This window comes from Triticum aestivum, chromosome 6B (genome assembly GCF_018294505.1).
Source record: "Triticum aestivum cultivar Chinese Spring chromosome 6B, IWGSC CS RefSeq v2.1, whole genome shotgun sequence".
In the NCBI taxonomy this organism is placed as follows: domain Eukaryota; kingdom Viridiplantae; phylum Streptophyta; class Magnoliopsida; order Poales; family Poaceae; genus Triticum; species Triticum aestivum.
The window spans coordinates 363,445,414-363,517,502 of NC_057810.1; the positions used below are offsets into that span (position 1 = coordinate 363,445,414).

Sequence of the window (72,089 nt, forward strand, 5' to 3'; positions counted from 1 at the left end):
TAGTAGTGAGATCCAGGGTAGCGGTCATCTTGCCTGAAATCCCTCTAGGAAGAAGAACGAGTCCATGAAGAAGATGAAGCCACGAAGACGAACCAAGCGTAGAAGAACGAATCCTCACGATCGCAACGAAACGGGAATTATCGAGAAGAAGCACACAACATGGTAAACACACCACACATGAACATGACATGATGCACAAACAAGTATGATGCAAGACAAGACTACATGAAGCTACTCATGGCAAGAGATGATGCAAACAAGAACAACACATCAAAGCAAGTTTAAATGAGGCCGGAAACAACATATAACAATTCCGGTAAGTCCTCATATGCAAATTTAGAAATTAGTCCAGAACTGAATAAACCTTATGTTCAAGTTGTTAAACAGCAAGTTAAGATGCACCAAGATGATCTACACGAGATTCTAGTCAAGTTACATATAAAGTTCATTAGATTCGGAGCTATGACCTAGAAGATATGAGCAAAACAAGTTAAGCATGGCATTGATGCGAAATGCATACAAACATCAAGCAAAACCTCAAAACAAGGATGCAACATGGTAATATGAAACTACATGCAAAATCAAGCTAGTTTCATATAGAGCACACTCAAAACGGAGCAACGGTTCAACACATACACTCTATACAAGTTTAAAGGACAAGCTGTCCAAAACAGCAACTAGGCATATTGCAAGCATCAAAACAACATGCTACAGCACCACAACATAAGAACAAAAGGCATGAGCATGAAGTACAAGTAAAGCATGACAAAACATGAACATTGAGCTATCTCCAGAAACAACTAGAATATGCTCAAAAAGACATGGAAAGATTGCAAATATTAACAGTTTCAGACTTATCAGGAAATAACATCAGGTTGCAAGGTTTAGAGCTATCAAACAACATGTTACAGGAACTTATCATGGCAAACAAGGTCATGGCATGACTCTACTAAATGCATAGAACAAAAGTCCTTTACTGACCATGAGCCAAAAAGGCACAGAAAATATGATGGCACCCATGTAAACATGGCAAGTTATATGACAAATTCATAAATGGCAGGAACAACAATAAGTAAGCATGTTGGTGAGCTTGAACCACTCACCACAGAGCAATACATGGCATGGCAAGGCAACCAACAGTAAGAAGACATGTTTATGAAGCTAAGCATGGCAAGAGGAAGTTCATAGGGTGCATGGATCACTAACAAAGCTCATGGCAAAACTGAACTTAAAGTTAACAGGCCGACAGCAACATTATTTAGCAAGTTTGGAGCAAGATTATAACATGTTACAGCAGGCTATAAATGCAACCAGGGGCATGACTGGATAGAGCATAACATGTATAGCAAAACATCCTTAGTGAACATCTCCAGATTATGCATAGAATGACTTGTAGCAGCAGGTTTACATAGCATCATTTTATAACAGAATCAGTCAGGAAAACAGCAACAGCAAGTACACTACTTAACAAGCTTGATGCACTCAGCACACAACTCACAAAACTACATGGATGGCACCACTGTGAAGATGGCATGACATAGATCAAAACACATGTAGAGCTCATGTTCATAGGATGCACACATCAAACATGGCAAAAATGACAAATGAGCATGTTATAACAGTTTCAGCAGATTAACATCACATAGCACTCTTGCGATGATGATTAGGGCATCAAGATGAGCTCAAATGAAAATGATACAAAGAGATGCAATGAAGTACTCGTTGAGGCGAACAATTTGACATATTACACGCACGAAACGGAGCAGTATGCAGCAAGTTATGATGCGATGAACATGGCATGATAACGTCAAAATACTTAGGGACTTGGTGGAAATAAACGGGGTCAACCTAGTTTTGGATCTGGATCTGGGGCTGCACGGATTCCGAGGTTCGCCGGCATCTCGTCGGAGAAGGAGGGGATGGCGGCCGGAGGGGTCGGAGAGGGCGGAGGAGGCCGGGAGCGGCGCCGGAGAGGCAGATCCGGCCGGATCTCGCCGGATCCGTGCGCGGTCTCCGAGAGGCGGCGCCGGAGACGGGCGGCACGGCACCGGAGAGGAGGCACGGAGGCGGCGCACCGGCCGGGAGGCGTGGGCGGCACTCCGGCGAGGAGCCGAGGCGGCTCGGGGCAGGGAGGCGAGGCGGGCCACGGCGGAGGAGCGGAGAGGCCCGCTGGCGGCGGCGAACAGCGGCGAAGGCGGAGGGCCGAGGCGGCGGCCATGGGCAGGCGGCGCGCGCTGGCGGAGCGCGCGACCTCCGGCGGGAGGCGGACGGCGGCGCGGGCAGGGCGCGGGCCGGGCGGGCCCGCTACGGGTTCGCCGGGCCGCGGCGGCGGGAGGCCACGTGGCAATGCGCGGTTGGCCGGGGGCGAAGAAGCGGACATGTCCGGCGGGGAAGCGGACATGTCCGGCGGCGCGAGGGGAGCGGGGCTAGGGTTATGGGTGGAATCATCCGCGAATTTTGGGGAAGGTGGCCTATTTATAGATAGAGGGAGCTAGGAGAGTCCAAATGAGGAGCGGTTTTCGGCCACGCGATCGTGATCGAACGATCGAGAGCATGGAGGGGAGTTAGTTGGTTTTGGGCCACTTTGGAGGGGTGTTGGGCTGCAAGACAAAAGAGGCTTTTGCGGTTACCCGGTTAACCGTTGGAGTATCAAACGGACTCCAAATGGCACGAAACTTGACAGGCGGTCTACCGGTGGTGTACCAAGGCCGCTTGACAAACTTCGGTCCATTCCGAAAATTTCTAACACCCGCTCACAACGAGAGACAAAAGGGGGACGCCGGGGAAACATAGGAGTGCCGGATTGCAAAACGGACAACGGGGAAAATGCTCGGATGCATGAGACGAACACGTATACAAAATGAAATGCACATGATGACATGATAAAATGCAACACGCAAGCAAATGACATGGCAATGAAAGTGAATAACTGGCGGACACCTGGCGCATCGGATCTGGGGCGTTACATCCGCCTCCGGCTGTGGAAGCTCGATGCCGTCAACGATGTCAGGTTGCAGCGATAACTCGCCGGTGGTGATGGCAACTTCTATCTCCATCTCCATGTCGTGCTCCGGTGCTTTAGGAGCCCCGGCGTCGCCACTCCCTCCGATGGGGCGCTTCGGCGGCATCCTCGTACACTAACGACTTTGATGACTAAGAGCGGCGTCGAGGATGCAAGTGGAGAGAGGGGATTGTGTGTGTGGCGAGGATGGGGGGTGTGGCCACTCGGGCACACCATTAATATGGAGTAGTGGGAGAGAGGCGGGCAGCGGTCAAACTGATGGCTCACCTCCCGGTGAGCCTGTGCACCGGACTGCTGGCATGCTTACCGTCGTTTCACCCAGCTACTCGCACGCCTCTCGATGACACTGCACAGCGAGCACGCCTCCATCAATTCACACACATGCACGCATGCCTCCCGGTCTGCCTGCACGGCGAACCGCTCGCATGCGTGGACCATCAACTCACGCCTTCTCTCATGGTACACGGGTCGCGTGGCGACACATATATTGTTTTCTATTCGAATGATTAATGATGCCACTTTATTTTTTGCATAACCGAAGCATGGAACGTATCCATTGTTGGTCTAATGCTCACGGTTCGAATAAATAGTCCGTTTGGGATATTGGTTCCCAATTATTAATAATCTCCCATTTGTAATTAGATAAAGATTACATCAAAATTGGTCTCAAATTTGACCAAAAAAATACAATGCAACTTTGTATTGGTGTCCATATGACAACACGATAAGTTTCAAGAACTTCAAATAAGTTTTGGATGTACTAGAATTTAAAAATCAAGATTCTCATTGTTTGAAATTTGTTGCATGGAGAGTAAACATGCACCCAGTGAGACATATGTGTTTTTGCAATCCATTTAGGTGCACTATCACGTGTGCATGTAGCTCGAATTTGATTTTTGCACATTATACCCATAGAAAATCAATCAATTAATGTACTAAAATGTCTTAATGATCTCTGATTTTTTTTGAAATTAAAATGTCCCTCCTTTGGTAACATATATATGTTCACCGCGGGATAATTAATTTAACATGCATCGTAGTTGCGGTGGATTCACGGTGTGTGTGGGGGCGTGTGCGTCTGGGGGTGGCAAGTGGCTCGCAGTACACTACGAGTTGTGAGCCATCGTGTGGATTGGCCGTTTTGTTAGGCAGGCCGGTGCCACATCAGTCATGAATTCGTAATTTAAAACATTACACAACCCTTTTCATACATACATGTTTCATACATACATGTTTTGGCCACATGCAGTCGATGATTGTCCTACACGACACTCGATACTCGCGTATGACGCTTTCTGTGGGCCCACGAGATCGTCGTCCATCACTTTGATGAACAGCCGGTAGTGAGGTTAATTTGACCAGCAAGATAGAATCTTTTTTGTTTGTGTTACTAGTTGACCCATTGCGCCAAATGGCACAGAGATCCCCTAAAGACATGTTGTCGATGAAAATAGCTTCATTTTGCAAGAACATATTATAGTAAGCCCAAGTATCAAAACATGCTATATTGAAAATATGTTTATCATGATGAGAAATTTGAGCTTAAAAAAACATATTTGTATAACATGTATAGACCAGTTAAGAAAGCATTTTTAGTTGAAAATATGGTTATTACCCTGAGAGATCTAAGATTGAGAAAACATATTTGTATAATAACATCACATGGCAAAATGACCCAATGACAACATGTAGCGCTAAATGTTAATTACAAATGTGTAGGTTTGGGCATTTTTCTAAGTTTTAGAATTGCAATATACTGGTATGCTTTCCTATTCTTGATTACATACATCACTCACATGAAGCAACAAAGCAGCACATTAGTTGATCCAACAAAATAGGGAAACTGTAAACCACATTCTTTGGTCTATACTTCCCATGCATGAGCCGTAAAACATTTTTGCCTTTTTTCCGAAGCATGGGCAGCATGACCATAAATGTTGACCTTTCATTCTCTTTGCTAAGTAGTGAGAGTACCACCCAATAGATGTTTCCATTTATCTGTTAGGGCTGCAAAAAAGTAGTCATGTACAGTTAACTTCAAATTATATTAAGTTGCACTCTCACATCTTTAAAAGCATTCTGGAAAATTGAGAGTACGTAACATTATAAGATTGCATTAAAAATTTAATAGCCGCAGCTATAAGCAAATTTCAGAAAGACTCCAAGTTCAGTAAGTGACAACTAAAGACCGTAATAATCAACAATTGTAAACACCTAGCATAATTTGATAATTTAGGAGTGGATACCGACTGGACGCATAGCATAACTTGATTACAATACGAACATCTGCTATGCATGAGCATCACAAGCTTGTCAAGCTTGAAACCAAGTTCGCGTCTCATCCTTGAATTGTGCCGCTATAATTGACCAGCGACCATAATATTAGGTCACACCATGATTTATTCAAGAAGGCTTACTGTGAATTGTAAGGAAATGAAATAAAAACCAGATACCAAATTGTTGCAGATGCACTCATAGGATAAACTCCGAAGCATCAAAGTAGTCAACAGATGATATTAGAAAAAACAATACAATTAGACTCACTTGATATGTTGCAGGTTAGACTCAAATGTGAGACACGCAAAATTAAGGTGTGATTTGACTGTATACAGATTGTGCCCAAACATAGTTGCTTGTTTTTGGAAGAACAAAAGAGGGAAACTATTGCTACAGAAGATAGAATGAAGAAACCTCATCATGGGCATACCTTCAAATAATACTCTCTCCGTCCAAAAATACTTGTCTACTCTCTCCGTCCAAAAATACTTGTCGGAGAAATGAGTGTACCTAGATGTATTTTAGTTCTAGATAGACCCATTTTTATCTATTTCTCCGGCAAGTATTTCCGGACGGAGGGAGTATATAGAATGTTTGGAAACATGTTTAGACATTAAGAATAATGTTGGCCTACTTTAAAAATGTTTCTATGGTGGGTAGATGGCCTGACCCACTTGCATCCCTGAATCATATGCAAAACTACCTTTTACTGGCACGTCCATAGCTATAAAATATAAAAGACTGGCAATAAGATTGTCTACCACTCCTATGAATGATTCCCTTTCTACCATGATTTGGTCAAGTCTAAATGCTTAAACTGTTCTGCTATCCTAAAATCAAAAGGTAACATCTCAAATAGTGTTGTTTCTTTAAAATGAATCTGGGTTAGAGTATAGTACCCTTTCTTGAAGGGTATCATTGGCAGCCTTCAGTCTGCATTCCTGCAAAACATTGGCACAAAAAGACACTGGTGAAGGGAATTGTCGTGCTCATCTTTCTACAAGTAAGTTCAAGAAATCTCATTAGAGAAATAAAATTTCATGTGGAGCGGACCTTGATCTTGAGCATCTTAATCTCCCTAAATATTATCCACATCTGCTCAACATAAAGGGGCAGTGTATCAAAAGTAATAAGTTTTGAAAACACATCTGTTCTGAACACACACACACACTCCCCGCCACCGCTGCCTCAAGTCTCCCCGAGCTGCTATTCTTTCCTCAATAACGGACAACTCCAGCCGCCTCCCTGCTCAACGGTGACTGCTCTAGCCCTCCCCTCCTTGCGATAGATGGAGGCGCAGATCCGCGCGAAGCAGCCGTTATGGGGTAAACAAGGAGAACAACAACTAAGGTAGGGGGAGGGTACTCACAGGCACATCATGACAAGCACCGTCCGGCGCATCCGTTTCTCCTGCCCCCCCCCCCCCCCCCCCCCCCCCCCCCTCTCTGCCAATTAAAATTACATATGCAGAAATGATACAACAAAACAAAGAAGCATTAGCAGCTATACTGCATATTCGAGAAACTGAGAAACCTAATAAATAAGTTGTATTTCTCTGGAAGCACAGAACAGTCTCTCAAATTGGCAGAGAGGGGTTACGAACAAGGACCAGGAGGTGGATGATGGCGAGAAAACATGGCAAAGTTTGTGTTTTTAGAAATTGATTCTGAACCTACTATGCACACAGAAACCAGAAACTGGGAATAAAAACAGTTTGTACACTAAAGGAAGAAAATAGCGGAGACAAAAAAAGCATTGCAGGCATCACGTCAGCTCAAGAATTTTTATATACTGATCAAGAATTGGCAAATCGATACACTGACTCACATTACTAGGTAGACCTACAGACACAATAAAATGCTACTTGGATGGGCTTCAACTAAAATGAAATAACTTCTAATTTCCTAACACAAAAATATATTAGAACACCACTCTTTTGTACTATTTTCGTACTCAAACACAAAACTAACTAAATTTAATTTCAGAAAACAACTGAATATTAGAGCACCACTTGTCAAGATCACTAATAGTTCTGGGTTGGCTTCAAATCACTACCATCATTATGCCACACAGGATAAAATGGCATCCAGTTGTGCATCAGTTAATATGTATACTCAAAAATAAAAGCGACTGACTTGTAATTTCAGAAAAAAATGAATATCAAAATATCACTTCAAGCAGCACCAAAGAAAGAAAACAAATTACAAAAGGAAGAAAATAACATACAAACGAACATCTCACAATAGGAATCAGAAAGAGTACATCCTAGAAAATATATATATATACATGATTCCGTCAGTTTTTTAGAGATTTGGATTTCTATTTATTTTTTGTTATTGTTATCCACATAGAACTTGAGCACTCACCTAAGCTCTCTCCAACCCTAGAACATTTAGTAATGCAGTCCAATATCTGCAAAAATATTAAGAAGAATATTAACTTACAATTTCATGGTTCTCGATGGACAAAAAGAATCAAGTATAGAAAGAGAGAGAAGGTAAAGACAAACCATGAACCACCACCAGATCCTTGCTCCTGCTGCTACGGTCCGCTCTTGATCCACTCCTGATGATGCACCGACGCCCTCATCCCCGAGAAAAAGGGGCAAATAAGAGAGAAGCCAGAGAGAGGAGGTACTAGCATCTTGGCCACCATGTGGCACAGACGAGCCATGCCGAGGTGTGCAGGAGGGTTCCCGGGGTGGCGTCGCCATGGACGCTGATGCCACCTCCGACTTCCTCCTCCATCACCTCCAGGGCATCTCCCTCCTGCTCGTCACCTTTGCGCCCCACGCATGCTGGCCGGCCCACTTTGCCCCTCTGGAATGCCAAGGCGCTGCCCAAGCCATCCACGACGCTGACGAGGCGCCGCCCAGGACCGGCCTTGAAACCGCCGATGTGTTGGATGCCTATGCAATCATGGAGGCATCCATACTAAACAGCAACTAAAAACACTTTTACATAATAATCACTGTCAAACAACCAGTCCAGAATCTCAGGAAATACCAGGAAATATGGTACATCATACATATGTCAATAGAAGATAAGAGCAGAGGAGAATATAATGATCATTCGGTGCTTCTTCATCTGCGACCTCAGACATGCACGAATGTGCCGACAAAGCACAACATGCTGCCATGGATTCCAAAATAGGTATAATGACGGAGACAAGAGTGCACGTACATCCTGTTCAAATGGAACCACAAAAATAAGCAACATAATAGAAGTAGTAAACAACATTCAGAAATATCCCTATTTTAGAAAGAATAAGATTACTCAACTTGCTAATATTCCTAAACAAAATCGAGACACAGAATCGACCTTTCTAGTTCAAGTATAGATGATTCTCTCATAATTTGATTGTTAGATTTAAGGGCTATATATATATATATATATATATATATATATATATATATATATATATATATATAGAGGGTGGGTCTATTATGATAACACCCTCTAGAGTCTTATTTTGCACACCAAATCCTTATTCTGCTAACACTAATGAGCTGCCCGCAGCACTAGAAAAAATGGGACGCGTCTAGCGGGCAATCGTTTGCCCGCTAGTGCCCCTGGCAGCCTCCCCTATTAGGCATGTTTCGGTCCCCCCTCAATACAGATTTGGAAAGTAAAGAGACGACCGTCTCCCATGTCCCCCCTTCCACCCAGCTTCTCTCCTCTCAACTGCCCCTGTGCCCATTGGCCCCTCCCTCCTTTCTTCTTCTCTCCCCACCTGTCCCCACACTCTTCTTCTTTTCTTCTCCCACATGCAAAAGGAGGACGGGGGCAGTGAATCCACCCCATCGAAAGGACCTGCAATGGTTATGCCATTAGAGCTTAAAAATTGAACATATTGATCTACAAATCTAGAGCCAAAAGAGAGAACAAGAGAGAAAAGTGTGATCTCTTCTCACCTTTGTTCATCGTGGGTGCAAACTTTTCTCCCATTGCGTTTTCCCTCATTTCTCTAATATCCTGCAATGTTTTCTACTGCGTCCTGTTGCAACAAAAACACAGGGAGAGGGGGAAAGTGAGCAGCTATAGTGGTTTTTGTAGGGAGGAATAAAAAATCCTGACAACTACTGGTTTTGTTGTACATCCAGAGAAACCCCTCTTCTTTTCCTTAGATTTGCTTTGGAATCAGAAGTATGTTAGAATAGAAAAGCAGCAACTTGTAGGGTTTGTTTAAGCAAAAACAGTATTGCCAGCGAGCAACTCCTATGTTCTCCAGGGTGCAAAAAAAAGTGTGAGCAACTACTTGAGCACTTTTGAGCAAAAGAAAAGTGGGTTGAAGTGAGAAAATCATGTATCCCCTGATAAACTGTAGGAAGGTCGTGAGGTTGTTTACGCAAATTCAGTGTTACCATTAAGCAAAATTTTGTAGATTTGTTGTCATGTACTTACCGGATGACACTTGTTTTTCCTTAGATTTGTTTTGGAACAAGAAGTGTGTTAAGAATAAATAAAAAAAGGAAGCAACTTATAGGTGTTATTTAGGGAAAACAAGTGTTACAAGTAAGCTCATGGGTGCTAGAAAACTTTATGTCCAGAAATAAAAAGTTTGTGAGCAACTACTTGTGCACTTTTAAGCAAGAAATTGGGCTGAAGTGAGCTACTCATGTGTCCCCCTAAAAAACTGTAGGCAAGTAGTGAGGTTGTTAGCAAATCCAGTGCTACCATTAAGCAAAAATTATGTAGATTTTGTTGACATGTAGTGACCTGCTGGGCTCTAAACAAGAAAACTGTAGGTAAAAGTAGTTGGTTTGTTCAAGAAAAAATCAGTGTTATGATTTAAAATCAAAAATTTGGTTAGATTCTTTGTCATGTACTGACATGCTGGACTCAATAAAAAGAAAACTGTAGGCAAAAGTAGTTAGTTTGTTTAAACAAAAATCTAGTGTTACCCATTAAGCAAACTTTTGTTGTTTGCTGGCACACTGGAACTAACTATAGTCAAGTACCGGGGAACCCTTAGGCAAGTTTTAGTGAATTTGTTTTGAAAAACACTTGATTATCTGGAGCAGGGGGTGAGAAATTACCTGGAGAGTAGGTGATTGCTGGTAGAGGTTTCCTTACTTGGGCATTACTTTGATAGCTTGGAAAGGTTTTGTTTGGGGGTCCTGCGAAAAATACAAAACAAAAATCAAAATTCAAAACTTAGTAGATATATGGATGACGTGTTTGTTGGGTGTTTTTGCGTACTATCATGCAAGAGAAATAAAAAGTACAAAAAAGATAAACCGCTACTAGATATATGTATGTTGTGGGATATGGTTAACAAGAACTTATATATGTGTAAGGCGTCGAATAAGCAAAAAAGATATGGTTTAACTAAAAGGAACTTATATATGGGATACATAAGCAATTTGTCGGTGTCTTTTAGGCAACTTACTGCACCGCTGTAAGCAAATTTGGTCATTTTTAAATGGATGTGTTATAGGGCTGACTACTCGTGTTGATGGGTATCCTTTAGGAAACACATTGCAACTGCATAAACAAAACGTTGTGTCAATTATTGTGGTGCAGACTAAGAAATGAAAAAGATAAAGTTGTGGAAAAGCAACTTGTATGTGGATGACAAAGAGCAACTTGATGGGTATGTTTTAGGCAACTTACTGCCATTGTGTAAGCAAGTTGCGTCATTTTTGTGACATGGAGAGAAATAAAAACTAAGGAACCTTGTATATGAACCTAAAACAACTTGTTTGGAATCTTTTAGGCAACTTATTGCCAGTGTGTAAGCAAGTTACGTCATTTTTGTGACGTGGGGAGAAATAAAAACTAAGGAACCTTGTATACGGACGTAAAACAACTTGTTTGGAATCTTTTAGGCAACTTACTGCCAGTGTGTAAGCAAGTTGCGTCATTTTTGTGACGTGGGGAGAAATAAAAACTAAGGAACCTTGTATATAGACCTAAAACAACTTGTTTGGAATCTTTTAGGCAACTTACTGCCACTGTGTAAGCAAGCATCCCCACTTGCCTAAGTGCTGGTTGCAACTTGCCCCGCTTGCACTAGAAAAAAGTCTGTTTTGGGTGGCAATTCATTGTTGCTCTTCCTGGGACTGCCAACCATGGAACCACACACAAGGCAGATGTGGTGCGTACTCGCTACGGCCGTGCTCGATCTGGGACCTAGGTAGTCCTCTATGCCGAAGCTCGGAGGGGTGAGCTCGGTCGGCACACTGGACTGCCAGCACGCTGAAGCACGATCGAGGAGGAAACCGACACCGAAGGGAGGTAGAACGGGCTGGCGTAGGGGACCAGGGCAGCAGGCCCTGCCGGTCACGGCGTGCGTCGCCAGGAGGAGATTCGACACCACTACCACTGGTCGGTTCAACAGCAACACCACAGATCCCCCCTCTCAGCCCTCCCGGAATCTCCAACAAAATCCACAATGCCCACATGTCCCCACATATTAAAAAGTCTAGGCAAATCACATACAATAGTAGGCAAGTCACACATAAAACTCCAGCAACCCCATGCAGTTTTTGGCAAGCAGATCTTAATTTTTTGTAGTTGTAAGCCACACATATATAAAGTGTTTTGCAAGCCCCATGTAGTTGTCAAGCAAGTCCTGCTATTTTTTGGGGGTTGTGTTAAGTATCTAGCATTTTTTAGAGAAGTGAAAGGCAGGTAAATGACATCTTTAGGCACACATTTTTAGGCTGTGGGGAAATTTTTTGGGATCAATCAGATTTGTGGAAACAGACTTTTTCGCAAATCTATTTTAGTCCACAAATATTTGAAGGGGCAAGTCTCACATAAAACTACAGCAAGTGCCACACAATGATCAAGCAAGCGCCACACAAAAAAATATGAATTGTCTGTTTCCACATGCGTAAAATGTCTGACACCCAAAACCCTTCCTCCCCCCCTAAATGTGTGCCTACCATGTTACTTACCTGACTTTCTCTCTGATGTCTGCCACTTGCCTAGAATAGTTTTGATGTTGCTTGAACTGTGTGTGTCAATTCCTTCATCTAGCAGTGTGAAGTTGCCTAGCCCCTGATATGTGTGTTTTTTCTGAATTATCAGGGGACTACATTTTGAGGACAAAGTTTTGCATCATTTTGAGGCAAATAATACACTCACAAAAATTGTTAGGCAAGTTTAAAACACATGATCAAGGTTCATGTAAAATCTAGCGACACATTTGTGTAAGAAAAAACAAGCAAGGATTGCCTATCATTTTCTAGAAAAAAAATACTTTGGGCAACTCGCACCAGCATGTGTAGAAACTGTTTCCTCAAAGTTGGGCAATTTTTGGCATTTTCCCGAGGCACTCCAACTTGTGCACTCTACTTATCAGTTTCTCAGATAACATACACACGAGAAGGCAACTCATGCCCCACCGTCAAACAACTTCCACCTCGAGCCCTCCCAAAAATTGCTTGTTGTCAAAATTCAGAGATACAATGCCGCCTTTGCTCGACGAGTTTGACGAAAGGGCAACTACAGACTACCAGACATTACATATCCATCTTGTCCATGAGAAAATGGAACAAAGCAACAATGGCTAGGTAGGCTATCGGGACAGGTACTCCTTGGACCTGTAGATTCATCTGTAGGTTCATATAATTGGTGTTTGTATCATCATTCTGGCAAGAACAGAGTAGACACGATTCTTCTCGCCATTTGCAGAGGATAGCAAAGTAAACGTACATTAATTTGGATATTACACACATTGCCTTCATTCTGCAGTACAAGTAGACAAGAGGGATGCATACCTGCTTAACAAGATTCTCAGCCGGTGGACGAGGACAAAAAATCTTCACATCCTTCCTTGTCTTCCTCTTGAGCCACTGGCATAGCTCCGCCCGCTTCATCTTCCCCGCCACGGCCACGACTCCAGTGCCGACATCTCCCACCGCCATTTCCACCTCTGTCAAATCAAAAATCAAGAGAAGTGGATGTCCCTGAGTGCATGGAGAAAACAAGTAAACCAAGCAAGAGGGGTCAGACCAAGAAGGCCACGCTATGCATGTGTGTACCTGTGAAGGTTCTCACGAAGGCCATGGCCTGATGGCCTTGTCGACCTTGCCGATGCAGCCCATGCTCCGGCACTACATGTTGACTTGTGGATTCATAGGTCCACGAGTCCACAACGAGCAGGGGCGTCGTCGATGGTTGGAATTTGCAGGGGCCAGCCGAAGCAGCCGCAACCTTCGGCCCAGATCCGACGGGGATCGAAGGTCCCAGCCGTGGGATGCATCGACCCGGCGAGGGATCGACGCGGCGGGACGTAGGACGATGACGGGAGGGAGAAGTTGGGCGCGGGGCCGCGTCGGCGCCGGTCTGTGGGCAAGGAGCGCGTCCGCTCGGGTGGGATGCTTTGCTGCCGGTCGGGGTGTGGGTGCGTCAACGGGGAAGAAGGCCGGGGAAGGAAGAGCTCCGGCGCAGGGTTGGCTCGGTGGAGGCGGGCCAGCACGAGGGCCAGGTCGACGGAGGCGGGGCGCATCGGATCTCGCCGGGGCATGGAGGAAGGTGTCAGGTGTGCACAGTGGGGGGTGGGGGTGAGCTTGTGAGACAAGAGAGAGGAATTGGTCTTTGGGCGGCATGGACCCGACCGCCCAGCACCTGATGCGGCGATTTCGATCGGACGACGCAGAAGGGTGTGTGCTCGGGAGCTCTAAACAGCACAGCTGCACTTTTTAGAATTTAGGGAAAAAATGTACCACCGCAAAAACAAAAACTGCACCCCACCCCCCGGCGCACCACCCACTCCCACCTTCTTCCTTCCCCGCTTCACCCCCAAATCTCCGCCAGCGCCCTGCGCCACCACCAACCCGCCTCCCGGCGCCACCGCGCTGCCCTACACCGCCCCTACGTCCCCGCACACCTTCCTGCCACCTCCCAGCCCGTGCTGATGCCGGCCCCCTAATCCTAGCACCCGATCACCGCGCCGGCCCTACCACCGGATCAAGACTGCCACGGTCCGCCGTGATGCCTCCGGTGCCTCCCTGCGACGGATCCGGCTAGATCCAGCCCCGCTGCTCCTAGCCACCTTCCTCTCGGCCCTGGCTGGGCCGCAACTGGCACCGCAGTGGTACCCCGCCCTGCCCTCCCGCTGCCTCCCGCCAGGATCCGTCCGCCGCAGCCAACCTCCTCCATCGCGCGCCTACAACGATCCACGACGGGGAGGTGCCCCTACTGCCTCGATCTGATTCCGACGAGGAGCTCCTCCCTCCCGCTCCTCTCCGGTGGGGCGTCGGGATGGGTCCCCTCCACGCCCCGCGCCCCCTCCCGGCTAGCCGCGCCGCTAACCACGAGCCTCCCCACGACACGCCGACGCTCCACGGCCCTAGGCCTGCCCGAATCGCCCATGGCGATGGATCAGCGAGATCCACTCTTGGGTGACCTCCACCTCATGTCGGTGCTCCTGTGCAACGGAAACAAGCAACATCAGCTCTCCCCCAAAGCGCAGTTCACCTCCCGTTCATGGATTCGTGGATGGTGAGATCCCATTGACTCCTTTGCTCCGCGTCCTGGATCCAACGAGCATTTGGGCTTCAGGTAGAAAATCACATCTCTACCACGATGTGCAGGAACCAGGAGGCCACCTACTTTTTCTCTCCCGAGCTTCTCTGCAGCTAAGCAATGGGAGAGCCTCCTAGTGAGCACTTGCTCCAGCCGTGGGATCTCAACTCCTCCCTCCGTCATGGATCCACGATGGGACAGCACGGTGATGCAGTTCGGCATGCGCACGCGTGCAGCACGGTTGGGGCAGCGAGGCAGCTCGTGTAGTTCCCTTCAGGTAGTGGAGATAGGCATTGGTTTTCAGATTTGATTTCCTGACGAATTTAAGCATGTTTTTTGGAAGCTCCTTTGTGACTAGCTTTTTTTGCAGTTCCGTTCGAGTGCCAGATCCTCCCGAAGCAACCGAGGCGCACTTCCTCCTCTCCGCAGCGGAGGCGCACCCCTACCTTCGCGCGACCATCAACGGCGACCCTTCCCGCGCGGGTTCCGGCATCGATCCGTGGCTTACGGCCGCGGACGCCGTCCCAACCCCTTCTTCTTCGAGTAGCACACAATGCACCGGGACCCCGCCTCCGTCGCCGCGTTCTTGCTGACGGAGGATTGGTTCACCAGGACCAGCCCGGCTAGGTGGAGTTCCAGCTCAGCCTTGTCTCATTCCCGAGCTCGTGCGCCAGATCCAACCTTGACAGAGCTCCAACCAGCACCGTCGCTGTCCAAGCCGGCGACTGCGACTCTGCACACAGGCGTGTAGTTCTGCCCATGGGGAAGTGCAGCTCGGCCAACGGGGGCGTGCAGTTCGGCCCACATCGTCGACGGCTTCCACGACTACGATTCTGCACACGACGCATGCAGCTCAACCAACGGGAGCGTGCAGTTCGGCCCATGGCATCGGTGGCTTTTCGGCGAACTAGCGTCTGCACGGCTAGTTCCCTTGTACTCTGCACACGTCGATGATTTTTTATGAGGGGTTCATTGTGTATGTTGCAGAGGTCAGGCGTCCACATATGCGCGTACAGTTGAGCACGGCGCCAGGTGCAGTTGAGCTCGTCCTGAGGCAAGCGTTAATACAAGCGGCAGGCAGAGGCAGTACAGGGGTGGCCTGCTTGCTGATGGATGCGCATCCTCAACTGCAAGCAGTTTCCAGTTTCGCTACGACACGTTGTGGATTTTCGTTTTGTTTTCAGGCAGCCCATGATTACCACAGGCGCATAGCTTCGGAATTTTGTTTGCTCCATTTGTAGTTCTCTCAATGTGCAGAAGAGAAAATGTTTCACATTTTTGAAGTTCGCTTTGTTCTTGGTTGTGGCACAAAAATAAATAGACGATGCAGTTTGCCCATAACACATGAGAAAAAAAGTGAAAAGAAACAAAACTTAAAAAATAGCTAAGAAAATTTTGTGCGATTTTGTTCATATCATGTGGTGTTGTGGTTCATTCTTTTCGACCATGCAGTGCACTTTGGTCTAAAAAAGATCCACTGTGAAGGACTCTTCAGTACACTTCATTTTGAACAAAATGCATTAAAAAAACATGCAAATGCAGTGCACTTTGGTCTTACAAAAAGTCCAATACTTTGATGCTAGTGCTTATTTTGTGTGTATGTATGTGTGTGTGGCTGTGTAAAACAATTGATGTATGTATTGTGCCCATGAACATCATCAGCGACCATAGACAGTGGCGCAAAACAGAAAGTGCATGCAGTTTGGTTGGCTCGATTGTGCAATACTTTGTGTTTTTGTGCGGTTCACTTGTTCTTAAAAAAAATCAAAATAATGTTGGTGGGAGGTAACATTCTTTTGATGCAATGTAATTTTTAATGCAGCCCATTTGCTCCTTTCATGCAGCTCACTAAACATTGACCATGTAGTCCAGATGAGACAAAAAAATTCAACAGAAACCAAAACATCTCGAAGAAGATCGCTTCTTATCAGATGTAGTTCACTCGCTCAGTCTCTGCGGTCCACTAGTTAGAATTTTTTTTTCAAAAGAAAACTGTTTTTTTATATAAAATGATGAAAGAAACCATGAAGTTTGCTTGACTGTCTAATGCAGTGCGGTTTCTGGTCTGAAGAAGTGCGTTCATGTGTCTCATGCAGAAAACACGGCAATTTTGGTCTCGCGAAAAACAGTGTCCGTGTTTCGATATTTTTAAAATTACTCTTAAACCGTAAGAAATTAGAGAGAGTGTTCTATATGAAAAATTTGCGTCTCTACGATATCTTTCCAACATCGTATAATTTGAATCATTTCGACAAGCGGTTTGGAAAAATTTACGAAAAAACGGTCGCTGCCACTCATCGTTTGCCGCACGATTTTCAAAATTAACTAAAAACCGTAAGGAATATCAAGAATATTTCAACATATGAAAGTTGCGCCTCGTCCGTAGCTTTCCAACGGTGTATCACACGCCTTGTTTCGACAAACGGATCAAAAACTGGAGCGAAAACAGTACCGAAAATTTCATTTTTTTGAAAATAGAGTTCCGCGATTTAGTAAATTTGAAACTGCTCTTAAACCGTAACGAATTAGAGAAAGATTTATATATAGAAAAGATGCACCTCGACGATATCTATCCAACGGCGCATCATTTGCTTCATTCCGACAAGCGGTTTAGAAAAAAAGCGAAAAAACGCTCGCTGCCACTCGTCATCCGCCGCACCATTTTCAAAACTTCTTTTAAACCGTGCGAAATCTCGAAAAGTGTTCAACATGTCGAAGTTGTGCCTAATCCATAGCTTTTCAACGGTATATTACCCGCCTCGTTTCGATAAACGGTTAAAAAATTAGAGCGAAAACATTACCAAAAAAATAACGCGTGCAGTTTTTTCCGACGAGAAGTTCACTAGTCTCTATTGCAGTGCTCGTCGTCAAAATAATGCAGTGCGCTTCTGTTGAGCGTGCAGTGCCGAAGTGATGTACAATATATATATATATATATATATATATATATATATATATATATATATATAGGGTTGCGCTATTCATCATCCTGGGTGAGGAATAGTTATTCTTCACCCCCCTCTATTTTAACATGAATGCACCATAATTTAATGTTTCGTAAATTTTTTCTTATTTCAGACATAAAAGGAGAACGTAAGAAAATATATAATCGCTGTAAAAAATATTTTATGTTAAGCAAATTTCACACGTAAAAACATAATGTAAAATGTACATAAAATGTAATTTTTCTGGTCTTCTGACATTTTTTATGCCAAATTTTACGCAATGAATGAGTATGACTGTAACTATTTGTATTTGAAACATAATTTATTTATGAAATGATCATAAGATTACCTCGGGTGAAAAATAACGTATTCTGGACCATGGATGATGAATAGTAACACTATATATATATATATGGTCTATTATGATAACACCCCCTTAAGAGCTCATTCTGCACACCGGTCGCTTATTCTGATAACACCACCCTAACCGACCCGACGTGCACCACACTACCACATAGGCACAGAGCCGGCCGAAGCAATCCCCACCCCACCCACTCTTCCTGTCACATCCCTAGCTTCTGGCATTGCTCTAGCCTAGCTTCATGTGTGCATCATGTCTATATTTTTGAAACTTGAATTGAGGAATATTGGAAGCCTCAAAACCCTAAATAAAAGAGGGGCAAAAACCCTAGAAATCTCATTCATTGCTCCAAAAGGCTCTTCTTAAATGTTTGATAATTTTTGGTAAGGGTTCTGGTCCCAACCAAAATATTGAACATTTTTAAGGATTTATTTTTGGGACTTTGAATTTAAATCATTAGCTATTTGAATTTGAATTATATTCATATAATTAGAATATAATTTCAAATACCCCTGAAATATTTTATGAGCTTTTGGAAAAGTCCATCTAGCCAAATAAAATTATTCAGAGGAGTTTTTGGCATTGTTTGAATTTGTTTAAAATTCAAAACAGTGGCAAAACGAAATTAAATAAAACAAAACAGAAGAAAAAAATAAGAGAGAGAGAGAGAGAAGGACTTACCTGGCCTCACCCGTGCAGCCCACCAGAACCGGCCCAGCCGGCCCAGCCCGCCACCGCTACTCCTCCCCCTGTCGTCTTCCTCTTGCCAGTGGGAGCAGCTGCGTGCTCGCACGCGCGCGGCCGAGGAGGCCACCTCCTCCCTGCCTGGCTGCCTCCTCCTTCCCTGGTCCCTCCCGCGACGCCACGCAGCCCCGACCCCCTCTCACTTCTCCCTCGCTCTCTGGACCTCCCTCCCCCTCGGTCCTCTGTTTCCCCTCCCGCGACCGAACGGAGCCGCCGCCACCGACGAGAGCCACCGTGGCTACCGGCCACCCCACGGCTCACCGACGCCCCAGGAAGCTCCGCCGGTCCTCCCTCTACCTCCTCAACGAGCCACGAGGCCCCGGACGTGCCACAACACCGCCCTCGATGCCTTCTTCAACCTCGGGACCGCCGGCCATCTTCGTCAAATTCGCCGGCTCCGGACCGTCCCCGACCTCGCCGAGCGTCCCCTCGTCATCGCCGTGAGTCACTGACCCTCTCCCCTAACTCAGCATGCTCCCCTCCGTGCCGTAGCGCTGTTCCCCACGAGCACCGAAGCCACCGTCCGCCATTGCTGCTGCACGCATAGCCTCCGTGCTCCCCTGGCCTCACTGAGCTGCTCTTAGTGCTCCCCATGTCTAGCAGGTGCTGCCCAGCCTCTCCATTTGCTCACTGATGCACCGTAGCGACGCGCCCGAGCACCACCGAACACCATCGCCGCCAAAGCTCGTCGCCGGCATGAGTTCCGGCGACCCCACGACCTCCCACTCGGTCCTCTGGATGCGCGGGAGCAAGGGCCATCCCCTGGTGCCCTCAGCGCGCCAAACTGACGCCTCTAGCGCAAGTCCGGCGTGCCCCGCCGTGTTCTGTGGTCGCCGTCGGCTGGTCTCCGGCGTGTTGACGTGGCGTCGTCGTTAGGGGCTAATGACCCTGCTAACTAACCCTGTGACACTGACAGCGGGCCCCGTAGCGGGTCAAAGCCCGAGTCAACGCGGGATTAGCCCCTGTGTCACTGACGTGTGGACCCCACACATCAGGTTTGACCCGAGCCGGCCCCTGTTGACTTGCTGACGTCATGCCAACGTCATGCTGACGCAGTAATGTTTTCTGGATTTAATTTAATTCTGAAATTCCAGAAAATGAATATAAACTTCTAAAATTCATAGAAAATTAACCGTAACTCCAAATTAAATAATTTATATATGAAAAATTATCAGAAAAATTCAAGGAATCCATCTGTACCATTTTCATGCATGTTAGAACAACTTATAGCTGCTGTTTAGCACAAATCAAATAAAGGGCATTTAAATAATCACATATGGAGTTTGAATTTGAATCTTGTATTCAAACCAACTTCATTTAATCTGTTGCTAGTTGCATTGGCTCAAAACACATTCATTTTGCCATGTCATGATCATGCATCATATTGTGCATTGCATTGATTGTGTTCCCTTCTGTGTTGCCGGTATTTGTCCCCTCTCGATAGACGTGATACCGATGATGTGATCGTTGACACTGATAAAGACTCAATGTTATCTTCAAAAGTGCCAGGCAAGCAAAACCCCCTTGTTCATTCCGACACAATCCTACTCTCTCGCTCCTGCTCTCTTTTACTGCATTAGGACAACAACGATTCAACTGTTACTTGCTGCGGTAGCTGAACCCCTTTATCCTCTGCATGACCTGTCATTCCACAGTAATTAGATGAAACCCACTAGCATGAGTAGGAGTTGTTTGAGCCCTGATGTGCCTACTCATTCATGCTTGTTTGTCATGCCTGCTACTGCTTAGAGTTGAGTCAGGTCTGATTCATCGGGGATGAATCAGAGGTGTGTGAACATGTCCTACTGTGTGTGAGCTAAGTGTGTGAACACGATTTGGTAAAGGTAGCGGTGAGAGGCCATGTAGGAGTACATGGTGGGTTGTCTCATTGCAGCCGTCCTCAGGAACTGAGTTCTGTGTTTGTGATCCATGATTCAGCTACTACCACGCATTGGGCCTGAAACCAATGGACCCTCTCGGCTTCTTAATCACCCTTGTCCTCTGTCCAGGAGTTGCAAGTAGTTTCTGGTGTTTGTAGTATGCTGGAGGCCGTGGACAGCGCTGACCGTAGGGGTGGGCTATGATGCGGTAGGCACGTGGCCGGGTAAACCAGGCACCCGTTTGGTGTCACGGAACCCTGTACACATCGTTTGGGGCTGTGAGCGAAACTCCGGCCGGATCTCCTCATGGATGGAACCCGAATAGGCGATAAACCTGGACTAGAGACTTGAGTGTTTAGGCAGGCCGTGGCCGACACCCACGTTGGGCTTCCGCTTGAAGGTTGCCGAGTACATGTCGTGTAAACGGCGGTAAGTGGTGAGAGCGTGTGTGAAGAAGTACACCCCTGCAGGGTTAACCTAATCTATTCGAATAGCCGTGTCCACGGAAAAGGACTTCTGGGTTGCTTATATCAGTTCATAGACAAGTGAAAGTGGATACTCTAAAATACGCAAGATAAGCGTGAGTGCTATGGATGGCGTTCTCGTAGGGAGACGGGAGCGGTTCCATAGTGGTGTATTGATATGGTGAATATGTGGACTCGTGTGCGCCACCTCAAAAGAGTCGCTTGCAGTCGTAGTTTAGGATAGCCACCGAGTCAAAGCTGGCTTGCTGCAGTTAAACCCCACCATCCCCTTTGTTGATAATGATGCATATGTAGTTAGTTCTGATGTAAGTCTTGCTGGGTACATTTGTACTCACGTTTGCTCATTTTATATTTTTGCAGAGAGATTTCGGTCTCGCTAGTAGTACCGCGTGGACTTCGACGTTTAGCTTGTTACCTCAGCTACGATCTTGTGCCCCGGCAGGATCTGGTAGATAGTCAGGCTTCTCAGCCTTTTTCATCTATAGATGTCTGTACTCAGACATGATAGCTTCCGCTTGTGCTTTGATTTGTATGCTCTGATTGTTGGGTCATGAGACCCATGTTTGTAATATCTCGCTCCTCGGAGCCTATTGATAAATACTTGAGTCATAGAGTCATGTTGTGATGCCATGTTGTATTTGCACATATCGAGCATATTGTGTGTATGTTATTGAAATGCTTGGTATGTGTGGGATCTGACCATCTAGTTGTTTATCTTTAGTAGCCTCTCTTACCGGGAAATGTCTCCTAGTGTTTCCACCGAGCCATGGTAGCTCGCTACTGCTCCGGAACACTTAGGCTGGCCGGCATGTGTCCTTCTTCGTTCCTGTGTCTGTCCCTTCGGGGAAATGTCACGCGATGAATACCGGAGTCCTGTTAGCCCGCTACAGCCCGGTTCACCGGAGTCCTGCTAGCCCAGTGCTACAGCCTGGTTTCACTCGCTGATGACCGACACGTTCGATGCTGGGTCATGGATGCCTGTCCCTGTAAGTCTGTGCCGCTTTGGGTTTACGACTAGCCATGTCAGCCCGGGCTCCTTATCATATGGATGCTAGCGACACTGTCATATACGTGTGCCAAAAGGCGCAAACGGTCCCGGGCAAAGGTAAGGCGACACCCGTGGGAATACCGTGCGTGAGGCCGCAAAGTGATATGAGGTGTTACATGCTAGATCGATGTGGCATTGAGTCGGGGTCCTGACACTTCCCTCTCCTCCCACGACCTCACTTCTCTCCATCTTCTTCCTCCCCCAATCCCCTCCACTTTCTTCCTCCTAGCTAACACCACCGATCCAACCCACCTGCCACCTCTCCTCCTCCACTCCTCCCCACAACGGACCTCAACCAGGCCTCCCACCGCCAGGCCGGCTCCGATGCCCCACCTCCTTCACCACCGTCCCCGTCCCAGATCTCCAACGCCAGCCCCTTCGCCGGTCGGCGCGCCTCCGCCCTCCCCTCCCACCGCGCCTCACCGGCCTCCTAGGGGTCCCTGGCGACCCTTGCTGGTCCCTACCCCACAACCTCCCACCGCCACGCCACCTCCCTCCCCTGCGCCGCCGCCCCCGCCAAGACACCTACATCCACCGGCCATGCCCCGTCAAGCAACGTCTGGATCCGACAAGATCCGGCTCTACCTCCCTGTCTCCCCCTCCTCAAAACCTGCGCCTTCTTCCTCCCACTCCCCACGACCCCCGCCTTCCTCCCGCTCCACCGCACGACCTCCCCTGCCTTCTGTCGTCAGGGCCGCCAAGGGCTGCGCCGCCATCCGGTCCAGCCATCTCCAACACCTGGCGTAACCAACACCGCTGCTAAACCACTACCAGCCGCGCACACTACCGTCCACACGGACCTGCGCGCCGCCGCCATCCACACGGACCCGCGCGCCGCCGCTGCTCTATTCACCACCACCCGAGGCGACCCGGCTACCTCCAACCGCTGCCGCCCTGCAGGATTCGGCGAGATCCGGCCGCCCTGCCATGGATCGCCCCCCACCCGACGACCTCCTACTACATCAGCGCGCCATGGCTCGGCCCCGACCTCCTGCTGCGCCGCTGTGGTCGGAACCACTCTCCCCACACCCGGATCCGCCGCGGCCATCGGTCGGCATCACACCTGCTGGCTTCGTCCTTCAGCACCACCCCCATGGATCGGCTGCCCCCACGCCTTTCTACTGCTGACAGGCGGCGAATGCCCCTTCCTTCCCTCCCCAACCGGCAACCTACAGGATGCCCTTGCTGCTGGATCTGGTGCATGTCATGGTGTGCTCCTCCATCTCGTGCAGTTCGCTTCCCCCTGTACTTGCCTTTTCTTGTCTCCATTGTTAACCAGTGAAGCCCTGCTGCACAGGGCACATGGACCATCGCCGACGACCCCAACGGTCCGCCACTGCAGCTCGTGGGATGGAGGCCTGTGGAAAGATGCGGTGCGGTTGACGCACTAACGAAGTTCGGGATTTTTTTTGCATTTTCAGATTTCGCTTGGGCACAAAAATTGGTGTTCGCCTGGGTCTTCGCTGCGGTGCTGGCGTGCAGTGCTCACGCTGCTGGCGTGCAGTGCTCGTGAATCCAGCGTGCAGTGCAGTGCGTTCTGGACCCTTGGTCAGGCCTTGTGCTCTCGGTAGTCGCTGGCGTGCAGCTCGTCCCCCGTGTGATGTGTAGTTCTATTCTGCCTCCTAGGAACTGCACCTCAACCCATGTCTACTCGTTGCAAATATTTTTAAAGTTCAGTTTTGATGGTTTGTAGAAGATGGAAAAACATCACAAAAAGAAAAACAGTGAACTTAGACCAAGAATGCAATTCTATTGCTTGCTGCAGTTCACTTGGGTATCCATTGGAGTGCGCCGCGATGCAATATGGCTGCTGCCAGCTTGCAGTTCCCAGGCGCGGTGGTGCTGAGAGTTTCCTTGTGCATTTCGTATGCTTATTTCTGTGTTTTGAGAGGTTCAATACGCTACTGTTGTCATTTCCTTTTATGCATCGTATATGCATTTCTAAATTCTATTGTGAAGTGGACTATAGGTTTGTACAAAACGATGGAGTTCACTATTTTTGTGCAAGTCAGTGCGCTTGTTGTATTTTGGAGTTTGCCAAAACAGGGAAAGATATTCATGTGTTTATCGGCTCATAGAACAAAATGGAACAAAGTGAAGTTTTGTTGTAAAGGATCTTGTTACAGAAGTGTTAAGGTTCACTGTGTAAAACAAAAAATGTTGGAAAAATTATTTGACGAAATTCGATGTTATGACGTGTGTGCAGTTTGGTGTTGGTAGTGTGGCTGTTCATTTTTGTTAGTGTTGAGGTTCACTTACACCCAATAAAAATTAGGGTTCACTTATGCTGTAAAAAATAACAAAAAAGTAATGCGGTACACTTCTTGATGGTGTTGCGGTTCGCTTACGCCCGATGTGAAGCACACTCCTTCCCATGTGAAAAAATTAGCGTCCAACAAAAGAAATCAAGTAGTCTGCTAGCCCGTCTGATGCAGTGCGGTTTTCATTCTAAAAGCAGTGCGGTTTTCTTCCTCGTCTTCAGAAATTCACATCCCACAAAAAAGAAATCATGCAGTCTGCTAGCCCGTCTGACGGAGTGCGGTTTTCAGTCTAAAAGCAGTGTGGTTTTCTTCCCTGCCTTTAAAAATTTACGTCCCACAAAAAGAAAACCATGCAGTTCTCTTACCCGTGTAACGCAGTGCGGCTTTTCGTCCGATGCAGTGCGGTTTTCAGTCGGATGAAGTACCCACGTCGATTTAGGTGTCGCGAAAAACAGAGTGCTCGCATTTCGGTAAATTTGAAATTCCTCTTAAACCGTAAAGAATTAGAGAGAGTGTTCTACATGAAAAAGTTGTGCCTCGTCGATATATTTCCAACGGAGTATCGTTTGAATCATTCCGACCAGTGGTTTGTAAAAATTTCGCAAAAAACGGCCGCTGCCACTCATCGTCCGCCACACAATTTTCAAAATTAAGTTAAAACCGTAAGGAATCTCAAAACCATTGCAACATATGAAAGTTGCGCCTCGTTGGTAGCTTTCCAACGGCGTATCACACGCCTCGTTTCGACAAACGGTTCAAAAACTGGAGCGAAAACAGTGCCGAAAATTTGAAAAAATTTAAAAAACAGAATCCCGCGATTTAGTAAATTTGAAACTGCTCTTAAACCGTAACGAATTAGAGAAAGATTTATATATGAAAAAGATGCGCCTCGACGATATCAATCCAACGGCGTATCATTTGCTTCATTCCGACAAGCGGTTTAGAAAAAAACGCAAAAAAACGCCCGCTGCCACTCGTCATCCGCCGCACTATTTTCAAAACTACTCTTAAACCGTGTGGAATCTCGAAAAGTGTTCAACATGTCGAAGTTGTGCCTAATCCATAGATTTTCAATGGTATATTACACGCCTCATTCCGATAAACGGTTAAAAAATTAGAGCGAAAACAGTACAAAAAAACACCGCGTGCAATTTTTTTCGACACGAAGTTCGCTAGTCTCTATTGCAGTGCTCATCGTCAAAATGATGCAGTGCGCTTCTGTTGAGCGTGAAGTGCCGAAGTGGTGTGCAGAATAGTTATTCTGCTAATATTAGTAGAATAGACCGTTATATATATATATATATATATATATATATATATATATATATATATATATATATATATGCCGAAGTGGTGTGCAGAATAGTTATTCTGCTAATATTAGTAGAATAGACCGTATATATATATATATATATATATAGCACGCACCTGAAGAGTACGGAAACACTCGAGAAATAATTGCGCTGGGATTTGAACTTTCATGATTACTTTTTGGTGATACTCCTCCTCAATTTCGGCAGATGTGTCCATCTGCAAGTTTACCTTGAAAACCCAGTATTAGAACCATTGGTGCAAAGTACTCCCTCCGTCCCAAAATAAGTGATTCAACTTTGAATCACTTATTTTGGGACGGAGGGAGTAAATATGAAAGAAAAGGTAAAGAGTTTACATCTTCTGCAAGTGGCTTCTAGTATTCTGTAAGTGATGCTGTGTGGGCTCGGTCAGGATCAGTAAAAGCAGTCAGATGTTTCAATTCAAATAAGATGTGGGTTTCCAAAAATTGAACAGACAGAAAATGTGACTAAGGACACATATAGAGAATTGGATGATTAATTTTTATGAATACTATGTAGGCCAGTCCACTAATGAGGTAGTAACTTGCAGAAAAACTGTACAAAATCCCTTTCCAAATAGAGTCTCCCCACTCAGACTCTTTTAACATTTGTATATAGAAGTAAAATTGGACAGTAAGACAAAAAAAGGCCTAACTGACGTATTGTTTATGCTTAATGCATTGTTGCTCCTTCAAATAGGAAAATAGCGGGAAGTTCTAGCTAAAACATACAGGTTTAGTTCTGCCCATTTCCATAGTTGGGCAAGTTCTTTGTTTCCCAACCTCCACCTTGGCTTACTGCAATGAAGGAAAACAGAATGTAAAATAATTAGAGAGCAGTAGAGCATGACATAATTACATCACCAATCTGTACAGTATTACCATTGCCCTAAATTCTCTTTTTACACAAAATAAGGCTATTAAAATTGGAAGTGGGGCTGGATTTTCTGGTTAAAAAATCGTACTACAAATACTGGCACAATAAATGGGAGGTGCGTAAGCTCAAAGAATGTATGCACCATTTCCTAAATAACTTTGTGTAATATGCCCTTTTCCTAGGCTAATCTAGAACATGAAATTACAATGAGAAAATCGATGTCAGTATCCATTCCAACATGAACTTCATGCATATATAACAACCCATCTAACTACATTAATCAACATGAATAAGATCTGACTTGATATTCATGTTGATTCCATGCTTCTCCCTTAATCAAGAAGTGAATAATACAAAGTTCCAAATAACTGCAATAGATTCCAAAACTCACAAAAGATTAGTAATTCCTGTGCGAAAAAATAATGAAGAACAACATAAGAATCAGGATGCCTAGTAAGAATCAAAGTTGGAATAAAAGTTCTCCCTCCCTCCCTCCCTCCCTCTCACACAAACATGCATCAGACAAGACGTACAAAGAGATAGAAGAGTGCCTATGTTTTCTTGGTCCTCCCTCCCTTGGCTACTTCAAACTATGCTGGAATTCATGGTAGGCATCGGGCTGGGGAGGACAAATTGGAAAATGGCGCGCCTGTTCCTCACCATGAAGCAAGAACAAAATAAGAATCAGGATGCCTAGTAAAAATCAAAGTTGGAATAAAAGTTTCCTTCCCTCCCTCCCACTCACACAAACATGCATCAGACAAGACGTACAAAGAGATAGAAGAGTACCTATGTTTTCTTGGTCCTCCCTCCCTTGGCTGCTTCAAACTGTGCTGGAATTCATGGTAGGCATCGGGCTGGGGAGGACGAATTGGAAGATGGCGTGCCTGTTCCTCACCATGAAGCACCTCGTCCAACCCATGGTGCCCAGCTGTGGCCACTACTCCCATGCTCGTCAAATTTGAGTTACCTTCCACCTTTACACTATCCCGCAAAGAAAAGAGGCTAGCTAAATGATATCATACTCTCTGATGAGAGTGATATTAATTAAACAAAGTACTAATGTCAGGTTGCTTGATTAGTTGAAGGAACACTTCATACAACCACATAAATAATAGAAGGCACGTATGTGACGACTCCTTTTTGCTGGTTACGATTAACCAAATATACCAAACCAGTTGCAGGATGAGGATGTCAGCAAACTTGACACAACTGCATTCTCTGTACATCATATATAAGAACGAGGTGAAGCACAAAAGGAGGTTATTAATTACCATTAAAGCCATTGGAAGAAGATCACTTTCGAATCTGACGAACGTGGTCTTCTATGTCAGATCTGCACACATCAAGTTCAAAAATCCAAATATTATCAAAGTAAAATATGAGCGAGGAAGGAAGTGAGGGAGAAAGAGTGGAGGACCTAGTTCGTCGCTGGACTGCGTTGCTCGAGTCGCCTCCAACAGGCACGTGTTGTCCTTCTTATACTCCAGATGCACGAGGCAGCCATTGAACGAGAGATAGCTCCTACTTCCTCTCACCTTCCCACCGCCTGTTCACCTCGAGCTCCTTGCCCGATGGAGGGTGGAGGCAGAGGTGGCGCCTCATGGCACAGAGGAGGCGACGACGCGGTGGCGCAACAATTCGACCTGCCGGCCGCTGGCATGTGCGCGAGGCATCACCCTGCCCCTTCCTACCCGCTAGGATCGCTCACCCAGCTCCTTCCCCGCTGTTGCTTGCCTTCCTCGCCGGCTTCCTCCATCCCCTACATCCCCACACCTCCCTTCCATGGGAGATGAGAGGACGAGCGCGCGGGAGGCGGCGAAGCTCCTACGGCGGAGACAGGGGCGACGAGCAGGGAAGGAGTGGCGGCGACAAACGAGGGAGGGAGGAGGAGGAGGGAGGGAGTGGCGGCTGTGGATTGGGGGTAGGGTTTGTGGTTGTGCCCGCTGCGCCCATGACGCGCGCGCTCACAAGCGGCGCGGCAAGAGAGGCTGCCCCGCGCGCACCCAAAAAACTGGCACCTAGCCAATTTGATCCAGCCCGAGCCTACATGTCATACCCGTCCAGGTTTCACCACGCGGTTAAAACGAGACAGATGAATTCCCAACGAGGATCCAACGGGCAGCAGCGAAAAAAAGACTTGGTCAACCACCATCGAATGGCCAGCGAAGGAAGCCATCGAGGGAGCATTCTGGGAGCGAGTTGGCTAGCTTCTGTTTTGTTTTAAACTAGTTGACCCGTTGCGCCAAATGACGCAGAGACCTGCTGAAGACATGTTGTCGATGAAAATAGTTTCATGCTGCAAGAACCTTCAACTAAATCATGCTATTTTATAAACATGTTTATTATGTTGTTAAATAATAGTCTGGGAAAAGGGAAATTTTGCATGATATGATTATGTTTAGTTTGAAATATGGCCACTATGATAAGAGAGTAAAGTTGGCATGGTTGTATTTTTTAGCAAGTTTGAAAACATGGTTATCATGATGAGAAACCTGGCCATGCATATATTTCCTGGAAAAAAAGAGGGGAAAAGATAAGAAACCTAAGAAAAAACATGTCTTTGTTGTGCATATAGGGAGATATAGGGATCATGAGGTATTAGAATAGCCCATATATTATTTAGCCTAGCCCACGTAGAGCGATGTCTGTGGCCCTGAGGAGCTGAATATGAAGCGGCAGGAGGCGGAGCCAGCGAAGACTGTGTATCCCCTTCCATTTTTTCTCGGTTCCTCAGCTGGGTGACAAAGGCGTTCCGTCAGCCGTGACCGGTGCGATTTCTCACCTCTTTTGATTTTGGATTTGTCTGCATGCATGGATTTACTTTCCATCTATCTCGATCTTGCACGTCCCCTCTTTTTTGTGGCGATTCCCACTCCTTTTGGCTCGTTTTTTAGGCATTATAGGTCTTGTGTTGCGATCCTTTCTGTTTAGGGATGCACTCATAAGGAAGTAAATTGATGGTTATTTATAAGCTGCCATTGTTTTGATTGAGAATCGATGGTCATCGATGGTGTCTGTAATGCCCCGGATCCGATGCGCCAGGTGTCCTCCAATTATTCGTCATTGTTGCCATATCATTTGCTTGCGTGTTGCATTTTATCATGTCATCATGTGCATCTCATTTTGCATACGTGTTCGTCTCATGCATCCGAGCATTTTCCCCGTTGTCCGTTTTGCATTCCGACACTCCTATGTCCTCCGGCGTTCCCCTTTTGTCTCCTGTTGTGAGCGGGTGTTAAACTTTCTTGGAATGGCTCGAGGTTTTCCAAGCGGCCTTGGTACACCACCGGTAGACCGCCTGTCAAGTTTCGTGCCATTTGGAGTCCGTTTGATACTCCAACGGTTAACCGGGTAACCGTAAAAGCCATCTTTGTGTTGCAGCCCAACACCCCTCCAAAGTGGCCCAAAACCCATCCTAACCCCCTCCATGCTCTCGGTCGTTCGATCACGATCGTGTGGGCAAAAAGCGCTCCTCATTTGGACACTCCTAGCTCCCTCTACCTATATATATGTCTTCTCCCCCGAAAATTCCCGGATGAAACCCTAGCCCCTTCTACACCGCGCCGCCGGACATGTCCATCCGTGCCGGACATGTCCGCCGGACACGTCACGCGGACCAATGGCAGGCCGCCACGTCGCTCCGCCACCGGTCTCCTCCAACCCGCCGTCGCCAAGTCAGCGGCCGCCTCCCTGTCCCTCCGCCGCACGCCGCGGGGTGCCCCCGCGCCCCGGCGCGCCCCCGTCGCCCGCGCCCGCCTGGGCCGCCGCCGCGCCCGGCCGCCGGATCCCCCCGTGGCCTCGCCGACCTCTGCCCCAGCTCTTGCACCGCGCCTCGCCGGCGTCCCGCCCGCCAGCCTCCATGGCCGGCGCCGCCGCGAACCTCGCCGGAGTCGGCCGAGCTCGCTGCCCCCGTGCCTCCTCGGCCCAGATCCGTCCGGATTCGGGGAAGGAGACCCCGGATCCGCCATCTCCGGCCCTCCCTCGTCTTCCTCAGCCACAGCTCCGGCGACCCCGCTCCGGCGAGCCTCGGTTCCCGTGCCCGTTGACTTTTTCCCCGAGGTGCAATTTCCACCAAGTCCTGAAATTATTGCATTCTGGTGCCCTGTTCATTGCATCATAACTCCATGTGTGCTGCTCCGTTTCATGCATATAATATATCAAATTGTTTGTCTCGACGAGTACTTCATTTTATTTCGTTGCACCATGTTTGTTTGAGCTCATCTAGATGCCCTAATCATCATTGCAAGAGTGCTATATGATGTTAATCTGCTGAAACTGTTATAACTTGGTGATTTGTCATTTTTGTTGCATTTGATGTGTGCATCTTATGAGCATGAGCTCTACATGTGTTTTGTACTACATCATGCCATCTTCACAGTGGTGCCATCCATGTATTTTTGTGGGTCTTGTAGTGAGTGCATCGAGCTTGTTAAGTAGTGTACTTGCTGTTACTGTTTTGCTAGACTGAATCTGTTACTTCGTGATGCCATGTAAACCTGCTGCTACAAGTCATTCTATGCATAATCTGGAGATGTTCACTAAGGATGTTTTGTTATACATGTCATGATTTATCCATTCATGCCCATGGTTGCATTTATAGCCTGATGTAACATGTTGTTATCTTGCTCCAAACTTGCTAAATAATGTTGCTGTCAGCCTGATTAACATTATGTTCAGTTTTTTCATGTGCTTTTCTAGTGATCCATGCACCTTATGAACTTGCTCTTGCCATGTTTAGCTTCATAAACATGTATTCTTACTGTTGGTTGCCTTGTCGTGCCATGTATTGCTCTGTGGTGAGTGGTACAAGCTCACCAACATGCCTACTTATTGTTGTTCCTGCCATGTTTGAATCTGTCATAACATTTGCCATGTTTACATGGGTGTCATCATATTTTCTGTGCCCTTTTGGCTCATGGTCAGTAAGGGACTTCTGTTATATGCAATTAGTAGATTCATGTCATGCCTTTGTTTTCCATGTTAAGTTCCTGTAACATGTTGTTTCATAGCTCTAAACATTGCAACCTGATGTTATTTTTTGGTAAGTCTGTAATTGTTATTATTTGCAATCTTGCCACGTCATTTTGAGCATGTTCTATTGTTTTCTGGAGATAGCTCAATGTTCATGTTTTTTCATGCTTTACCTGTAATTCATGCCCATGCCTTTTGTTCTTATGTTGAGATGCTGTAGCATATTGTTTTCATGCTTGTAAGATGCCTAGTTGCTGTTTTGGACAGCTTGTCCTTTAAACTTGTATATTGTGTATGTGTTGAACCGTTGCTCCGTTTTGAGTGTGCTCTATATGAAACTTGCTTGATTTTGCATGTAGTTTCATATTATCATATTGCATCCTTGTTTTGAGGTGTTTTCTTGATGTTTGGATGCATTTTGCATCAATGCCATGTTTAACTTGTTTTGCTCATATCTTCTAGGCCGTAGCTCCGAACTAAATGAACTTTATATGTAACTTGACTAGAATTTTGTGTAGATCCGCTTGGTGCTCTTTAACTTGCTATTTGACAACTTCAACTTAATGTTTGTTCAGTTCTGGACCATTTTCTAAATTTGCATATGAGGACTTACCGGAATTGTTATATGTTGTTTCCGGCCTCATTTAAACTTTCTTTGATGTGTTGTTCTTGTTTGCATCATCTATTGCCATGAGTAGCATCATCTAGTTTTGTCATGCATCATGCTTGTTTGTGCATCATGTCTTGTTCATGTGTGGTTTGTTTACCATGTTGTGTGCTTCTTCTCGATAGTTCCTGTTTTCGTTGCGACCGTGGGGATTCGTTCGTCTACGCTTGGTTCGGCTTCATCCATTCATCTTCTTCATGGACTCGTTCTTCTTCCTTGAGGGATTTCAGGCAAGATGACCGTCACCTTGGATCTCACTACTATCATTACTTTGCTAGTTACATCGTTCCATCGCTATGCTGCGCTACCTATCTTTTGCTCTTTAAGCCTCCCAAAATTGCCATGTCAGCCTCTAACCTTTTTCACCCTTCCTAGCAAACCATTGTTTGGCTATGTTACCACTTTGCTTAGCCCCTCTCTTATAGCGTTGTTAGTTGCAGGTGAAGTTGAAGATTGCTCCATGGTGGACAGGTTTATGTTGGGATATCACAATATCTCTTATTTAATTAATGCATCTATATACTTGGTAAAGGGTGGAAGACTCGGCCTTATGCCTGGTGTTTTGTTCCACTCTTGCCGCCCTAGTTTCCGTCATACCGGTGTTATGTTCCCGGATTTTGCGTTCCTTACGCGGTCGGGTGATTTATGGGACCCCCTTGATAGTTCGCTTTGAATAAAACTCCTCCAGCAAGGCCCAACCTTGGTTTTACCATTTGCCTCACCTAGCCCTTTTTCCCTTGGGTTTCCGGAGCCCGAGGGTCATCTTTATTTACCCCCCGGGCCAGTGCTCCTCCGAGTGTTGGTCCAACCTGAGCGATGTCCGGCGCCCCCTGGGAAACCAGGGTCTATGCCAACCCGACGTCTGGCTCATCCGGTGTGCCCTGAGAACGAGATATGTGCATCTCCTATCAGGATTTGTCGGCACATTCGGGCGGCTTTGCTGGTCTTGTTTTACCATTGTCGAAATGTCTTGTAAACCGGGATTCCAAGACTGATCGGGTCTTCCTGGGAGAAGGAATATCCTTCGTTGATCGTGAGAGCTTATCATGGGCTAAGTTGGGACACCCCTGCAGGGTATAAACTTTCGAGAGCCGTGCCCGCGGTTATGTGGCAGATGGGAATTTGTTAATGTCCAGTTGTAGATAACTTGACACCAGATCCGATTTAAAACGCATCAACCGCGTGTGTAGCCGTGATGGTCTCTTCTCGGCGGAGTCCGGGAAGTGAACACAGTTTCTGGGTTATGTTTGACGTAAGTAGGAGTTCAGGATCACCTCTTGATCACTACTAGTTGACGACCGTTCCTTTGCTCCTCTTCTCGCTCTCATTTGCATATGTTAGCCACCATATATGCTTAGTCGCTGCTGCAACCTCACCACTTTACCCCTTCCTTTCCCATTAAACTTTGCTAGTCTTGATACCCATGGTAATAGGATTGCTGAGTCCTCGTGGCCCACAGTTTACTACAACAACAGTTGCAGGTACAGGTTATGTGATGATCATGACGCGAGAGAAATGCTTGCTTGTTTTGGAGTTCTTCTTCTGCTTCTTATTTGATCAGGGGATAGGTTCCAGGTTGGCAGCCTGGGCTAGCAGGGTGGATGTCGTTTGAGTTTCTGTTTGTGATTCATCCGTAGTCGGATGGTGCTCTTATGTAAGATGATGTTGTATTCGTGTGGCATTGTATGCCTTATATACGTATCCCTACCTATTATGTAATGTTGATGTAATGATATCAACCTTGCAAAAGTGTTTCAATATGTGGGTCTATCCTTGGTGGGACCTTCGAGTTCCTTTTGGATAGGGTCGCATATTGGGCGTGACAAGTTGGTATCAGAGCCTCGATCGACCATAGGAGCCCCCTTGATTGATCGTGTAGTTTGGCCGTTGTTGAGTCTAGAAGAAAACCGATTTCTGAGTCTAGTTATATCAGAGAGTAGAAATTCTTTTTACTCCTCAGCCCCTTCGTCGCGCTGGTGTGGAATCTTGACGTAGTTGTTTTGAATTACTCCTCTTCCCGTTCAAAATTTTCTTTAGGATCACGTGGTTAGTTTCGTGAGTTGTCCATCCTCTTTTGTCCGGTGCATCTCTCATCAAGTCGACTCGAACCTCTTTGTCTTTCGCGAGATCAATCCTCAGTTCTTCCTCCGACGTCGTTATTTTTCCCTGTCCGAAGTTGTCTATGTTTTTTCCCACTCGCCCACCCTTTTCCTTCTCAGAGCCGGAGTCCCTAATCGAGTATCCATCGTACTCTTGCGAAGTCTTTGCTTTCTTTCCTCAATGATTTCAACTGGTGTTTTTCTCTTCAAGTTATTCATCAATTCCCCCTTCCATCAACTTCGTTCTTGCGGAGCCTCTTTAGTCTTCCCTCAATTATTTCAACCGGTGAATTTTCTTTTGTTTGACATTCTTCATCTCTTTTTCTTTTCCGGTGGATTCAATTCAAGTTTTTCGGTGTTGATCATATTCTTCTCCTCTGTGACGCCCGGGAAATTAAGCTACAGTGATCCTTTGCTAATGATGCCACGTCACCTCGTTTATAGTTGCTAATCTCGAGTTAGTTCGAAACCGATTCAAAATTCAAATTCAAAAAATAGGCAAACAATAAAAGTTTTCAAATATTAAAACTAAAATGTTCGGAGTGAACCAAATATTGCATAGATAATTATGGTGGAGAAATCACACTTTTATAAAATGTTTAAATACTGTTAAATGAATAAAAGAGTAGAAAAAACAATTAGTTTAATGCTTTAAAAATAATAAACATTTTCGAAACTAAATTGTTACAAGTATTAAACTATTGTGGCAGTGGCATAATTTGTAAAATGCTATTTAGGTGCCACTTTGGTAATTTACTAAAACTAAAATAATAGGAAACTAAAAGTAAAATGGTAAAAGAAAAATTAAGAAAAACAAAATACAAAGAAAAGAGAACACCCCCCCCCCTCGCTGGGCCACGGCCCAGGTGGCCTCGTGGCCAATCGGGCCAGCCCAGCCGCACCTCTCCTGGCCTATATGACCCACTCCCTCCTACTAACCCCCCACCTGGGCAAACCCTAGCCCACTACCCACTACCCCGATTCCCCTCCCAACACCCCGTCGCCACTCTCTCTCCCCCCGATCCCCTCCTGGATCGGGATCAAACACCGACCCCCGCCGCCTGGATTGACCGCGCCTGCCACCGCCGAGGACCTCGCCGGAGGCCACCACCCCGGACCACCCCGCCGGCCTGCATCCTCTCCGTCGTCGCCTCGTCCTCGTCCTCTTCCTCGCGCCCCACTGTCACGTCCCTACAGCCCCGCCGTGAGCGCCCTCCTCCTTTCCCCTCTTCCCCTGTCACCGCGCGCCCGAGGCCGTGCTCGCTCGCGGCCTCCCCGCGCTCGTCGCGCCTCCTTTGGATGGCCATCGTGCCCGAGCCGTTCCCCGCTGTCGCCTCGCCGCACACAGCCCGCCCCGCACGTGCCCACCGTGGCCGCCTTCGCCGGTCTGCTGTCCCTCGCCCTTGCGCAGACCACTCGCCGCTCGCCCTGTCGCCGGCGTCCTCGGCTCCGTCGCCTTCCCTGCTCCTCCAGATGCCCGCGCCCCCGCGTCGTGCGCCTCGCCTTGCCGCTCCCCTGCCTGTGCCGCTTCCTCGCCGCCCCGGCCGCCTGGCCGGCGCTGTGGCCACCGGCCTCCCCTGCTCCGGCGCCCTGCCGGCTCTGCCCACCCCTGGGCGGGCGCCTGAACGGGTGCGGGGCACCCGTTGCGCCCGAACCCGCTAACACCCGGCACCCGCAAAGCCCCTCTGGGCCAATGACAGGGGGCCCCACCCCCAGAACGCTAAAAAAAACATAATATAAAATAATAATAAAATAAATAAATAAATAAATAAATAAAAATAGTAAATATGATTAATAAAAATAAAAATGACTTATTAAAATTAATTATTAATTAATTAATTGATTAAGTAATTAATTAAGTTAATTAATCCTGATTAGATTAACATAATCACTAATTAATTTAACTAATCTATAATTAAACTAAACAGAGAATGACAGGTGGGTCCCACTGGACCCACATGTCAGGTTGACCAAGTCAACTCTGTTGACTGCTGATGTCAGCATGACATCATGCTGATGTCATTAATCTGTTTTTCGAATTAATTAAGTAATTAATTAAATTCCAGAAATTAATAAAATCTTTAGAAAATCATATCTTTTAATCCGCAACTCGGATTAAAATACTTTCTACATGAAAGTTGCTCAGAACGACGAGACGAATCCGGATACGCAGTCCGTTCGTCCGCCACACCCCTCTAACCTATCGAACCCGCAACTTTCCCCCTCCGGCTCCTCTGCCCAAAAACACGAAACACCGGGAATACTTTCTCGGATGTTTCCCCCCTTCACCGGTATCACCTACTACCGCGTTAGGGCACACCGAGCACCGCGTATTGCCTTGTTATATTTTGTGATGCTTTGTTTGCTCTGTATTCATTATTTCTTCCCCCTCTTCTCTCCGGTAGACTACGAGACCGACGCTGATGCCACCGAGTACGACTACGTCACCGACGACCCCTCCTTGTCTGAGCAACCAGGCAAGCCCCCCCTTGATCACCAGATATCGCCTATTCTCCTCTATACTGCTTGCATTAGAGTAGTGTAGCATGTTACTGCTTTCGTTAATCCTATTCTGATGCATAGCCTGACATTGTCGCTACATCTGTTGATACCTTACCTGCAATCCTAAATGCTTAGTATAGGATGCTAGTTTATCATCATTGGCCCTACATTCTTGTTAGTCTGCCTTGCTATACTATCGGGCCGTGATCACTTGGGAGGTGATCACGGGTATATACTATACATACATACTATACAGATGGTGACTAAAGTCGGGTCAGCTCATTGAGTACCCGCAAGTGATTCTGACGAGGGGGCTGAAAGGACAGGTGGCTCCATCCCGGTAGAGGTGGGCCTGGGTTCCCGACGGCCCTCGACTGTTACTTTGTGGCGGAGCGACAGGGCAGGTTGAGACCACCTAGGAGACAGGTGGGCCTGGCCCTGTTCGGCGTTCGCGGATACTTAACACGCTTAACGAGATCTTGGTATTTGATCTGAGTCTGGCTACGAGCCTATACGCACTAACCATCTACGTGGGAGTAGTTATGGGTATCCCGACGTCGTGGTATCAGCCGAAGCACTTCAGACGTCAGCGACGGAGCGGCGCGCGCCGAATTGGACTGGAACGCCACTAGGCTAGGTCTGCTTTCGGCCGCGTACGCAACGTGCAGGTGTGCTATGGGCGATGGGCCCAGACCCCTGTGCGCTTAGGTTTAGACCGGCGTGCTGGCCTCTCTGTTTTGCCTAGGTGGGGCTGCGACGTGTTGATCTTCCGAGGCCGGGCATGACCCAGGAAAGTGTGTCCGGCCAAATGGGATCGAGCGTGTTGGGCTATGTGGTGCACCCCTGCAGGGAAGTTAATCTATTCGAATAGCCGTGATCTTCGGTAACAGGACGACTTGGAGTTGTACCTTGACCTTATGACAACTAGAACCGGATACTTAATAAAACACACCCTTCCAAGTTCCACAGACAACCCGGTGATCACTTTTCTACAGGGCGACGAGGAGAGGATCGCCTGGTAGGATTATGCTATGAGATACTACTTGGAGATGCTACTTGGAGGTCTTCAGTCTACTCTCTACTACCTGTTGCAAGACAGGTGACCAGAAGCGTAGTCTTCGTTAAGACTAGCTATCCCCCTCTTATTCTGGCATTCTGCAGTTCAGTCCACTGATATGGCCCTTTACACATATACCCATGCATATGTAGTGTAGTTCCTTGCTTGCGAGTACTTTGGATGAGTACTCACGGTTGCTTTCTTCCCCCCCTTTCCCCCTTTCCTTTCTTTCTGGTTGTCGCAACCAGATGCTGGAGTCCAGGAGCCAGACGCCACCGTCGACGACGACCCCTACTACACCGGAGGTGCCTACTACTACGTGCAGCCCGCTGACGACGACCAGGAGTAGTTAGGAGGATCCCAGGCAGGAGGCCTGCGCCTCTTTCGATCTGTATCCCAGTTTGTGCTAGCCTTCTTAAGGCAAACTTGTTTAACTTATGTCTGTACTCAGATATTGTTGCTTCCGCTGACTCGTCTATGATCGAGCACTTGTATTCGAGCCCTCGAGGCCCCTGGCTTGTATTATGATGCTTGTATGACTTATTTATGTTTTAGAGTTGTGTTGTGATATCTCCCCGTGAGTCCCTGATCTTGATCGTACACATTTGCGTGCATGATTAGTGTACGATTGAATCGGGGGCGTCACAAGTTGGTATCAGAGCCGACTGCCTGTAGGAATCCCCCTTCCAACTCCTTGGCCGAAGTCGAGTCTAGACTTTACAAAACTTTTACTAACATGGCTGTGCGGCCCATGGGCCCACGTCGCCATTGGGTGGTAGTAGGATCTTTTACTCCTCGACCTTTACTCTGGGACTCTGAACTCTCTTCTACTCGGGTTAAACGATTTCTACTAAAATCTGACTTTAGGTTCTCGAAAATACTTTCTCCCGGAGAGCCCCTCCAGTCCAATTGATCACCGACTGCACCAGAAGATTTCGGAGATACTCTTTGATATTCTCATGAGACTTTGTGCCCATCACTTTTGCTATTCCCGGCCACCGATAAATCCGTATGGAAAACTACTTACACTTGCCATTCATACGATCATCCCCCATTGATCTTGTTATTACAGGATACCCCGAAGTTTTCTCTATTGTTCCGAGAATACTTTGTGCCTACTGCCTAGCAGTTCTTTGCCACATGAATACCCCTTCAAATAAATTCTCGCACTTATCGAGTATCCACTCTTCCCCAGTTGATTCATGTATGTCACCAATCCTCGAAATACCATTCGATCTTCCGAAAATCCTGAGCATCCTATTGCTCTTGAAATTCTTGATTGCTTGCATTATGGTTAATCCCATAAGTCTAGTAATCTTGTTGACATCCATTGTCATTGTCATTTTGAGTTTGTTATTTCGATTTGTTGCGAATGCTCGCAATCCTCAAACAGATCCTAGAATTCATCCTTCCGGCTCAGATGTTGTTTTAATCATGAACTGGTTCTCGCTAATTAAATTGTCGTCGATTGTGCCCCTAAGTCTCTTGAATTTACCCATCCTTGATCAGAGCGTCTGCTTCTGATCCTTCGCTTTGTAAATCATAATTCCTTAGCAATTGAGCTCTAAGTTATTCAGTTGTTTCTATAATCCAATTTCTTGCATTGTTACTTCCTCTGATTGTGTGCCGATGCTCACATCAGCTCTGTTATGGACCGACAGATCCTTTAATGGATTTTATCCGACATTTTCCTTCATATTCAATAGCCTTGTGAGCCTTCCCTTGGATACACAATGCCTTTGGTAAATTGTATCATCTACTTTCTCAACCTTGCTCTACTTTCGAGCTTGTGTTATTTACTCTTAAAACTTGTGGTATATGTTTCTAAGAAGCCCCTATGGGTTGAACCTATACCTTCATTAAAAACCGTATGAACCGGAAGGTTTTGACAAGTCAACCTTTCTAGTGTTTAGTAGATAATTTTCTACCATACAACTTCTTTGAGAACGAGAAGTGAATGGAAGGTTATGCATTATGAAAGTGGGAGTCGACCTTGAACTTTGTGTTCATGCCCATGGACACGATGTAGATCTTATCATTAAAGCTTCTTTTAAATAAATTATTCCTTTGGTATAAGTTCATCTTATATCTAGGATCTGGCCTTTTGCAACCGTGGTTCCGACCATGATTGTTCTTCTTTGATCTCATTTCTCGGACAAGTTAAAACAATTGTCTTCTATGGATCAATACACCAGTCCAACCTCTACTTTGATCTGTCGTCGAGTATTACCCCCTGGTATCTCGAGGATACCACGGGATACATAACTTCTTATGAGTTCTTCATCAAGTGCTACCTTTCCACTGATTCCAATTTTTCACGGGCTCTGAGTTATTATACACTCAAAGACACCGATAACTGAATCGAGTTCGCATTGCGATTCAACAAGTATTTGAACCCGTCACTGCTTACAAATTTATTAATCCTTCAAGTCATTCCTAGCCTGATCGGCTATATCATTATCGAGCTAATTTTAACTGTGCTACCCGGTCCTTCTTCCCGGAGCACAATTTTCGACGATGAACTAACCTTACGTCGATCATCATCGTCATATCATTTCGCCTTGAACAACAAGCTTGGTTTCGAGTTTGTGTCCTACCCATGGTTCCAATGACCTTCCGCTTCATCATTTCTTTGACTCGATGTCGTTGCTGATTGTTTATATCTTGAAATCTCTCGACAAATGTGTCGTGAACATCATCAACCTTATGAGGTCTTCCAAGATATCTATCGAATTCTTGATGAGAAATAGCATCCTTTGCCCTCGATGATTTGGGTTATCATCGACAACATTATTGCATTCCCTCCAACACAAAACTTGTTCCTGTTTTGTGCTGTACCTTGAGTTCCTTGCTATCCAACTTATGTTATGATCTACCGCGGAGTATTACCATCTTTGATGTCAAGAATGTTGTGAGGATTGCTCCACCACTTAAGAATTCTTGGTATAGTGATACTTCTCGCCATCACCATTCTTTCTTGGTCCTCATGTTGATTCCAACCGGGGTACCCACAAGTGAACGGTGTTGTTTGGATTATGCACTCCTAGCAACCCTATTGCTTTGAAGTTAATGATCGATAGTTCATTCTAAGTCCTTCGCTAATTGAATCACCATTCTGACATTGGTCGTGCAACCCAATCCACATTTCGGGCACACCTTTCAACCAATGTTTAATTGTGTATGTTTTCCTCGAGCATACTTCCTTATATCATTTGATCTGACAAAAGTTATCTCCTTATTCACCTAATGGTGGAAATCCATCTTTTGTGAATATCGGTGAATTGCCGTTGAGTTCACCAGACACCTCCTTGTCCTCTCCTTGGTTTAATGATGAACTATTGTTTCAGGAACCCGCTCCCATAGTTCATTTCCCGAGAATCTTGCAATGTCATTTCGTCGATTTGCGTTGCACCTTTCCTTCTCAGGTATCCTAAGTCTGAGGTATCCTGACACCAATCGGATCTGAATCTCGGTCAGATATGATGGTTGGAACATATTTTCAAGAGATATAACATTGGTCCTTTGATGACCTGGTAACATGATGTCATGCCTAGCACCCCCCCCCGGGTGGAGGACCTATTATTGTAGTATCCTTTTTAACAAGGTTAACCATGCTTCCATGAGGAAATTGCAAGACTTATTCTACAAGTTATTCCAGATGGATCCTTTGTGTTTCCAAAGTCTGATCTTCACAGGATGACCATGTCAATGCTATCTCGAAGCATGTCTATGGTACTCGGATTTTCAACAAGTACATTTGAAGCCCAATGCTAAATGTTTCCTGCTCTATTATCCAAACACCGTGTATGGGTAATGTCATGAAAATTCTTCCCCTTACCTAATGAGTTCCTACATTATATCATGTCTTGGATATTGTGCTCTCCTTGTCCTTGGGAAGGATATACCCTTGAAATATGTGTTTAAACACATTTTCCTTTCCATTGTTCTGTTTAAACATAATAATCACTTTTCCTTTCCCTTGGTTTGTTTAAACCTTCTTGTGATCTATATAATATAAGCAGTAATATCCCTGCTCATGTAAACACCTCGGTGTACCATCTTGTTTGGTGTAACCCTGTTACTATTGTTGATGACATTCCGGTAGCCACCGATGGACGAGAACTTTGCCTATTGGTCCGCCTCGTTCAACGAGCAGGAAATGGTTCTCTTCGTCCCTCGCCCTTGGTATCGATGTTGTTGCCGACATATCTGACAGGCTACCCTTTGACACGCCTTACTATCATGACCGTGCAAAATGTCGGCCCCCTTCCTACTTCAACCACATGATGGGCCCATAACCCACAGTTCCACAGGATCGAAACCTGACTCTCCTATACACCCTGTTGCCAAAGTTATTCCTATAGCTTGACTTCGTATGTAATTTGCGAGCCACCTTCCTAGTGATCAATTCTGGTATCGGACACAATACTTATTCCCGTTGCTCTGAAACCCATTCACACTCTGTTTCAGGCAATGAACGATTGCCTATCCGCTTGAAACTTCTTATTGCACCGTCTTACTTTGCTCTCGATGAGTTTCATTTGTTCAACTCGAGAGATACTCATATGTTCATACTTGGGAAACCCCCAGAAGATTTTCCCTTGTAACATCCTATCGTTGTAGAGCTGCCCCTTTCCTATTCGTAAGTACGATGGAGATCCCGAAGAAAGGATGACAAATTGATCATGGTGACTTGAAGCAGTGAAATGAAGACATCAACGAAAGGGATCAACCTCTTCGAAAGGGAAGCCAAGACCGAGAAGACTCGTTAGGTTTTTCGCTACCAACACCTTCGCCCCTTACTCCACCGCTTAAATCTCGGGACGAGATTTCTTGTAGTGGAGGAGAATTGTGACGCCCGGGAAATTAAGCTACAGTGATCCTTTGCTAATGATGCCACGTCACCTCGTTTATAGTTGCTAATCTCGAGTTAGTTCGAAACCGATTCAAAATTCAAATTCAAAAAATAGGCAAACAATAAAAGTTTTCAAATATTAAAACTAAAATGTTCGGAGTGAACCAAATATTGCATAGATAATTATGGTGGAGAAACCACACTTTTATAAAATGTTTAAATACTGTTAAATGAATAAAAGAGTAGAAAAACAATTAGTTTAATGCTTTAAAAATAATAAACATTTTCGAAACTAAATTGTTATAAGTATTAAACTATTGTGGCAGTGGCATAATTTGTAAAATGCTATTTAGGTGCCACTTTGGTAATTTACTAAAACTAAAATAATAGGAAACTAAAAGTAAAACGGTAAAAGAAAAATTAAGAAAAACAAAATACAAAGAAAAGAGAACACCCCCCCCTCGCTGGGCCACGGCCCAGGTGGCCTCGTGGCCAATCGGGCCAGCCCAGCCGCACCTCTCCTGGCCTATATGACCCACTCCCTCCTACTAACCCCCCACCTGGGCAAACCCTAGCCCACTACCCACTACCCCGATTCCCCTCCCAACACCCCGTCGCCACTCTCTCTCCCCCCGATCCCCTCCTGGATCGGGATCAAACACCGACCCCCGCCGCCTGGATTGACCGCGCCTGCCACCGCCGAGGACCTCGCCGGAGGCCACCACCCCGGACCACCCCGCCGGCCTGCATCCTCTCCGTCGTCGCCTCGTCCTCGTCCTCTTCCTCGCGCCCCACTGTCACGTCCCTACAGCCCCGCCGTGAGCGCCCTCCTCCTTTCCCCTCTTCCCCTGTCACCGCGCGCCCGAGGCCGTGCTCGCTCGCGGCCTCCCCGCGCTCGTCGCGCCTCCTTTGGATGGCCATCGTGCCCGAGCCGTTCCCCGCTGTCGCCTCGCCGCACACAGCCCGCCCCGCACGTGCCCACCGTGGCCGCCTTCGCCGGTCTGCTGTCCCTCGCCCTTGCGCAGACCACTCGCCGCTCGCCCTGTCGCCGGCGTCCTCGGCTCCGTCGCCTTCCCTGCTCCTCCAGATGCCCGCGCCCCCGCGTCGTGCGCCTCGCCTTGCCGCTCCCCTGCCTGTGCCGCTTCCTCGCCGCCCCGGCCGCCTGGCCGGCGCTGTGGCCACCGGCCTCCCCTGCTCCGGCGCCCTGCCGGCTCTGCCCACCCCTGGGCGGGCGCCTGAACGGGTGCGGGGCACCCGTTGCGCCCGAACCCGCTAACACCCGGCACCCGCAAAGCCCCTCTGGGCCAATGACAGGGGGCCCCACCCCCAGAACGCTAAAAAAACATAATATAAAATAATAATAAAATAAATAAATAAATAAATAAATAAAAATAGTAAATATGATTAATAAAAATAAAAATGATTTATTAAAATTAATTATTAATTAATTAATTGATTAAGTAATTAATTAAGTTAATTAATCCTGATTAGATTAACATAATCACTAATTAATTTAACTAATCTATAATTAAACTAAACAGAGAATGACAGGTGGGTCCCACTGGACCCACATGTCAGGTTGACCAAGTCAACTCTGTTGACTGCTGATGTCAGCATGACATCATGCTGATGTCATTAATCTGTTTTTCGAATTAATTAAGTAATTAATTAAATTCCAGAAATTAATAAAATCTTTAGAAAATCATATCTTTTAATCCGCAACTCGGATTAAAATACTTTCTACATGAAAGTTGCTCAGAACGACGAGACGATTCCGGATACGCAGTCCGTTCGTCCGCCACACCCCTCTAACCTATCGAACCCGCAACTTTCCCCCTCCGGCTCCTCTGCCCAAAAACACGAAACACCGGGAATACTTTCTCGGATGTTTTCCCCCCTTCACCGGTATCACCTACTACCGCGTTAGGGCACACCGAGCACCGCGTATTGCCTTGTTATATTTTGTGATGCTTTGTTTGCTCTGTATTCATTATTTCTTCCCCCTCTTCTCTCCGGTAGACTACGAGACCGACGCTGATGCCACCGAGTACGACTACGTCACCGACGACCCCTCCTTGTCTGAGCAACCAGGCAAGCCCCCCCTTGATCACCAGATATCGCCTATTCTCCTCTATACTGCTTGCATTAGAGTAGTGTAGCATGTTACTGCTTTCGTTAATCCTATTCTGATGCATAGCCTGACATTGTCGCTACATCTGTTGATACCTTACCTGCAATCCTAAATGCTTAGTATAGGATGCTAGTTTATCATCATTGGCCCTACATTCTTGTTAGTCTGCCTTGCTATACTATCGGGCCGTGATCACTTGGGAGGTGATCACGGGTATATACTATACATACATACTATACAGATGGTGACTAAAGTCGGGTCAGCTCATTGAGTACCGCAAGTGATTCTGACGAGGGGGCTGAAAGGACAGGTGGCTCCATCCCGGTAGAGGTGGGCCTGGGTTCCCGACGGCCCTCGACTGTTACTTTGTGGCGGAGCGACAGGGCAGGTTGAGACCACCTAGGAGACAGGTGGGCCTGGCCCTGTTCGGCGTTCGCGGATACTTAACACGCTTAACGAGATCTTGGTATTTGATCTGAGTCTGGCTACGAGCCTATACGCACTAACCATCTACGTGGGAGTAGTTATGGGTATCCCGACGTCGTGGTATCAGCCGAAGCACTTCAGACGTCAGCGACGGAGCGGCGCGCGCCGAATTGGACTGGAACGCCACTAGGCTAGGTCTGCTTTCGGCCGCGTACGCAACGTGCAGGTGTGCTATGGGCGATGGGCCCAGACCCCTGTGCGCTTAGGTTTAGACCGGCGTGCTGGCCTCTCTGTTTTGCCTAGGTGGGGCTGCGACGTGTTGATCTTCCGAGGCCGGGCATGACCTAGGAAAGTGTGTCCGGCCAAATGGGATCGAGCGTGTTGGGCTATGTGGTGCACCCCTGCAGGGAAGTTAATCTATTCGAATAGCCGTGATCTTCGGTAACAGGACGACTTGGAGTTGTACCTTGACCTTATGACAACTAGAACCGGATACTTAATAAAACACACCCTTCCAAGTTCCACAGACAACCCGGTGATCACTTTTCTACAGGGCGACGAGGAGAGGATCGCCTGGTAGGATTATGCTATGAGATACTACTTGGAGATGCTACTTGGAGGTCTTCAGTCTACTCTCTACTACCTGTTGCAAGACAGGTGACCAGAAGCGTAGTCTTCGTTAAGACTAGCTATCCCCCTCTTATTCTGGCATTCTGCAGTTCAGTCCACTGATATGGCCCTTTACACATATACCCATGCATATGTAGTGTAGTTCCTTGCTTGCGAGTACTTTGGATGAGTACTCACGGTTGCTTTCTTCCCCCCCTTTCCCCCTTTCCTTTCTTTCTGGTTGTCGCAACCAGATGCTGGAGTCCAGGAGCCAGACGCCACCTTCGACGACGACTCCTACTACGCTGGAGGTGCCTACTACTACGTGCAGCCCGCTGGCGACGACCAGGAGTAGTTAGGAGGATCCCAGGCAGGAGGCCTGCGCCTCTTTCGATCTGTATCCCAGTTTGTGCTAGCCTTCCTAAGGCAAACTTGTTTAACTTATGTCTGTACTCAGATATTGTTGCTTCCGCTGACTCGTCTATGATCGAGCACTTGTATTCGAGCCCTCGAGGCCCCTGGCTTGTATTATGATGCTTGTATGACTTATTAATGTTCTAGAGTTGTGTTGTGATATCTTCCCGTGAGTCCCTGATCTTGATCGTACACATTTGCGTGCATGATTAGTGTACGATTGAATCGGGGGCGTCACATCCTCGGCTCGAATGTTTTCCCCTTGCTCGTTCGCCTCTCGCCAGTTTATCTTTCCGGAGTGCTCAAGACATCTCAAGAGATTCGTCTGTGTTTCAATTAATTCGAGGTTGTCACCTCATTCAAATATTTCAATTGTTCTGGTGCATCATCTATCTTTTCAACAATCCTTTTCCAACGGCGTTTTTCTCTTCAATGGGCCCTAACCCACATGTCTTTTCCCAGGATCTTACCTCACTCTTCTAATTTCCCGGAGCTATTCTCAAATCATTTTGAAGTTTGACGTAAGTATGATTTTCATCAGTCAGATCTTTTCCAAGATCAATTTCAAATCATTTTCATTGTTGGCTCAACCTCTTCGCTTATCATTCTCCCGGAGTATCTCCATAATTTTGGTGTTGTTTCTCGTCGTCATTCTTAACATTTGAAGTCCGAAGAAGAGTTTTCCTCTAAATCTTGCATGTTCTCTCGAAGATTCATGGTTCTAGCTTCATATTATCATCTCGAATTATTCCATTTGTCAGATATTCTTTTCTTAACCATCCGGAGTATGTCAGAAGTTGTTTTCCCAGTTCTTTTCATCGGAGGCCATCATTCCAGAAAAATTCTTCGTCCTCACATTCCAGCTATCGTATCCAATTATCCCGGTGCTTCGTTCAAGTGTTCTTTAATCAGCTTGTTATCTCTTTATTCTTTTGCATCTAAATCCTCTCTAGCATATTGGTTCTTCTAATTCTTCCCGGTGCTTTGTTTAAGTATTCTTCAACCAGTTCGCGATCCCTTCGTTATCTTGTCTCTTAATTACCTCAAGTATCTTTGTGCTTTTCTAATTCTTCCCGGTGATTCATCCTTTTTCGTCAGCCATTTTTGAATTGTTACGGTGGTTCGTTCAAGATTCTTTTTCCTTGATTATCATTTTAATCCATTCGTTCTTTCGAATCCTACCAGTGGTTCATGAAGACTTTCTCAAGTTTTGTGCTATACCCCCTTAATCCTTTTCAAGAAGAATAAGTAATATGCAAAATCCATTGCTTGTCATCAATTTAATTTGATGAAGGATAAGCATACAATAAATCTTATTCTTATTTCCTCAAAGTGATTAATCCCTTCCTTTGGGGTTTGTTCTTGATGAATAAATTCTAGTTCTAAGTGTTTTTCATCTTTTCTTTTCCGGAGTACATATTTCCTCGGTCATTTCGTCGGAACCTCCATCTAAATCACCACAAGGCTCATCTTATTCTTTCTTCCTTCTTTCTATCTCATCATACTTTTGTTTACCGGAGTTCTTCATGGTGGCTCTTCATGATTTAATTCATTCTTCAAGAGTTCATCAAGATTTTGTTGGTGGAGTCCAAATATCTTTTCCTCTTGCGTCTCAAAGTGTAATTAATTCTCCGTATTCTTTTGAATTGAAGTTTTGCATTTCTTCGTTCTTCTCAGATATTCAAGCATTTGCTTGTGGCATAATTTCACCTCAAGTTTTGAGTTGTTTTTGGATAAGTCCACAACAAGTTTTTTTTTCTTTCGTTGTTGATTTTCTCAACAACTCCGTTCAATCCTTCCTTCTAAGTTCTTTTCATTCAATTCTTTCAATTCTTCCGGAGGCTTTGCGTTGTTCATCTCATCAAGTGCCATCCCATCTTGTGGAGTTCATGTTCTATTCCTTCCATTTTCAGCCGGAGTGCTGCCTAAATCCTTTCGGTCTTATTCGTTTCTTATCTCATTCTAACCGGAGTGGTTTCATAGTCTGTCTTATTCCATGAGCTTTGATTCTCGTCATTCTCATCGTTCCCCTCTTCTTCTCGAGTGCTCTCGATTCTTTGCTTCTTCTCTTGAGTTCTTGTTTCATCTCATCCCTTTTCCCTTCTGTCTCGGTCCTAAGATCTCGGGACGAGATCTCTTGTTAGTGGAGGAGTGTTGTAACGCTCCGGATCCGATGCGCCAGGTGTCCTCCAGTTATTCGTCGTTGTTGCCATGTCATTTGCTTGCGTGTTGCATTTTATCATGTCATCATGTGCATCTCATTTTGCATACGTGTTCGTCTCATGCATCGGAGCATTTTCCCCGTTGTCCATTTTGCATTCCGACACTCCTATGTCCTCCTGCGTTCCCCTTTTGTCTCCTGTTGTGAGCAGGTGTTAAACTTTCTCGGAATGGCCCGAGGTTTGCCAAGCGGCCTTGGTACACCACCGGTAGACCGCCTGTCAAGTTTTGTGCCATTTGGAGTCCGTTTGATACTCCAACGGTTAACCGGGTAACCATAAAAGCCCTCTTTGTGTTGCAGCCCAACACCCCTCCAAAATGGCCCAAAACCCATCCTAACCCCCTCCATGATCTCGGTCGTTCGATCACGATCGTGTGGGCGAAAACCGCTCCTCATTTGGACACTCCTAACTCCCTCTACCTATATATATGTCTTCTCCCCCGAAAATTCCCGGATAAAACCCTAGCCCATTCTCCACCGCGCCGCCGGACATGTTCATCCGTGCCGGACATGTCCGCCGGACACGTCGCGCGGACCAATGGCAGGCCGCCATGTTGCTCCGCCGCCGGTCTCCTCCAACCCGCCGTCGCCACGTCAGCGGCCGCCTCCCTGTCCCTCCACTGCGCGCCGCGGGGTGCCCCCGCGCCCAACCACCGCCTCTGCCCGCCGGCGACCCCGCCGCCCGGCGCGCCCCCGCCACCCGCGCCGGCCTAGGCCGCCGTCGCGCCCTCCGGCCGCGTCGCACCGCGCTGCCTCCAGTGCCCGGCCGCCGGATCCCCCCGTGGCCTCGCCGGCCTCTGCCCCAGCTCCTCCACCGCGCCTCGCCGGCGTCCCGCCCGCCAGCCTCCATGGCCGGCGCCACCGCGAACCTCGCCGGAGTCGGCCGGGCTTGCTGCCCTCATGCCTCCCTGGCCCAGATCCGGCCGGATTCGGGGAAGGAGACCCCGGATCCGCCATCTCCGGCCCTCCCTCGTCTTCCCCGGCCACAGCTCCGGCGACCCCGCTCCGGCGAGCCTCGGTTCCCGTGCCCGTTGACTTTTTCCCCGAGGTGCAATTTCCACTAAGTCCTGAAATTATTGCATTCTGGTGCCCTGTTCATTGCATCATAACTCCATGTGTGCTGCTCCGTTTCATGCATATAATATATCAAATTGTTCACCTCGACGAGTTCTTCATTTCATCCCATTGCACCATGTTCATTTGAGCTCATCTAGATGCCCTAATCATTGTTGCAAGAGTGCTATATGATGTTAATCTGCTGAAACTGTTATAACTTGGTGATTTGTCATTTTTGTTGCATTTGATGTGTGCATCTTATGAGCATGAGCTCTACATGTGTTTTGTACTACATCATGCCATATTCACAGTGGTGCCATCCATGTATTTTTGTGGGTCTTGTAGTGAGTGCATCGAGCTTGTTAAGTAGTGTACTTGCTGTTACTATTTTGCTAGGCTGAATCTGTTATTTGGTGATGCCATGTAAACCTGCTGCTACGAGTCATTCTATGCATAATCTAGATATGTTCACTAAGGATGTTTTGTTATACATGTCATGATCTATCTATTCATGCCCATGGTTGCATTCATAGCCTGATGTAACATGTTGTTATCTTGCTCCAAACTTGCTAAATAATGTTGTTGTCAGCCTGATTAACATTATGTTCAGTTTTTCCATGTGCTTTTCTAGTGATCCATGCACCATATGAACTTGCTCTTGCCATGTTTAGCTTCATAAACATGTATTCTTACTTGTGGTTTCCTTGTCATGCCATGTATTGCTCTGTGGCGAGTGGTAAAAGCTCACCAACATGCCTACTTATTGTTGTTCCTGCCATGTTTGAATCTGTCATAACATTTGCCATGTTTACATGGGTGCCATCATATTTTCTGTGCCCTTTTGGCTCATGGTCAGTAAGGGACTTTTGTTATATGCAATTAGTAGATTCATGTCATGCCTTTGTTTGCCATGTTAAGTTCCTGTAACATGTTGTTTCATAGCTCTAAACATTGCAACCTGATGTTATTTTCTGATAAGTCTGTAACTGTTATTATTTGCAATCTTGCCATGTCATTTTGAGCATGTTCTATTGTTTCCTGGAGATAGCTCGGTGTTCATGTTTTGTCATGCTTTACCTGTAATTCATGCCCATGCTTTTTGTTCTTATGTTGAGATGCTGTAGCATATTGTTTTGATGCTTGTAAGATGCCTAGTTGCTGTTTTGGACAGCTTGTCCTTTAAACTTGTATAGTGTGTATGTGTTGAACCGTTGCTCCGTTTTGAGTGTGCTCTATATGAAACTTGCTTGATTTTGCATGTAGTTTCATATTATCATGTTGAATCCTTGTTTTGAGGTGTTTTCTTGATGTTTGGATGCATTTTGCATCAATGCCATGTTTAACTTGTTTTGCTCATATCTTCTAGGCCGTAGCTCCGAACTAAATGAACTTTATATGTAACTTGACTAGAATTTCATGTAGATCTGCTTGGTGATCTTTAACTTGCTGTTTAACAACTTCAACTTAATGTTTGTTCAGTTCTGGACCATTTTCTAAATTTGCATATGAGGACTTACCGGAATTGTTATATGTTGTTTCCGGCCTCATTTAAACTTGCTTTGATGTGTTGTTCTTGTTTGCATCATCTATTGCCATGAGTAGCCTCATCTAGTTTTGTCATGCATCATGCTTGTTTGTGCATCATGTCTTGTTCATGTGTGGTTTGTTTACCATGTTGTGTGCTTCTTCTCGATAGTTCCTGTTTTCGTTGTGACCGTGAGGATTCGTTCGTCTACGCTTGGTTCGGCTTTATCCATTCATCTTCTTCATGGACTCATTCTTCTTCCTTGCGGGATTTCAGGCAAGATGACCATCACCCTGGATCTCACTACTATCATTGCTTTGCTAGTTGCTTCGTTCTATCGCTATGCTGCGCTACCTATCTTTTGCTCTTCAAGCCTCCCAAAATTGCCATGTCAGCCTCTAACCTTTTTCACCCTTCCTAGCGAACCATTGTTTGGCTATGTTACCACTTTGCTCAGTCCCTCTCTTATAGCGTTGTTAGTTGCAGGTGAAGTTGAAGATTGCTCCACGGTGGACAGGATTATGTAGGGATATCACAATATCTCTTATTTAATTAATGCATCTATATACTTGGTAAAGGGTGGAAGACTCGGCCTTATGCCTGGTGTTTTGTTCCACTCTTGCCGTCCTAGTTTCCGTCATACCGGTGTTATGTTCCCGGATTTTGCGTTCCTTACGCGGTCGGGTGATTTATGGGACCCCCTTGACAGTTTGCTTTGAATAAAACTCCTCCAGCAAGGCCCAACCTTGGTTTTACCATTTGCCTCACCTAGCCCTTTTTCCCTTGGGTTTCCGGAGCCCGAGGGTCATCTTTATTTACCCCCCGGGCCAGTGCTCCTCCGAGTGTTGGTCCAACCTGAGCGATGTCCGGCGCCCCTTGGGCAACCAGGGTCTATGCCAACCCAACGTCTGGCTCATCCGGTGTGCCCTGAGAACGAGATATGTGCAGCTCCTATCAGGATTTGTCGGCACATTCGGGCGGCTTTGCTGGTCTTGTTTTGCCATTGTCGAAATGTCTTGTAAACCGGGATTCCGAGACTGATCGGGTCTTCCTGGGAGAAGGAATATCCTTCGTTGATCGCGAGAGCTTATCATGGGCTAAGTTGGGACACCCCTGCAGGGTATAAACTTTCGAGAGCCGTGCCCGCGGTTATGTGGCAGATGGGAATTTGTTAATGTCCGATTGTAGATAACTTGACACCAGATCCGATTTAAAACGCATCAACCGCGTGTGTAGCCGTGATGGTCTCTTCTCGGCGGAGTCTGGGAAGTGAACACGGTTTCTGGGTTATGTTTGACGTAAGTAGGAGTTCAGGATCACCTCTTGATCACTACTAGTTGACGACCGTTCCTTTGCTCCTCTTCTCGCTCTCATTTGCGTATGTTAGCCACCATATATGCTTAGTCGCTGCTGCAACCTCACCACTTTACCCCTTCCTTTCCCATTAAGCTTTGCTAGTCTTGATACCCATGGTAATGGGATTGCTGAGTCCTCGTGGCTCACAGTTTACTACAACAACAGTTAAAGGTACATGTTATGTGATGATCATGACGCGAGAGCGATGCTTGCTTGTTTTGGAGTTCTTCTTCTGCTTCTTCTTCGATTAGGGGATAGGTTCCAGGTCGGCAGCCTGGGCTAGCAGGGTGGATGTCGTTTGAGTTTCTGTTTGTGATTCATCTGTAGTCGGATGGTGCTCTTATGTAAGATGATGTTGTATTCGTGTGGCATTGTATGCCTTATGTATGTATCCCTACCTATTATGTAATGTTGATGTAATGATATCCACCTTGCAAAAGCGTTTCAATATGCGGGTCTATCCTTGGTGGGACCTTCGAGTTCCTTTTGGATAGGGTCGCATATTGAGCGTGACAGTGTCGTAGGTCAGTGCGACAGTTGAGCATGAGGGGATCTCGAACTGAGCCTGTGGATATCAATTTTGATGGAAGCGCCGACAATGGCTCTGACGAAAATTCGAACAGCAGCTCAGATGGATCCGGTGATAGTTCCTCTTATGAAGGAGCGTGCATGAGCTCCGATGGAGTGGTGTACATACGATAACAATTTTAACCCCCTATAATAATAATAAAAATAGGCCTGTTGTCTACAATAACATCTATAAACACATTTCAATTTGCTAGCGTAAAGTCTCATCAAAAACCACATTGTGTTGAAAAATATGTGCATTTTTTGTAGTATTTTGTTTGAGGAAGCAAGCATAGTAAGAATTTAGATCCCTTTGTATAGAAATATATACATATCATTTTGCTTAATAACATGCTTATACCTAACACGACATATAAAACAAGTTAAGGAGGCCTTATTTTGCTTTAGAAATTGGTGTTTCTATCAATATATTAAGAACACATTTAAGAAATCAAATCACACGAATGCGACACAACAGCACGGTCACACCCAAACCAGTGAGGCCTTATCTACTTCCATGACAAAAGGAGTGAAATGCACGAAAATGCATAGGAGCTCTCGGGTGCTACGCCCCCCTATATTCCCTATAGGGGGGCGGAGCACCCGAGTGCTCCTAATCCGCTTCCTGAAATACATCTCAATATTAAAAGTTTTTTCCATCGGATGCATTTTTTTAGATACAGAGTAGAAACTACTCGGGAACCTTGTTTACAATCAGATTTAACTGCCCCATGTAGCTCCGCTGGGGTATCTGCAATCTTGAGTATGTTCTCTTTAGTTCTGGCACACACACCAAGGGCATGGGCGATGGTATACTGGTTCTGCTGCCCGGACTTGGACAGGAACAAAAGAAGAGCTGGTCTTAATGTCGCATGAAGTTGGGAAACAGACATTGTTGTACATAGATGTCAGAGCTGTCAATCCATCTAGCATCGCCTGAGCCTCAGCCTCTTCCACAGAACTACATTTGTCAATGCTCTTGCATAAATAGAAGAAACACCAAAAAAATCCCCGGCGATGGCCCCGATATAGCTCCTCCAAGTCTCAGCAAAGAACGAAGCATCTAAATTTAACTTGATTGTTCCGCTGTCAGGGGGAATCCAGCGCCTCAAACTTCCAGCTGCAACACCACTCTGTCTGAAAATTCAGAGTAAACGTTGTTTTCACTCTCTTCATCTGAATGAACATTGGGTGCTTATCGATGTACCTGATCCACCAATATATTCAGCATAGTGTTGTTCTCTGACTAAATAATTGATAGTACTGTAGGGTGCTCTATTGTAGGAAGTGAACCATCTGGAATTATCAATACTCTACTCCCGCATTCTCGTAAAAGTTGTAAATCCTTGTGACATGAGACAATAAATGCACCCAGAAGCCCTCCACATGTGCAATCAACTGCAACAGACCAGGACTTGTTAGCAAGTTGTTGCATGACAAAAAGCATTATGAAGGTTTCGAAGAAGTACCGCATCCATAACTTACATTATAGAAAAAGGCATACTACATGAAAGAACTAGCTATAGTTTATACCATTCCTTTGCATTATAAAGTAAGTGCAGTACCCAAACTCCGACAAGGACTACAAGCATAATTATAACAACTTAGTGGCATCATCCCTGATACGTGATAGCATAAGACAACAAATCTGTTCTGCATTCATGTTAATTGATGCAATGAGAAGAAATATTAAAGTTACTCATATGAATTGGAATCAACAGCAGAAAGGCTTGAGCAAATTGATTTATTTTCTGAAGGGACAAATAAATTGAGCAGTATGTGTACATGATATAGGCTTAAGACCAAACAAATAAAGTGATCAGTATTTTTCACCACCCCATTCACAAAGCTAGTTAATTAACATCTTGAGCACCACTCGGATTTCATACTGTGAGCCCTGAATAATAAGTAAATGTATAGTTTCCGTAGAAAAAAATGTGAATGTATAGTTTTTCCTTGTGAAGGGCTTCTCATGCAAATGCACTGTGAGCAGTATGTGTTCATGATACAGGCTTGTGCCCAAACTAACACAGGACATACTTTATTGTTTTTAAAGAAAGCCAACTTAAGTATCAGTACCATTGATATCCGAGTGGATCAAATCCTACCATGAGAACCCACCTGCACCGATCAACGTCAAAACTAAGATAACTCTGTAGCAACACATGTTTTAGTGTTTGCAAACCACAAAGGTACAAGTCGAGGTCATTCAGTGATATAGATATATACCATGCAGATCATTCAGAGGCCAATGCATTAAAAACAGAAATTAAGACATTTTGTGTGAGTGTGAGAGAGAGAGAGAGTATTGAAAAACACTTGATTATGCTATGAAACTGAATACTTCTAAGCAAAAAGCATACAATAAATGTACTCCACGTGCATATAACTGCTAGGTCATGATCTTCTTCACCTACAACTTGTCAGAGACTGCTTTAAGATTTCAAACCAAATTTGCATATAGTCAATCAGATTATTATTTATATATTTGCAACAAATGAACCACACAAAAATCTAATATATGGATACATAAGGAACATCCAAGGGGGAAACCTTATTCTAATACAGATTTGAATATGCTAAAAAAATCCTAGCCATGAAAGCTAGCACCTATAACATAGATGCAAATGTATGAATAATTAAGAAACCTGAAAAGATAATGAACTAACACCTATATATTTTTCCTGACCTTCGATTCCGTCGAAACCGAATGAACCGAAACACATGCCCAAAACCGCATTCTACTGTCGAAACCAAATCAGCAAGATAAAAATGAGCACCCTAATTTCACTGCCTGTACAAAACATGCCTTACCATGTGAGGCCAAGTCATTGGAGTTGAAATATAAGGATAATTAGATTTAATCCGCGTAGAACTCCAGCCACATTAAAATTTTCATTTCCTGAATCGACATTACACAAATAGATGTAAGGAACTGATAAAGTTACCACGACATGTGCTTCATTTGATCAGGAAAAGAGATGAGATATGCATGACTATGTATCATATAAATGTGGACATATCAAATACTTCTTCTTGTGAATTCTTAAAATATCACAGTCCTATACTATTTTTTGCAGGAAATCACAGTCCTATACTACAAAGCTAATCTCCAAATAAGTCAATCAGTTATTTCTTTCTTATACATCATATCAATATACAGAATCCTTACCCACAAATAAAAATTCTCAGATACGTAGATATCATGTTTCAAAAAACATATATTAGCAAATTTAAATGTGAGTGATGTAGAAAGTGATAGCATAATAGGGTTAGTACCATCATATGACACCTTCTAAATAAAAGCCAAGAAAATAACAAGGGCTCTTTAACCTGCCCCATAAAAAATGCACTATAAATTTAACAAACGGGTTGAAAGACAAGTAACCTGCAACATAAATGTGAGGATGACATAAAGGCTAGTAAAACTTGAGCCGAAACCAAGTTGCGTTCTTACCTGCCCATATCATATACATACTGAAAAAGTGTCCAAATCAAAGCATATTCAAAAGGTCTACAACTCCTTCAAAGAATACCCTTCTCCATAGCAGCCAAGCAACAAGCCTGTTGTATGGAAGTAAAACCACTGGAATCAAATATGAATTGAATAATGTATATCTACTCGAGCTCTAGGTATTGCATAGTACCCCTTTGATGTGCTTCATATTTTTTGACCAACTCAATCACTCCGAAAGTTAACCCATATCTTCTTCTCTTCATCCTCAGATCTGTACACATCATGCTTAGACTTTAGAAAACCATTATTAGTAAATTTAAATGTGAATGATGGAGAAAGTAACAGGAAAACAGAGAGGAGCACCTCGGCAAGATTTCATCATCTTCTTCTTATTTCAACTTCGATGATGTCAAGGAACGCAAAAGGCAGCCAAAAGCATGACCCATCAAGGGTCTACAACAAACAGCAAGTAAACATCAGCGCTTTGCCTATTTAGCTAAACAATTTCTCGTTGTTCTTTTCTTTCTTCTCGGTTTCATAAAAGAACAAGAATCAATTACAAAAACAGTCAGCAACATATAAAATACACTTACAGAGAAAGAACTCACCCATACAGATAATTCCAAAACCCTCAGCCTCCCATGAAACAAAAGCATTTGAAAATAAAAACACAACAACTAAGTTAACATAAAACTATGAATAGATGAGTTATACATAAAATCAATCCATCATCAGTAGTTACCATATCTTCTAGATCTGTCTTTGGCACACAGCAAGGCAGAGGCAAACTATGACCACCGTCAGCTCCTTTCTCCTGTTGTCCGACCATCGCTTGATCTTTGTGTTCCACTCCTCACGGTGCCCCTACATCCTCTCTCTCTCTCTCTGTCTCCAAATTTTGTCCTGGTAAATATAGGAAAATATAGGGGCACCGTGAGGAGTGGAACGCAAAGATCAAGCGATGGCCGGACAACAGGAGGAAAATATAGCAGCTCCCCAATAGATGAAGTGTTTGAAATACTTGTATATCAATTCAAAGAATTTCCAGTGAAGAATTAAGTAAGGTACATACCCTTGCATCAAGGGCAGAGGGGAGTGAGGTAGGGACGACTGCGATGACAAGTGAGGTGGCGACAAGGCCTGTCTCACAGCAGCAGAATAATAAAGCAGGCACATAGGATCTGTAGCAAAGACAGAAACAAAAGATCAATAGGAGCGGTAATTGGCCAAAATCACAACTTTAAAAATGTAGATACACCTTTCAGATTAACATAATGCTGGCAAAGCTTTGCCATTGGTCATTAGATAGATTTTTAAACCTAACATCTTTCAGTAATTATAATTGACATTGGTTGCAAGCTAAGATAGAGATCCCATGTAAGAAAGAACAAAGACCAGGATCTTAGCTACAGAATTCTCCATTTTAATGCAAATGCAAGGTATAATAGCAAGCTCACATGAGCACAAGGATATTCCAGTTTTATGCAGGATGCAAACACTGAAGCTAGACCATAAGGTCCATTTTCTGAATTTACACCTGCAGTATCACATATATACCAAAATGGATGCAGTCTTTACATGGAGTAATTATACTTTTGAAAATCAAGGCAAGGGAGTCCAAAGGTGTCCCTTTCAGTATGTATGGCTGCTAAATCTAAAGCACGCACTCTCTAGGCTGCAGTATCTTGAGATAACATGAATAGCTCAATCATAAAGAGGATAATGTAATTTGAAGAAGGAGAAGAAGACAAACCTGAGAACCGGAATCAGTGTATTCATCATAACCATTCTCCGCTAACTCGAGGGCCATGGCTATAGAACCTGAGCAGGAGGGCAGGTTCCTTGTGTTGTACCAGATAATACCCATCTTGGTTTATTTCTCCGGGAAGTCTATATACATGATTATTGATAGTTAGTTCAATAATCAAATAAGATAATGCAAACGTATGCTTTGGAGGGTGGGTGCCTACAATATTGTCCGATACTATCGGGAAAAATATTCCTAGTCACAGTTGATCATATTGGAGTGATACGTCTCCAACGTATCTATAATTTTTGATTGCTCCATGCTACTTTATCTACTGTTTTAGGCAATATTGGGCTTTATTATCCACTTTTATATTATTTTTGAGACTAACATATTAACCGGAGGCCCAAGCCAGATTTGCTGTTTTATGCCTATTTCAGTGTTTCGAGGAAAAGGAATATCAGACGGAGTCAAAACGGAACGAAATCAACTGGAGAAGTTATTTTTGGAAGGAAACCCACCTGATGGAGTTGGACCCCACGTCAGAAGATACGGGAGGTGCTCACGAGGGTGGGGGGCGCGCCCTCCCCCCTGGGTGCGCCCCCTGCCTCGTGGGGCCCCCATAGCTCCACCGACGTTCGCCCTGCACCCGTATATACCTACGTACCCTAAAACTTCCAGAACAGATATTAGATCAGGAGTTCCGCCGCCGCAAGCCTCTGTAGCAACCAAAAAACCAATCGGGACCCTGTTCCGGCACCCTGCCGGAGGGGGATCCCATCACCGGAGGCCATCTTCATCATCCCGGCGCTATCCATGACGAGGAGGGAGTAGTTCACCCTCGTGGCTGAGGGTATGTACAAGTAGCTATGTGTTTGATCTCTCTCTCTCTCTCGTGTTCTCTCTCGTGTTCCTCTATGGCACGATCTTGATGTATCCTGAGCTTTGCTATTGTAGTTGGATCTTATGATGTTTCCCCCCCTCTACTCTCTTGTGATGAATTGAGTTTCCCCTTTTGAAGTTATCTTATTGGATTGTGTCTTTTATGACACTTGATGTATGTCTTGCGTGGGATAACCGTGTGACAATGGGTTATTCTATTGATCCACTTGATGTATGTTTTGGTGATCAACTTGCGGGTTTCGTTACACTTGGGAACCTATGCATAGGGGTTAGCACACGTTCTTGACTCTCCGGTAGAAACTTTGGGGCACTCTTTGAAGTACTTTTATGTTGATTGGACGAATCTGAGATTGTGTGATGCATATCGTATAATCATGCCCATGGATACTTGAGGTGACAATGGAGTATCTAGGTGACATTAGGGTTTTGGTTGATTTGTATCTTAAGGTGTTATTCTAGTACGAACTCTTTTATAGATTGATCCGAAAGAATAGCTTTGTGGTGGTTTCATACCCGACCATAATCTCTACGTTTGTTCTCCACTATTAGTGTCTTCGGAGTGACTCTTTGTTGCATGTTGAGGGATTGTCATATGTTCTATCTATGTTATTATTGTTGAGAGAACTTACACTAGTGAAAGTATGAACCCTAGGCCTTGTTTCCTATCATTGCAATACCGTTTACGCTCACTTTTACCGCTTGTTACCTTGCTGTTTTTATTATTTCAGATTACAAAAACCTATATCTACTATCTATTTTGCACTTGTATCACCATCTCTTCGTCGAACTAGTGCACCTATACAATTTGCCATTGTATTAGGTGTGTTGGGGACACACGAGACTTTTTGTTATTTGGTTGCAGGGTTGTTTGAGAGAGACCATCTTCATCCTACACCTCCTACGGATTGATAAACCTTAGGTCATCCACTTGAGAGAAATTTGCTACTGTCCTACAAACCTATGCACTTGCAGGCCCAACAACGTCTACAAGAAGAAGGTTGTGTAGTAGACATCAAGCTCTTTTCTGGCGCCATTGCCGGGGAGGCTAGGTAAGTGAAGGTATATCTTTAGATCTTGCAATCGAATCTTTTAGTTTCTTGTTTTAGCACTAGTCTAGTTTATAAAAGAAAACTACAAAAAAATGGAGTTGAGTTTGTCTCATACGCTTCACCTTTTTAATATCTTTCGTGAGTATGATGGAAAGGATAATTGTGCTCATGTGCTTGAATAAGAAATCTATAGAATGTTTGGTACTAAATTTTTGAATGATGAGCATGATTGCAATGTTGTTAGTATGAATTCCTTGAATATCCATGATGCTAATGATATGCAAAGCCACAAGCTTGGGGAAGCTATGTTTGATGAAGATGATATTTTTTGTCCCCCAAGCTTTGATGAGCAAATTTACTATGATGAAAGCATGCCTCCTATCTATGATAATTATTGTGCTGATACGTATGCTACAAAGAAGAAGTTTGCTTATGTGGAGAGTAGAAAATTTTCTATGCTTGTAGATCATGAAAAGAATGCTTTAGGTGCTGGTTATATTGTTGAATTCATTCATGATGCTACTGAAAATTATTATGAGGGAGGAACATATGCTTGTAGGAATTGCAATAATATCAAGTTTCCTCTCTATGTGCTTCAAGTTTTGAAGTTATGCTTGTTTTACCTTCCTATGCTAGTTGATTATCGTTCCCATAAGTTGTTTGCTCACAAAATCCCTATGCATAGGAAGTGGGTTAGACTTAAATGTGCTAGTCATATGCTTCATGATGCCCCCGTTATGTTTCAATTCTTATCTTTTATGTGAGCATCATTGTCATCATCATGCCTAGCTAAAAGGCATTAAAGAAAATTCTTGTTGGGAGACAACCCAATATTTATCCTTACTGTTTTTGTGTGTCCACATGATTATGCTACTGTAGTAATCATGTTTTATATCTTTTGTTTCAATAAAGTGCCGAGTAGAACCTTTGGGAAGACTTGGGTGAAGTTTATGTGATCTTGCTGTGAAAAACAGAAACTTTAGCGCTCACGAGATTAGCTGCCATTTTTTACTGGAGAGGGATTTTAGGTTGATTCTTTTTGCAGATGATTAATAGACAAATTACTCAGGTCCATCAATTTATTTCATAATTTTTGGACTTCCAGAAGTATACGTTTTATATAGATTACTACGGACTGTTCTGTTTTTGACAGATTCTGTTTTCTATGTGTTGTTTGCTTATTTTGATAAATCTATGAGTAGTATCGGAAGGTATGAACCATAGATAAGTTGGAGTACAGTAGATATTACACCAATATGAATTTAGAATGAGTTCATTACAATACCTAAGTGGTGGTTTTATTTTCTTATACTAACGGAGCTTACGAGTTTTGTTTTGAGTTTTGTGTGGTTGAAGTTTTCAAGTTTTGGGTAATGATTCGATGGACAATGGAATAAGGAGTGGAAAGAGCCTAAGCTTGGGGATGCCCAAGGCACCCCAAGGTAATATTCAAGGACAACCAAGCAACTAAGCTTGGGGATGCCCCGGAAGGCATCCCCTCTTTCGTCTTCGTTCATCGGTAACTTTATTTGGAGCTATATTTTTATTCACCACATGATATGTGTTTTGCTTGGAGCGTCAATTTCTTTTGTTAGCTTTTGCTTGATGTTAGTTAGAATAATGTTTTGCCTCTTTAGTTTCAATAAAAAAAATTCAAGGATAGCCTTTTCCATGCTTATTTTGCTAGTTTGCATGTTGCTGTTTGAAAACAGAAAGTTTACCGTTGTTGCAAAAATTCCCTAGAAAAGTCAGAGCATGGTCTAACGTTGAATCTTTTTGCATATTGAGCTCTGACAAATTTATTACAGTGGGAAATTTAGTTCATAATTTTTGGTGTCAGGGAAGTATGGATACTCTTGCATTCTTTACAGACTGTACTGTTTTGACAGATTGCCGTTATGTTTGCGTTGTTTGCATATGTTTGCTTGTTTATGATTCTATTTGATGATAGGAGTATTAAATATGCAGAGGCATTTAGTATTAAATGTTGAATAATAATTTTAGTGACTTGTTACAGTAGAAAATGATAAGGTTTTGCATTGGTTTATACTAACCTATCTCACGAGTTCTTGTTGAGTTTGTTGTGAATGAAGATTTTGATAAAAAGAGAAACCATGATATGAGAGGAATTAAGGAGACACAAAAGCTCAAGCTTGGGGATGCCCAAGGCACCCAAAGATAATATTTCAAGAATTCTCAAGCATCTAAGCTTGGGGATGCCCCGGTAGGCATCCCACCTTTCTTCTTCAACAACTATCGGTTAGTATTGGTTGAGCCTAAGTTTTTGCTTCTTCACATGAGTTGTGCTATCCTTGCATTGTAGTTTCCTTTAGCTTTGCTTGCTGTTTGAATAAGTATCAAGATCTGAAATTCTTTAATGAGAGAGAGCCTTACACAAATTGGAATCTGCTAGAATACTCTATGTGCTTCACTTATATCTTTTGAGGTTGATAGTTTTGCTCATAGTGCTTCAGTTATATCTTTTTGAGCGTGATAGTTTTTGCTCTAGTACTTCACTTAGATCTTTTAGAGCATGGTGGTGGATTTGTTTTAAAGAAACTATTGATCTCTCATGCTTCACTTAGATTATTTTGAGAGTCTTTAATAGCATGGTAATTTGCTTAATGTTAATATACTTAGTGTTCAAGATATGTGAAACTTTCTTTTGAGTGAATTGAATACTAAGATAAATTTAATGCTTAATAATTGTTTTGATATATGGAGGTAATAATATCAAAGTCATGCTAGTTGAGTAGTTGTGAATTTGAGAAATACTTGTGTTGAAGTTTGCAAGTCCCGTAGCATGCACGTATGGGTAAAGTTGTGTAACAAATTTGAAGCAGGAAGTGTACCTGGCTTGTGCATCCTGATGAGTGGCGGTCGGGAACGAGCGATGGTCTTTTCCTACCAATCTATCCCCCTAGGGGCATGCGTAGTAGTACTTTGCTTCGAGGGCTAATAAACTTTTGCGATAAGTATATGAGTTCTTTATGACTAATGTGAGCCCATGGATTATACGCACTTTTACCTTTCCGCATTTGCTAGCCTCTTCGGTACCATGCATTGCCCTTTCTCACATTGAGAGTTGGTGCAAACTTCGCCGGTACATCCAAACCCCGTGATATGATACGCTCTTTCACACATAAACCTCCTTATATCTTCCTCAAAACAGCCACCATACCTACCTATTATGGCATTTCCATAGCCATTCCGAGATATATTGCCATGCAACTTTCCACCGTTCCGTTCATCATGACATACTTTACTTTTGTCATATTGCCATTGCATGATCATGTAGTTGACATCGTATTTGTGGCAAAGCCACCATGCATTATTTCTCATACATGTCACTCTTGATTCATTGCACCATCCCGGTACACCGCCGGAGGCATTCATATAGAGTCATATCTTGTTCTAGTTTCGAGTTGTAATATCAAGTTGTTGTAATGAAAGTGTGATGATCATCATTATTAGAGCATTGCCCCAGTGAGGAAAAGGATGATGGAGACTATGATTCCCCCACAAGTCAGGATGAGACTCCGGACAAAAATAAAAAAAAGAGAGAAAGAAAAAAAGAGGCCATAAAAAAAGGAGAAAAGGCCCAAATAAAAAAAATGATAGAAAAAGAGAGAAGGGGCAATGTTACTATCCTTTTACCACACTTGTGCTTCAAAGTAGCACCTTGTTCTTCATGTAGTGAGTCTCATATATTTGTGCTTCAAAATAGCACCATGTTTTTCATATAGTGAGTCTCATAAATTATCTTGTTCATACTGGTGGGAATTTTTCATTATAGAACTTGGCTTGTATATTCCAATGATGGGCTTCCTCAAAATGCCCTAGGTCTTCGTGAGCAAGCGAGTTGGATGCACACCCACTAGTTTTCTTTTGTTGAGCATTCATAGCTCTAGTGCATCCGTTGCATGGAAATCCCTGTCGTGGTACTAAGACTGACAGTAGAATGGGGGGTAGGTATGGAGAGGCAAGATCCTAGCTATGGAGTAATTGTATATGCAAGGGATTTACGAGTTCAGGACCTTCTCGGAGGAAGTAACAGCCCTACGTCTCGGAGCCCGGAGGCGGTTGACTGGATTATAAGCGTATGAGTTACAAGGGTGCCAACCCTTCTGCCAGTGGAGGGGGTGGCTTATATAGTGTCTGCCAGGACCCAGCCAGCCCACGTAGCGGAGGGTTTAAAGTACATTAAGGCCTGGCGTTACAGGAAACGCCTTACATAAAGTGTCATCATGGCAATAAAGACTACTTAATTACAGACCGTTTGGATACAGAGTGGCTCTTGGATTCCCGGTGGTCGAGTGAATCTTCATGGTCGAGTGTCTTCGAGTTTGTCGAGTGGAATCCTTCCAGGTCGACTGGAAGGGAGTTTCTTCTATAGATGTCCTTGGGAATGGTACCTTGGACAGGTCCATGACCCTACCCTAGGTACATGACTTCATCATTAGCCCCCGAATGGATCGAGGTTTGAGTGAGGAAGGAGTTGATAGTATTTCCGACCTGATTTTTGTGTTGCGAGTGTGTCTCACTATGGATCAATGACTTCTTAGTGATGGTGTCAACTTCTCTTTTAGTCGCCTTGATCCATTCTTTATAATTGTCGAGTGAACTTTATGAACTTGGAGATTTCCGAGCGACGGATCGTAGGAGATCTCCCGTCTGACAAGTTGCTCTGTTGTTAGCGGATTTAGCGGGATCCGAATTTTGGGAAGCGCGCGAAGCGGAGAAGACCGGGTTACTCGGATGGGATAAGGCAGAGACGCCTCGATTTATGCGCCGCTTTTTTTGCCACGTATCGCTCGTGCGACTGTTGCGGGATTTGACAGGATTGCCTGGGCCTACAGGTCAGCCACTCGGAAGTGACCTTACATAAGGCATCAGACGGGGTTTTTTTGTACAGTGTATCCTCATTCCCCTCTCCCCCTTCCTCAACCTCGCTCGCTGCGCCTGCTTTTACCTCCGCTCATCTGCTCCTCGCGTGCCTCGCCGGTGACGATGGTGAAGGAGAAGACGGCAGCCTTGGAGCGAGCGAAGAAGGCGACGGCAACGGCAAAAGCGAAGGGGAGAGCGACCAGTCGGGGCGGATCTTCATCGCGGTCTCGCCTGCCACCAGGCTGGGTCCAAGGAGACTGGATTCGCTCGACTATCACCCAGAAGGATCTCGACGATCTGTCCCAAGAGGGACTGATCTCCCATGGGTCAGCAAGGCTTCCGGGGGCGGAATGGCAACCGCAGCCTCAGGAGGGTGAGTGCGTTCTCTTAGCCACCCACGTCGATCGCGGGTTCCCTCTGCCGCCGAATCTTTTCTTTCGAGGGTTTCTGAACTTCTTTGGGGCACAACTCCATCACTTCACTCCCAACTCCATTGCCTACCTCGCCGCTTTCGTGTCTTTGTGTGAAAACTTCCTGGGTTGTCAGCCGCACTGGGGTCTCTTCAAGCACATATTCACCTGTCGTTCCCAGACGGTGAAAAAGGCGAGTCCGAATGACAAGAGGACCAAAGTAATCCAGATGTGTGGGGGTCTTGGGGTCCAAATGAGGAGTAAGAGTGCTTTTCCACCCATGACCCTTCCCGAGTCGGTTAGAGGGTGGCAGTCGACCTGGTTCTACTGCCAAGACGAGTCGATGCCGGGGTAGCCGACTGGTCTCCCTCCGTTCTCCATGGACCGAGTGAACAAGACATCTTCCATGAAGGTGCTTCTGGAGGAGAAGGCTTAGGTCAAAATGTTGATGGAGCATGTAATCCAACTCATTCGCGACGGGGTCACTAGCATGGATCTTTTGGAGGTTTTCCTTTGACGGTGCATTCAGCCACTCCAATACTGAGGCCACCCGATGTGGTTGTACTCTAGGACTGAAGACACCACTCGGGTCCACCCAGAGGAGGTCGACGACGCCACATTGGAGAGGTGGATGACTGCCATCACAGGGAACAAAGATAACCCTCGTGGGGCTAGGAGGATCCCACCACTCGACCAGTCTTATGAACCAGACAAGGTATCACCACTTATCTCTGACTGTAATCATGTTCTGTTCATTCTATTTTGCTGCAACTTAGTCGACTGACTTTTATCTTGTTTTGTTGTCTTTCAGATCACTACTGAGTTGTATTCGATGCCCAACGGGGCGCAAGCACAGACCGCGGAAGAAGAAGGAAGTGGAGGCGAAAGCCAGGAGGAGTGGGAATCGAATGGTTATGATGATGATGAAGATGATGGCTCTGATGAGGAAGAAGAGGAGGAGGAGGAGGAGGAAGTCGCACCTCCCCGTTCTGAAAGACGATCGAAGTTTGTCCATGACCCTGCAGCTGAGCGCGGGAAGGGGGTCTCGCCTGTCATGCAGTCGACCAAGCCTCCTCAGACGACTTCTCCGGTGCCGACTGAGAAAGCGCCGAAGCAATCTCGAGTGGCGTCGTCGAAGCCAACGAAGGCCTTGCCGAAGATGAATATGGTGATCCCCACTATCTCTGGGAATGGCGTAACTTGAGTTTTCTTGTTTCACATGGATTTATTCTTGGTCGATTCGTGAACTGACCGACTGATTTCTGAAACTGCAGTGCTGCTACTTCTGATACCTCGACCAGACCTGAAGATCACGAAATGGAGGATGCTGTCACTTCCAACCCTGGTATGACGTTTGTAGTTTCATTTTTTAGTCGGTAGGATCTTCATTTCTAACTTTGACTTTTTTCTGCAGCTCCAGCTAACATCATCATTGACCTTCCTGATGACGATGACGAGGAACCACTGAGGCAGAGGAGGAATAGGAAAGCGTCTGCTGGCAAGGCAGCTCAGGTTGTGTTAGCACCCGAGACGTTGGTTGTGGAGGGGGACAACTTCACTCGGCCTACCATATCCTTTGCGGTGTCGTTGACGAGTGCACGCCCTTCGTCGTCGAGTGCTGATCAGCCTTCACTTTTCTCGACCCACCACGTCCCAGAAGACCAAGCAAGCGCTGCTAAAGAAGCCATACGCCAGGCGGGGGTCATGATGGAGCAAGTGAAGGCGATCCGAGACGCCAGTCAAGCGGCTTATGATGCCAGTTCAGCTCTTCAGAGCAATGTTCAGGTTAGTCGATCACTGCCTGTTCTGTTAGGATATGATACCGGAAAACTTTTCTTTCTGAAAATCTTAGTATCTGTCGTACACCCACTGGGTGCATCGATTGAAATTCTGGATTGGTGGGTGCACGCTGAGTGCACCCAGTGGGTGTAGTCCCCAAGGCTATGGTGGACTGCTGGCAGTTGACCATAGTTTTTATGTCTTAAGCTTTTTCTTTACTCGATCAGGTCGAATGGAATCATTGACCGGTGGGGGCACGCTGAGTGCACCCACTAGGTGTAGTCCCCGAGATTGTGGTCGATTGCTGGCAGTCAACTACAGTCTGAAGATCTCCTCTCTTGTTTTTTTGTGTGGCTATCTGCTGGTGGTTAGCCTTTCTGTCTTTTTTGGTCGACTGATCGACTTCTGGCTGATAGAACTAGTGGGGGCACGCTGAGTGCACCCACTGTTTGGTCGACTGATCAACTTCTGGCTGATAGAACTAGTGGGGGCACGCTGAGTGCACCCACTGGGTGTAGTCCCCGAGACTATAGTCGAATGTTTAGATTCGGCTGTAGTCTTAGAAGTGCTATGATTTTTCCTTAGTCACTCAGAAGTGACCTACCTTTGATGTCTGTCGATTGGTTGTTCGCAGAAATCATGCGAGCTTGCAGCTCGTTATACTGAGTTGGAGAACAAGAACATCCAGCTCGAACTTGATCTGAAGCTTGTCCAGGAGAACTTCACGAAGGCGAAGGAGGAGGCAAAAGGTATGTTTGGTGAGAACCTTGATGACTGCCTTTGTTTCTTCTTCATTCCTGAGTCTGATCTCACTGTGATTTTGCAGATAAACTGAGGGATTCTCTGAAGAAGAAGGATCTTGACCTCGCTAAGGCGCAGAAAGCAGCTTCAGAGAAAACCAAGCTCGCAGAAGAAAAGTTGGCCTCAATCACCAAGCTTGAAGTGGAAAATACCAATCTGAAAGCTGCTCTTGATGCGGCCAACAAGGAGGTCAGTCGACTGAAGAATGACAAGAGTGCTTTGAGTGACAAGGCCAGCGAGTTGGCGGTAAAGAAGAATGATCTGGAGGCTTATCTGGGAGGACTTGCCAAGAAGCTATTCCTCATGCTCGAAGGTAATCCCTTGTATCAGACATGCCTTTTAACTATGATCTTGCCATCAAACAGCTGTCTTGACTTTGGGGTTGTGTCTGCAGAGTTCTGCCAGAACTTTGAGGAGGAGACTGGTCGACTGGAGACGAGCCTAGATCCCATCAACTCTCCTGTGAAGGACGAAGCCGCCATGAATGTGCTCCGACTTGAGTCTCACTTTGCTGCTATTGTCGACTATCTTGTTGTGACGCCCCAAGACCAGAGCTTCAGATGCCTTCCAGGGTTTCCGAGATTCGTTGTGTGATTTGTTTTTGCTTGTTGCATTCTTCGTTGCATCATGTGCATGGCATCATCTCATTATGTCTTTAATCTTTCCAACTCAACTAAATAAACTGTATGGATCTTCGATCCATTTAAATTGAGGAAACTCACATGGTGGGTTCTCTTTAAAACATACCCTCCCGATATTTAGGGAGCTATAATAAAAGTATTCCATTTATTTGGAATTAACCATAACCCACTCGCAATATCCCATGCCTTTGTTATCTCAATTCTTGGTCTCCAACCTTGTCCATAATTTCTTTCATCATTTTCCGGAGCTCCACCAAAAATCCGAACATTTTTGGACCTTCCTTTTATTAAGTCCTAGTTCAAACCCATTTGAATTAAATTCAAATGAGTTTGAATTTAAATCTTTCAATCATGGCCTTTCTAATTTTCTTGGAATGAGCATATTTTTGCGAGTTCGGGAAAATTACCCCCATGCTCAAATTATTTCTCCAACCCTTTCTTTATCTCCTTTTTCTTTCTTTGCTATTTACTGCTTTTGGTAAATAAAAGAGAGAGGGAGAAGAGAGCCCAACCAGGTCGGCCCAGCCTCTAAGGCCCGTTCCACAGGCCCATCCATCCCCACAGCCCATCTAACCCCTTTAACCCTAGCCCGATCCCCTCTATTCACTCTCTTCCTCCCCTCGCTCCCTCTGAGTGCCGCGACGCGCAGCCCTCGATCCCCTTGCGCCCTCGCCCCGTCCCTACACCGCATCGCCAGGGAGAGCCCAGCGCTCGATCCCCTCCTCCCTCGTTGCGCCGTCGCAGAGAGAGAGAGAGAGAGAGGAGCGCCGCGCCCTCGTCCCGTCCCCTCGGCCTCCTCCTCGTCGCCTGCATCTGCCGCCAGCCACCGCAGAACCAGGCCGCTCCCGCGCCATCCTGCCTCCTCCCTGCGCGCGACCGCGTCACCTCTGCCTGGGCCCCGCCTCTCCACTTTCACGCTGGCTGTTGCGCCTCGTTGCTGTCGGCGACCACCAGGAGGCCGCTGCCTCGCGTCATCCGTCCTCGCGCGCCAGCTCCGAGGCCTCGCCTCTGTTTTCGGCCGCCGCCAGCGAGCAGCTCCGTCGGAGCCACGTCCGCTGCGCCAAGCCCCTGCCTGCTGCTGGCGCCGGTGCCAAGCCGACCCCCTGCCTCGTCCTCGTCACCTCCGGCCACCAGGACCCTCCAGCAAGCCGCTACCGTCGTCCAAGACCACCATGGCGCACCAAGTTGCGCAGGAGCTCAGCGCCAAGTCCCGCCGCGGCAAGCCCTCCAGCGCCAAGTCCTAGCGCCCCTCCATGGACGACCACCACTGCCTGTGCACGCCTCTGGATTCTCCAAGTCCGATGATGTTTTTGTACAACTACGCTGTGGAGACCAAGACCACCAAGTCCGCACGAGAGCCCGAACGACTACTTCCACGACGATGCGAGTACATGTACCCTCTTCGTGGTTTTCGCCAAGTACCACGATGCCCGGAGCCCTCGGATCCATCAAGTCCAACAACAACTATGTACAACTACCGGCGACGCCGAACATCTATGGATTGTGTACGACTGCTTCCACTACCATCACCGATGATCGATAGCACCACTACTTCCACTACGACCGCTGCAAGAACAACTACTTCCTCTACATCGTACCGAACCCGAACCGCTCCGAAATACACGCTTCGAAGGTATAATGCCAAGACGACGCCCGTGAACGAATGCTTTGTTGTATGAGATGCTCGTGTTTGCACCGTGCCCATTTGTCTTTGCACGTTCCTCGTTTGCCATGCCGTCGTCCCGTGGGAACCCGGTAACCGGGATCACCCCACCATCCTTGCATGACACGCTCACGCCCACTTCTTTTGCCCCGGTATCTCCATGAGCTACCGGAACCGATATGTTGCCGTGGCATCATTTTCGGATATGTTGCCATGGCACCATTTTTGTTTCGCCGCCGTGGCACCCTTTTCGTTCCGCCATGGTGACCAAATGCCTCGTATCATGCTCTTGTTAACATTTTCATAAAATTGCATAAACCTTGATTATGTCATCCGCATCATGATAACAACAATTAAAATGCTTAAAATTGTTGTTTGCATTAAATTGCTAAATGATATGGGGATTTCCGAAATGGTTGTTTGTTGTTCCGGCCTCATTTAAACTTGCCTAACTAGGTAGTTTTATTATGCTTCACCCCTCTTGCCATGGTTAACAACATTTAATATTGTTGGGTACTTAAACAAGAGAGAACTAAAGAATTGTTGTGGTGTTCCGTCAATATGCAACTCGTTGCATATTGAGCTCCACTTAAATTGTAGTGTTGTTTGCTTTGCCATGTCACGCCTCATTAAACCGGACATGCATCATACTTGTTTGTGCATCATGCCATGTTTATGCTTGTGTGTTTACCGTGGTGTTTGCTTCTTTCCGGTTTGCTTCTCTCGTTAGCTTCGGTTTCGTTCCGGAGTTGTGAGGATTCGTTCGACTACGTTTGTTTGTCTTCTTCATGGACTCGTTCTTCTTCCTTGCGGGATTTCAGGCAAGATGACCATTACCCTCGATATCACTTCTATCTTTGCTTGCTAGTTGCTTCGTTCTATCGCTGTGCTACGCTACCTATCACTTGTTTACCATGCCTCCCATATTGCCATGTCATCCTCTAACCTTTTCACCATTCCTAGCAAACCGTTGCTTGGCTATGTTACCGCTTTTGCTCAGCCCCTCTTATAGCATTGTTAGTTGCAGGTGAAGTTGAAGATTGCTTCATGATGGACATGATTATGTTGGGATATCACAATATCTCTTATATTATTAATGCATCTATATATTAGGTAAAGGGTGGAAGACTTGGCCTTATGCCTGGTGTTTTGTTCCACTCTTGCCGCCCTAGTTTACGTCATACCGGTGTTATGTTCCCGGATTTTGCGTTCCTTACGCGGTTGGGTGATTTATGGGACCCCTTGACAGTTCGCTTTGAATAAAACTCCTCCAGCAAGGCCCAACCTTGGTTTTACCATTTGCCACCTAAGCCTTTTTCCCTTGGGTTCTGCAGACTCAAGGGTCATCTTTATTTTAACCCCCCCGGGCCAGTGCTCCTTCGAGTGTTGGTCCAAACTGAGCTGCCTGCGGGACCACCTTGGGGAAACTTGAGGGCTGGTTTTACTCATAGCTAGTCTCATCCGGTGTTGCCCTGAGAACGAGATATGTGCAGCTCCTATCAGGATTTGTCAGCGCATCGGGCAGCTTTGCTGGTCTTGTTTTACCATTGTCGAAATGTCTTGCGAACCGGGATTCCGAGT

General features: G+C 45.6%; 3 long non-coding RNA genes across 9 annotated transcripts; 1 reads left to right on the top strand and 2 right to left on the bottom strand.

Annotated features, from left to right (window-relative positions):
* Positions 1-4,653: 4,653 nt before the first annotated feature.
* On the bottom strand, positions 4,654-13,946 carry LOC123137171 (uncharacterized). 6 transcript variants are annotated; one of them, XR_006467828.1, is made up of 8 exons: positions 13,293-13,873; positions 13,029-13,183; positions 10,338-10,418; positions 9,213-9,295; positions 7,809-9,111; positions 6,353-7,711; positions 6,199-6,240; positions 4,654-5,029 (listed from the first exon to the last, which is right to left on the bottom strand). It is a non-coding gene; the product is annotated as an uncharacterized lncRNA (long non-coding RNA). The 6 variants fall into 6 exon arrangements; XR_006467829.1 differs by adding an exon at positions 12,525-12,925 and having other exon boundaries at positions 4,654-7,711; positions 13,293-13,946; XR_006467831.1 differs by adding an exon at positions 12,852-12,925 and having other exon boundaries at positions 4,654-7,711; positions 13,293-13,933.
* Positions 13,947-14,028: 82 nt separating this feature from the next.
* LOC123137170 (uncharacterized) lies at positions 14,029-16,061 on the top strand. The gene is made up of 3 exons (XR_006467825.1): positions 14,029-14,754; positions 14,847-15,055; positions 15,149-16,061. It is a non-coding gene; the product is annotated as an uncharacterized lncRNA (long non-coding RNA).
* A 10,259-nt stretch (positions 16,062-26,320) lies between these two features.
* Positions 26,321-28,725, bottom strand: LOC123134142 (uncharacterized). Of its 2 annotated transcripts, XR_006465527.1 has the most exons (4): positions 28,133-28,725; positions 27,502-28,048; positions 27,246-27,361; positions 26,321-26,633 (listed from the first exon to the last, which is right to left on the bottom strand). It is a non-coding gene; the product is annotated as an uncharacterized lncRNA (long non-coding RNA). The 2 variants fall into 2 exon arrangements; XR_006465526.1 differs by lacking the exon at positions 27,246-27,361.
* Positions 28,726-72,089: the final 43,364 nt, after the last annotated feature.